A 71,788-nucleotide genomic window follows, 5' to 3' on the forward strand; every position below is an offset into this window, starting at 1 on the left:
TGGGTTAGGTTAGGTTAGGTTAGGTTAGGTTGGGTTAGGTTAGTTTAGGTTAGGTTAGGTTAGGTTAGGTTGGGTTGGGTTGGGTTAGGTTAGGTTAGGTTAGGTACGTTAGGTTAAGGTATGAACCGTCGTAAAACCGCATTAAACAATGTCACTTAGTGAGATGCAGTGTTTTTCACCTTTACAAGTTGGGAACTGTGATATCTAATGTGAAAGCGCTTGAAACCGTCGTAATGTTGTAGAAAGCAATGTAAAGTAGCGAGTAAAACGTTTTCTAACGATAGAAGTGCGAAGGTTATGTTAGGTTGAGCTATGTTAGTTTAAGCTAGGTAGCGTCGTGAAAATACCAAAAACAACGTCATCTAACGAGATAGTGTTGTTTTATTGCGATTTCGAAACTGCAATAGGTGAAATGTTGTGAAAGTACACAAAACGGCATGAACAAGCCAGATACTGCGTGTTGTACCATTACAAGTGCGAAACTGCTATAATGTGATATTCTCGTTGAAGCGCATGCAAGCATCGTGAAACCTTAAAGAACGATGTCGTTTAGCGAGATACAGCGTTCTGTACTGCAATAAGTTGGTGAAAAACTGTGAGGTTATGCAAATATCGTAATTGTGAACGAAACAGTGTAATAGAGCGTTTTTCAATACAAGTGCGAAAGTTAGGTTAGGTTAAGATATGAACCGTCGTAAAACCGCATTAAACAATGTCACTTAGTGAGATGCAGTGTTTTTCACCATTACAAGTCGGGAACTGCGATATCTAATGTGAAAGCGCTTGCAAACGTCGTTAGGATAGGTTAGGTTAGGTTAGGTTAGGTTAGGTTAGGTTAGGTTTGGTTAGGTTAGGTTAGGTTAGGTTAGGTTAGGTTATGTTAGGTAAGGTTTGGTTAGGTTAGGTTAGTTTGGGTTAGGTAAGGTTAGGTTAGGTTAAATTTGGTTAGGTTAGGTTAGGTTAGGTTAAGATATGAACCGCGCTAAAACCGCAATAAACAATGTCACTTAGTGAGATGCTGTGTTTTTCACCATTACAAGTCGGGAACTGCGATATCTAATGTGAAAGCGCATGAAACCGTCGTAATCTTGTAGAAAACATTGTAAAGTAGCGAAAAAAACGTTTTCTAACGATAGAAGTGCGAAGGTTAGGTTAGTTTGAGCTACGTAGCGTCGTGAAAGCACCAAAAACGATGTCATCTAACGAGATAGTGTTGTTTTATTGCGAGTATGAAACTGCGATAGGTGAAATATTGTGAAAGCACACAAAATGGCATGAACTAGCCAGATACTGCGTCTTGTGCCGTTACAAGTGCGAAACTGCTTTATTGTGATATTCTCGTTAGAGCGCATGCAAGTATCGTGAAACCTTAAAGAACGATGTCATTTAGCGAGATACAGCGTTCTGTACTGTAATAAGTTGGTGAGAAACTGTGAGGTCAAGCAAATATCGTAATTGTGAACGAAACAGTGTAATTGAGCGTATTTAGATACAAGTGCGAATGTTAGGTTAGGTTGAGATATCAACCGTCGTAAAACCGCATTAAACAATGTCACTTAATGAGATGTAGTGTTTTTCACCATTACAAGTCGGGAACTGCGATATCTAATGGGAAAGCGCTTGCAAACGTCGTTAGGTTAGGTTAGGTTAGGTTAGGTTAGGTTACGTTAGGTTAGGTTTGGTTAGGTTAGGTTAGGTTAGGTTATGTTAGGTAAGGTTTGGTTAGGTTAAGTTAGGTTAGGTTAGGTTGGGTTAGGTAAGGTTAGGTTAGGTTGGGTTAGGTTAGGTTAGGTTAGGTTAAGATATGAACCGCGCTAAAACCGCATTAAACATTGTCACTTAGTGAGATGCTGTGTTTTTCACCATTACAAGTCGGGAACTGCGATATCTAATGTGAAAGCGCATGAAACCGTCGTAATCTTGTAGAAAACATTGTAAAGTAGCGAATAAAACGTTTTCTAACAATAGAAGTGCGAAGGTTAGGTTAGTTTGAGCTACGTAGCGTCGTGAAACCACCAAAAACGATGCCATCTAACGAGATAGTGTTGTTTTATTGCGAGTATTAAACTGCGATAGGTGAAATGTTGTGAAAGCACACAAAACGGCATGAACAAGCCAAATACTGCGTGTTCTACCGTTACAAGTGCGAAACTGCTATATTGTGATATTCTCGTTAAAGCGCTTGCAAGCACCGTGAAACCTAAAGAACAATGTCATTTAGCGAGATACAGCGTTCTGTACTGCAATAAGTTGATGAAAAACTGTGAGGTTATGCAAATATCGTAATTGTGAACAAAACAGTGTAATAGAGCGTTTTTAGATACAAATGCGAATGTTAGGTTAGGTTAAGATATGAACCGTCGTAAAACCGCATTAAACAATGTCACTTAGTGAGATGCAGTGTTTTTCACCATTACAAGTCGGGAACTGCGATATCTAATGTGATAGCGCTTTCAAACGTCGTTAGGTTAGGTTACGTTAGGTTAGGTTAGGTTAGGTTACGTTAGGTTAGGTTAGGTTAGGTTAGGTTAGGGTAGGTTTGGTTAGGTTAGGTTAGGTTACGTTAGAATAGGTTAGGTTGGGTTGAGTTGAGTTAGGTGAGGTTAGGTTAGGTTAGGTTAGGTTAGGTTGGGTTGGGTCGGGTTAGGTTAGGTTAGGTTAGGTTACGTTAGGTTAAGGTATGAACCGTCGGAAAACCGCATTAAACAATGTCACTTAGTGAGATGTAGTGTTTTTCAACATTACAAGTCGGGAACTACGATATCTAATGTGAAAGCGCATGAAACCGTCGTAATCTTGTAGAAAACATTGTTAAGTTGCGAGTAAAACGTTTTCTAACGATAGAAGTGCGAAGGTTAGGTTAGGTTAGGTTAGTTTAAGCTAGGTAGCGTCGTGAAACTACCAAAAACGACGTCATCTAACGAGATAGTGTTGTTTTATTGCGAGTATTAAACTGCGATAGGTGAAATGCTGTGAAAGCACACAAAACGGCATGAACAAGCCAAATACTGCGTGTTCTACCGTTACAAGTGCGATACTGCTATAATGTGATATTCTCGTTAAAGCGCATGCAAGCATCGTTAAACCTCAAAAAACAATGTCATTTAGCGAGATACAGCGTTCTGTACTGCAATAAGTTGGTTAAAAACTGTGAGGTTATGCAAATATCGTAATTGTGAACGAAACAGTGTAATAGAGCGTTTTTAGATACAAGTGCGAATGTTAGGTTAGGTTAAGATATGAACCGTCGTAAAACCGCATTAAACAATGTCACTTAGTGAGATGCAGTGTTTCTCACCATTACAAGTCGGGAACTGCGATATCTAATGTGAAAGCGCTTGCAACCGTCGTTAGGTTAGGTTAGGTTAGGTTAGGTTTGGTTAGGTTAGATTAGGTTAAGTTAGGTTAGATTAGGTTAGGTTGGGTTGAGTTGGGTTAGGTTAGGTTAGGTTAGGTTAAGTTAGGTTACGTTAGGTTAGGTTAGGTTAGGTAAGAATAATTTGGTTAGGTTAGGTAAGGTTAGGTTAGGTTAGGTTTGGTTAGGTTAGGTTAGGTTAGGTTATGTTAGGTAAGGTTTGGTTAGGTTAGGTTATGTTAGGTAAGGTTTGGTTAGGTTAGGTTAGGTTAGGTTGGGTTAGGTTGGGTTAGGTAAGGTTAGGTTAGGTTAGGTTAAGATATGAACCGCGCTAAAACCGCATTAAACAATGTCACTCAGTGAGATGCTGTGTTTTTCACCATTACAAGTCGGGAACTGCGATATCTAATGTGAAAGCACATGAAACCATCGTAATCTTGTAGAAAACATTGTAAAGTAGCGAATAAAACGTTTTCTAACGATAGAAGTGCGAAGGTTAGGTTAGTTTGAGCTACGTAGCGTCGTGAAACCACCAAAAACGATGTCATCTAACGAGATAGTGTTGTTTTATTGCGAGTACGAAACTGCTATAGGTGAAATATTGGGAAAGCACACAAAATGGCATGAACTAGCCAGATACTGCGTCTTGTGTCGTTAAAAGTGCGAAACTGCTTTATTGTGATATTCTCGTTAAAGCGCATGCAAGTATCGTGAAACCTTAAAGAACGATGTCATTTAGCGAGATACAGCGTTCTGTACTGTAATAAGTTGGTGAGAAACTGTGAGGTCAAGCAAATATTGTAATTGTGAACGAAACAGTGTAATTGAGCGTCTTTAGATACAAGTGCGAATGTTAGGTTAGGTTGACATATCAACCGTCGTAAAACCGCATTAAACAATGTCACTTAGTGAGATGTAGTGTTTTTCAACATTACAAGTCGGGAACTACGATATCTAATGTGAAAGCGCATGAAACCGTCGTAATGTTGTAGAAAACATTGTAAAGTTGCGAGTAAAACGTTTTCTAACGATAGAAGTGCGAAGGTTAGGTTAGGTTAGGTTAGTTTAAGCTAGGTAGCGTCGTGAAACTACCAAAAACGACGTCATCTAACGAGATAGTGTTGTTTTATTGCCAGTATTAAACTGCGATAGGCGAAATGTTGTGAAAGCACACAAAACGGCATGAACAAGCCAAATACTGCGTGTTCTACCGTTACAAGTGCGAAACTGCTATATTGTGATATTCTCGTTAAAGCGCATGCAAGCATCGTGAAACCCTAAAGAACAATGTCATTTAGCGAGATACAGCATTCTGTACTGCAATAAGTTGGTGAAAAACTGTGAGGTTATGCAAATATCGTAATTGTGAACAAAACAGTGTAATAGAGCGTTTTTAGATACAAGTGCGAATGTTAGGTTAGGTTAAGATATGAACCGTCGTAAAACCGCATTAAACAATGTCAATTAGTGAGATGCAGTGTTTTTCACCATTAAAAGTGGGGAACTGCGATATCTAATGTAAAAGCGATTGCAACCGTCGATAGGTTAGGTTAGGTTAGGTTAGGTTTGGTTAGGTTAGGTTAGGTTAGGTTAGGTTAGATTAGGTTAGGTTGGGTTGAGTTGGGTTAGGTTTGGTTAGGTTAGGTTAGGTTGGGTTAGGTTAGGTTAGGTTAGGTTAGGTTAGGTTAGGTAAGGATAATTTGGTTAGGTTAGGTAAGGTTAGGTTAGGTTAGGTTAGGTTAGGTTGGGTGTTGTTGGGTTGGGTTGGGTTGGGTTGGGTTGGGTTAGGTTAGGTTAGGTTAGGTTAGGTTGGGTTAGGTTAGTTTAGGTTAGGTTAGGTTAGGTTAGGTTGGGTTGGGTTGGGTTAGGTTAGGTTAGGTTAGGTACGTTAGGTTAAGGTATGAACCGTCGTAAAACCGCATTAAACAATGTCACTTAGTGAGATGCAGTGTTTTTCACCTTTACAAGTTGGGAACTGTGATATCTAATGTGAAAGCGCTTGAAACCGTCGTAATGTTGTAGAAAGCAATGTAAAGTAGCGAGTAAAACGTTTTCTAACGATAGAAGTGCGAAGGTTATGTTAGGTTGAGTTATGTTAGTTTAAGCTAGGTAGCGTCGTGAAACTACCAAAAACAACGTCATCTAACGAGATAGTGTTGTTTTATTGCGATTTCGAAACTGCAATAGGTGAAATGTTGTGAAAGTACACAAAACGGCATGAACAAGCCAGATACTGCGTGTTGTACCGTTACAAGTGCGAAACTGCTATAATGTGATATTCTCGTTGAAGCGCATGCAAGCATCGTGAAACCTTAAAGAACGATGTCGTTTAGCGAGATACAGCGTTCTGTACTGCAATAAGTTGGTGAAAAACTGTGAGGTTATGCAAATATCGTAATTGTGAACGAAACAGTGTAATAGAGCGTTTTTCAATACAAGTGCGAAAGTTAGGTTAGGTTAAGATATGAACCGTCGTAAAACCGCATTAAACAATGTCACTTAGTGAGATGCAGTGTTTTTCACCATTACAAGTCGGGAACTGCGATATCTAATGTGAAAGCGCTTGCAAACGTCGTTAGGATAGGTTAGGTTAGGTTAGGTTAGGTTAGGTTAGGTTAGGTTAGGTTTGGTTAGGTTAGGTTAGGTTAGGTTAGGTTAGGTTATGTTAGGTAAGGTTTGGTTAGGTTAGGTTAGTTTGGGTTAGGTAAGGTTAGGTTAGGTTAAATTTGGTTAGGTTAGGTTAGGTTAGGTTAAGATATGAACCGTGCTAAAACCGCAATAAACAATGTCACTTAGTGAGATGCTGTGTTTTTCACCATTACAAGTCGGGAACTGCGATATCTAATGTGAAAGCGCATGAAAGCGTCGTAATCTTGTAGAAAACATTGTAAAGTAGCGAAAAAAACGTTTTCTAACGATAGAAGTGCGAAGGTTAGGTTAGTTTGAGCTACGTAGCGTCGTGAAAGAACCAAAAACGATGTCATCTAACGAGATAGTGTTGTTTTATTGCGAGTATGAAACTGCGATAGGTGAAATATTGTGAAAGCACACAAAATGGCATGAACTAGCCAGATACTGCGTCTTGTGCCGTTACAAGTGCGAAACTGCTTTATTGTGATATTCTCGTTAGAGCGCATGCAAGTATCGTAAAACCTTAAAGAACGATGTCATTTAGCGAGATACAGCGTTCTGTACTGTAATAAGTTGGTGAGAAACTGTGAGGTCAAGCAAATATCGTAATTGTGAACGAAACAGTGTAATTGAGCGTATTTAGATACAAGTGCGAATGTTAGGTTAGGTTGAGATATCAACCGTCGTAAAACCGCATTAAACAATGTCACTTAATGAGATGTAGTGTTTTTCACCATTACAAGTCGGGAACTGCGATATCTAATGGGAAAGCGCTTGCAAACGTCGTTAGGTTAGGTTAGGTTACGTTAGGTTAGGTTTGGTTAGGTTAGGTTAGGTTAGGTTATGTTAGGTAAGGTTTGGTTAGGTTAGGTTAGGTTAGGTTAGGTTGGGTTAGGTAAGGTTAGGTTAGGTTGGGTTAGGTTAGGTTAGGTTAGGTTAGGTTAAGATATGAACCGCGCTAAAACCGCATTAAACATTGTCACTTAGTGAGATGCTGTGTTTTTCACCATTACAAGTCGGGAACTGCGATATCTAATGTGAAAGCGCATGAAACCGTCGTAATCTTGTAGAAAACATTGTAAATTAGCGAATAAAACGTTTTCTAACAATAAAAGTGCGAAGGTTAGGTTAGTTTGAGCTACGTAGCGTCGTGAAACCACCAAAAACGATGCCATCTAACGAGATAGTGTTGTTTTATTGCGAGTATTAAACTGCGATAGGTGAAATGTTGTGAAAGCACACAAAACGGCATGAACAAGCCAAATACTGCGTGTTCTACCGTTACAAGTGCGAAACTGCTATATTGTGATATTCTCGTTAAAGCGCTTGCAAGCATCGTGAAACCTAAAGAACAATGTCATTTAGCGAGATACAGCATTCTGTACTGCAATAAGTTGGTGAAAAACTGTGAGGTTATGCAAATATCGTAATTGTGAACAAAACAGTGTAATAGAGCGTTTTTAGATACAAGTGCGAATGTTAGGTTAGGTTAAGATATGAACCGTCGTAAAACCGCATTAAACAATGTCAATTAGTGAGATGCAGTGTTTTTCACCATTAAAAGTGGGGAACTGCGATATCTAATGTGAAAGCGATTGCAACCGTCGATAGGTTAGGTTAGGTTAGGTTAGGTTTGGTTAGGTTAGGTTAGGTTAGGTTAGGTTAGATTAGGTTAGGTTGGGTTGAGTTGGGTTAGGTTTGGTTAGGTTAGGTTAGGTTGGGTTAGGTTAGGTTAGGTTAGGTTAGGTTAGGTTAGGTAAGGATAATTTGGTTAGGTTAGGTAAGGTTAGGTTAGGTTAGGTTAGGTTAGGTTGGGTGTTGTTGGGTTGGGTTGGGTTGGGTTGGGTTGGGTTAGGTTAGGTTAGGTTAGGTTAGGTTGGGTTAGGTTAGTTTAGGTTAGGTTAGGTTAGGTTAGGTTGGGTTGGGTTGGGTTAGGTTAGGTTAGGTTAGGTACGTTAGGTTAAGGTATGAACCGTCGTAAAACCGCATTAAACAATGTCACTTAGTGAGATGCAGTGTTTTTCACCTTTACAAGTTGGGAACTGTGATATCTAATGTGAAAGCGCTTGAAACCGTCGTAATGTTGTAGAAAGCAATGTAAAGTAGCGAGTAAAACGTTTTCTAACGATAGAAGTGCGAAGGTTATGTTAGGTTGAGTTATGTTAGTTTAAGCTAGGTAGCGTCGTGAAACTACCAAAAACAACGTCATCTAACGAGATAGTGTTGTTTTATTGCGATTTCGAAACTGCAATAGGTGAAATGTTGTGAAAGTACACAAAACGGCATGAACAAGCCAGATACTGCGTGTTGTACCGTTACAAGTGCGAAACTGCTATAATGTGATATTCTCGTTGAAGCGCATGCAAGCATCGTGATACCTTAAAGAACGATGTCGTTTAGCGAGATACAGCGTTCTGTACTGCAATAAGTTGGTGAAAAACTGTGAGGTTATGCAAATATCGTAATTGTGAACGAAACAGTGTAATAGAGCGTTTTTCAATACAAGTGCGAAAGTTAGGTTAGGTTAAGATATGAACCGTCGTAAAACCGCATTAAACAATGTCACTTAGTGAGATGCAGTGTTTTTCACCATTACAAGTCGGGAACTGCGATATCTAATGTGAAAGCGCTTGCAAACGTCGTTAGGATAGGTTAGGTTAGGTTAGGTTAGGTTAGGTTAGGTTAGGTTAGGTTTGGTTAGGTTAGGTTAGGTTAGGTTAGGTTAGGTTAGGTTATGTTAGGTAAGGTTTGGTTAGGTTAGGTTAGTTTGGGTTAGGTAAGGTTAGGTTAGGTTAAATTTGGTTAGGTTAGGTTAGGTTAGGTTAAGATATGAACCGCGCTAAAACCGCAATAAACAATGTCACTTAGTGAGATGCTGTGTTTTTCACCATTACAAGTCGGGAACTGCGATATCTAATGTGAAAGCGCATGAAAGCGTCGTAATCTTGTAGAAAACATTGTAAAGTAGCGAAAAAAACGTTTTCTAACGATAGAAGTGCGAAGGTTAGGTTAGTTTGAGCTACGTAGCGTCGTGAAAGAACCAAAAACGATGTCATCTAACGAGATAGTGTTGTTTTATTGCGAGTATGAAACTGCGATAGGTGAAATATTGTGAAAGCACACAAAATGGCATGAACTAGCCAGATACTGCGTCTTGTGCCGTTACAAGTGCGAAACTGCTTTATTGTGATATTCTCGTTAGAGCGCATGCAAGTATCGTAAAACCTTAAAGAACGATGTCATTTAGCGAGATACAGCGTTCTGTACTGTAATAAGTTGGTGAGAAACTGTGAGGTCAAGCAAATATCGTAATTGTGAACGAAACAGTGTAATTGAGCGTATTTAGATACAAGTGCGAATGTTAGGTTAGGTTGAGATATCAACCGTCGTAAAACCGCATTAAACAATGTCACTTAATGAGATGTAGTGTTTTTCACCATTACAAGTCGGGAACTGCGATATCTAATGGGAAAGCGCTTGCAAACGTCGTTAGGTTAGGTTAGGTTACGTTAGGTTAGGTTTGGTTAGGTTAGGTTAGGTTAGGTTATGTTAGGTAAGGTTTGGTTAGGTTAGGTTAGGTTAGGTTAGGTTGGGTTAGGTAAGGTTAGGTTAGGTTGGGTTAGGTTAGGTTAGGTTAGGTTAAGATATGAACCGCGCTAAAACCGCATTAAACATTGTCACTTAGTGAGATGCTGTGTTTTTCACCATTACAAGTCGGGAACTGCGATATCTAATGTGAAAGCGCATGAAACCGTCGTAATCTTGTAGAAAACATTGTAAATTAGCGAATAAAACGTTTTCTAACAATAAAAGTGCGAAGGTTAGGTTAGTTTGAGCTACGTAGCGTCGTGAAACCACCAAAAACGATGCCATCTAACGAGATAGTGTTGTTTTATTGCGAGTATTAAACTGCGATAGGTGAAATGTTGTGAAAGCACACAAAACGGCATGAACAAGCCAAATACTGCGTGTTCTACCGTTACAAGTGCGAAACTGCTATATTGTGATATTCTCGTTAAAGCGCTTGCAAGCATCGTGAAACCTAAAGAACAATGTCATTTAGCGAGATACAGCATTCTGTACTGCAATAAGTTGGTGAAAAACTGTGAGGTTATGCAAATATCGTAATTGTGAACAAAACAGTGTAATAGAGCGTTTTTAGATACAAGTGCGAATGTTAGGTTAGGTTAAGATATGAACCGTCGTAAAACCGCATTAAACAATGTCAATTAGTGAGATGCAGTGTTTTTCACCATTAAAAGTGGGGAACTGCGATATCTAATGTGAAAGCGATTGCAACCGTCGATAGGTTAGGTTAGGTTAGGTTAGGTTTGGTTAGGTTAGGTTAGGTTAGGTTAGGTTAGATTAGGTTAGGTTGGGTTGAGTTGGGTTAGGTTTGGTTAGGTTAGGTTAGGTTGGGTTAGGTTAGGTTAGGTTAGGTTAGGTTAGGTTAGGTAAGGATAATTTGGTTAGGTTAGGTAAGGTTAGGTTAGGTTAGGTTAGGTTAGGTTGGGTGTTGTTGGGTTGGGTTGGGTTGGGTTGGGTTGGGTTAGGTTAGGTTAGGTTAGGTTAGGTTGGGTTAGGTTAGTTTAGGTTAGGTTAGGTTAGGTTAGGTTGGGTTGGGTTGGGTTAGGTTAGGTTAGGTTAGGTACGTTAGGTTAAGGTATGAACCGTCGTAAAACCGCATTAAACAATGTCACTTAGTGAGATGCAGTGTTTTTCACCTTTACAAGTTGGGAACTGTGATATCTAATGTGAAAGCGCTTGAAACCGTCGTAATGTTGTAGAAAGCAATGTAAAGTAGCGAGTAAAACGTTTTCTAACGATAGAAGTGCGAAGGTTATGTTAGGTTGAGTTATGTTAGTTTAAGCTAGGTAGCGTCGTGAAACTACCAAAAACAACGTCATCTAACGAGATAGTGTTGTTTTATTGCGATTTCGAAACTGCAATAGGTGAAATGTTGTGAAAGTACACAAAACGGCATGAACAAGCCAGATACTGCGTGTTGTACCGTTACAAGTGCGAAACTGCTATAATGTGATATTCTCGTTGAAGCGCATGCAAGCATCGTGATACCTTAAAGAACGATGTCGTTTAGCGAGATACAGCGTTCTGTACTGCAATAAGTTGGTGAAAAACTGTGAGGTTATGCAAATATCGTAATTGTGAACGAAACAGTGTAATAGAGCGTTTTTCAATACAAGTGCGAAAGTTAGGTTAGGTTAAGATATGAACCGTCGTAAAACCGCATTAAACAATGTCACTTAGTGAGATGCAGTGTTTTTCACCATTACAAGTCGGGAACTGCGATATCTAATGTGAAAGCGCTTGCAAACGTCGTTAGGATAGGTTAGGTTAGGTTAGGTTAGGTTAGGTTAGGTTAGGTTTGGTTAGGTTAGGTTAGGTTAGGTTAGGTTAGGTTAGGTTATGTTAGGTAAGGTTTGGTTAGGTTAGGTTAGTTTGGGTTAGGTAAGGTTAGGTTAGGTTAAATTTGGTTAGGTTAGGTTAGGTTAGGTTAAGATATGAACCGCGCTAAAACCGCAATAAACAATGTCACTTAGTGAGATGCTGTGTTTTTCACCATTACAAGTCGGGAACTGCGATATCTAATGTGAAAGCGCATGAAAGCGTCGTAATCTTGTAGAAAACATTGTAAAGTAGCGAAAAAAACGTTTTCTAACGATAGAAGTGCGAAGGTTAGGTTAGTTTGAGCTACGTAGCGTCGTGAAAGAACCAAAAACGATGTCATCTAACGAGATAGTGTTGTTTTATTGCGAGTATGAAACTGCGATAGGTGAAATATTGTGAAAGCACACAAAATGGCATGAACTAGCCAGATACTGCGTCTTGTGCCGTTACAAGTGCGAAACTGCTTTATTGTGATATTCTCGTTAGAGCGCATGCAAGTATCGTAAAACCTTAAAGAACGATGTCATTTAGCGAGATACAGCGTTCTGTACTGTAATAAGTTGGTGAGAAACTGTGAGGTCAAGCAAATATCGTAATTGTGAACGAAACAGTGTAATTGAGCGTATTTAGATACAAGTGCGAATGTTAGGTTAGGTTGAGATATCAACCGTCGTAAAACCGCATTAAACAATGTCACTTAATGAGATGTAGTGTTTTTCACCATTACAAGTCGGGAACTGCGATATCTAATGGGAAAGCGCTTGCAAACGTCGTTAGGTTAGGTTAGGTTACGTTAGGTTAGGTTTGGTTAGGTTAGGTTAGGTTAGGTTATGTTAGGTAAGGTTTGGTTAGGTTAGGTTAGGTTAGGTTAGGTTGGGTTAGGTAAGGTTAGGTTAGGTTGGGTTAGGTTAGGTTAGGTTAGGTTAAGATATGAACCGCGCTAAAACCGCATTAAACATTGTCACTTAGTGAGATGCTGTGTTTTTCACCATTACAAGTCGGGAACTGCGATATCTAATGTGAAAGCGCATGAAACCGTCGTAATCTTGTAGAAAACATTGTAAATTAGCGAATAAAACGTTTTCTAACAATAAAAGTGCGAAGGTTAGGTTAGTTTGAGCTACGTAGCGTCGTGAAACCACCAAAAACGATGCCATCTAACGAGATAGTGTTGTTTTATTGCGAGTATTAAACTGCGATAGGTGAAATGTTGTGAAAGCACACAAAACGGCATGAACAAGCCAAATACTGCGTGTTCTACCGTTACAAGTGCGAAACTGCTATATTGTGATATTCTCGTTAAAGCGCTTGCAAGCATCGTGAAACCTAAAGAACAATGTCAATTAGCGAGATACAGCGTTCTGTACTGCAATAAGTTGATGAAAAACTGTGAGGTTATGCAAATATCGTAATTGTGAACAAAACAGTGTAATAGAGCGTTTTTAGATACAAATGCGAATGTTAGGTTAGGTTAAGATATGAACCGTCGTAAAACCGCATTAAACAATGTCACTTAGTGAGATGCAGTGTTTTTCACCATTACAAGTCGGGAACTGCGATATCTAATGTGAAAGCGCTTTCAAACGTCGTTAGGTTAGGTTACGTTAGGTTAGGTTAGGTTAGGTTACGTTAGGTTAGGTTAGGTTAGGTTAGGTTAGGGTAGGTTTGGTTAGGTTAGGTTAGGTTACGTTAGAATAGGTTAGGTTGGGTTGAGTTGGGTTAGGTTAGGTTAGGTTAGGTTAGGTTAGGTTAGGTTAGGTTGGGTTGGGTCGGGTTAGGTTAGGTTAGGTTAGGTTACGTTAGGTTAAGGTATGAACCGTCGGAAAACCGCATTAAACAATGTCACTTAGTGAGATGTAGTGTTTTTCAACATTACAAGTCGGGAACTACGATATCTAATGTGAAAGCGCATGAAACCGTCGTAATCTTGTAGAAAACATTGTAAAGTTGCGAGTAAAACGTTTTCTAACGATAGAAGTGCGAAGGTTAGGTTAGTTTAGGTTAGTTTAAGCTAGGTAGCGTCGTGAAACTACCAAAAACGGCGTCATCTAACGAGATAGTGTTGTTTTATTGCGAGTATTAAACTGCGATAGGTGAAATGTTGTGAAAGCACACAAAACGGCATGAACAAGCCAAATACTGCGTGTTCTACCGTTACAAGTGCGAAACTGCTATATTGTGAAATTCTCGTTAAAGCGCATGCAAGCATCGTGAAACCTTAAAGAACAAAGTCATTTAGCGAGATACAGCGTTCTGTACTGCAATAAGTTGGTGAAAAACTGTGAGGTTATGCAAATATCGTAATTGTGAACAAAACAGTGTAATAGAGCGTTTTTAGATACAAGTGCGAATGTTAGGTTAGGTTAAGATATGAACCGTCGTAAAACCACATTAAACAATGTCACTTAGTGAGATGCAGTGTTTTTCACCATTACAAGTCGGGAACTGCGATATCTAATGTGAAAGCGCTTGCAACCGTCGTTAGGTTAGGTTAGGTTAGGTTTGGTTAGGTTAGGTTAGGTTAGATTAGGTTAGGTTTGGTTGAGTTGGGTTAGGTTAGGTTAGGTTAGGTTAGGTTGGGTTAGGTTAGTTTAGGTTAGGTTAGGTTAGGTTAGGTTGGGTTGGGTTGGGTTAGGTTAGGTTAGGTTAGGTTAGGTTAGGTTAGGTTAGGTTGGGTTGGGTTGGGTTAGGTTAGGTTAGGTTTGGTAAGGTTAGGTTAGGTTAGGGTACGTTATGTTAAGGTATGAACCGTCGTAAAACCGCATTAAACAATGTCACTTAGTGAGATGTAGTGTTTTTCAACATTACAAGTCGGGAACTACGATATCTAATGTGAAAGCGCATGAAACCGTCGTAATCTTGTAGAAAAAATTGTAAAGTTGTGAGTAAAACGTTTTCTAACAATAGAAGTGCGAAGGTTAGGTTAGGTTAGGTTAGTTTAAGCTAGGTAGCGTCATGAAACTACCAAAAACGACGTCATCTAACGAGATAGTGTTGTTTTATTGCGAGTATAAACTGCGATAGGTGAAATGTTGTGAAAGCACAAAAAACGGCATGAACAAGCCAAATACTGCGTGTTCTACCGTTACAAGTGCGAAACTGCTATATTGTGATATTCTCGTTAAAGCGCATGCAAGCATCGTGAAACCTTAAAGAACAATGTCATTTAGCGAGATACAGCGTTCTTTACTGCAATAAGTTGGTGAAAAACTGTGAGGTTATGCAAATATCGTAATTGTGAACGAAACAGTGTAATAGAGCGTTTTTAGATACAAGTGCGAATGTTAGGTTAGGTTAAGATATGAACCGTCGTAAAACCGCATTAAACAATGTCACTTAGTGAGATGCAGTGTTTCTCACCATTACAAGTCGGGAACTGCGATATCTAATGTGAAAGCGCTTGCAACCGTCGTTAGGTTAGGTTAGGTTAGGTTAGGTTAGGTTAGGTTAGGTTAGATTAGGTTAGGTTGGGTTGAGTTGGGTTAGGTTAGGTTAGGTTAGGTTAGGTTACGTTAGGTTAGGTTAGGTTAGGTAAGAATAATTTGGTTAGGTTAGGTAAGGTTAGGTTAGGTTAGGTTAGGTTGGGTTGGGTTTTGTTGGGTTGGGTTGGGGTAGGTTGGGTTAGGTTAGGTTAGGTTACGTTAAGTTAGGTTAGGTTAGGTTAGGTTACGTTAGGTTATGTTAGGTTAGGTTAGGTTACGTTAGGTTAGGTTAGGTCAGGTAAGGTTGGGTTGGGTTGGGTTAGGTTAGTTTAGGTTAGGTTAGGTTAGGTTGGGTTGGGTTAGGTTAGGTTAGGTTAGGTAAGGTTACGTTAGGTTAGGTTAGGTTACGTTTGGTTAGGTTAGGTTAGGTTAGGTTAGGTTACGTTAGGTTAGGTTAGGTTAGGTTTGGTTAGGTTAGGTTAGGTTAGGTTATGTAAGGTAAGGTTTGGCTAGGTTAGGTTAGGTTAGGTTGGGTTAGGTTGGGTTAGGTAAGGTTAGGTTAGGTTAGGTTAAGATATGAACCGCGCTAAAACCGCATTAAACAATGTCACTCAGTGAGATGCTGTGTTTTTCACCATTACAAGTCGGGAACTGCGATATCTAATGTGAAAGCGCATGAAACCGTCGTAATCTTGTAGAAAACATTGTAAAGTAGCGAATAAAACGTTTTCTAACGATAGAAGTGCGAAGGTTAGGTTAGTTTGAGCTACGTAGCGTCGTGAAACCACCAAAAACGATGTCATCTAACGAGATAGTGTTGTTTTATTGCGAGTACGAAACTGCTATAGGTGAAATATTGGGAAAGCACACAAAATGGCATGAACTAGCCAGATACTGCGTCTTGTGTCGTTACAAGTGCGAAACTGCTTTATTGTGATATTCTCGTTAAAGCGCATGCAAGTATCGTGAAACCTTAAAGAACGATGTCATTTAGCGAGATACAGCGTTCTGTACTGTAATAAGTTGGTGAGAAACTGTGAGGTCAAAAATATTGTAATTGTGAACGAAACAGTGTAATTGAGCGTCTTTAGATACAAGTGCGAATGTTAGGTTAGGTTGACATATCAACCGTCGTAAAACCGCATTAAACAATGTCACTTAGTGAGATGTAGTGTTTTTCAACATTACAAGTCGGGAACTACGATATCTAATGTGAAAGCGCATGAAACCGTCGTAATCTTGTAGAAAACATTGTAAAGTTGCGAGTAAAACGTTTTCTAACGATAGAAGTGCGAAGGTTAGGTTAGGTTAGGTTAGTTTAAGCTAGGTAGCGTCGTGAAACTACCAAAAACGACGTCATCTAACGAGATAGTGTTGTTTTATTGCGAGTATTAAACTGCGATAGGTGAAATGTTGTGAAAGCACACAAAACGGCATGAACAAGCCAAATACTGCGTGTTCTACCGTTGTAAGTGTGAAACTGCTATATTGTGATATTCTCGTTAAAGCGCATGCAAGCATCGTGAAACCTTAAAGAACAATGTCATTTAGCGAGATACAGCATTCTGTACTGCAATAAGTTGGTGAAAAACTGTGAGGTTATGCAAATATCGTAATTGTGAACAAAACAGTGTAATAGAGCGTTTTTAGATACAAGTGCGAATGTTAGGTTAGGTTAAGATATGAACCGTCGTAAAACCGCATTAAACAATGTCAATTAGTGAGATGCAGTGTTTTTCACCATTAAAAGTGGGGAACTGCGATATCTAATGTGAAAGCGATTGCAACCGTCGTTAGGTTAGATTAGGTTAGGTTAGGTTTGGTTAGGTTAGGTTAGGTTAGGTTAGGTTAGATTAGGTTAGGTTGGGTTGAGTTGGGTTAGGTTAGGTTAGGTTAGGTTAGGTTGGGTTAGGTTAGGTAAGGTTAGGTTAGGTTACGTTAGGTTAGGTTAGGTTACGTTAGGTTAGGTTAGGTTAGGTTACGTTAGGTTAGGTTAGGTTAGGTAAGGATAATTTGGTTAGGTAAGGTAAGGTTAGGTTAGGTTAGGTTAGGTTGGGTTGGGTGTTGTTGGGTTGGGTTGGGTTGGGTTGGGTTAGGTTGGGTTAGGTTAGGTTAGGTTAGGTTAGGTTAGGTTGGGTTGGGTTAGTTTAGGTTAGGTTAGGTTAGGTTAGGTTGGGTTGGGTTGGGTTAGGTTAGGTTAGGTTAGGTTAGGTAAGGTTAGGTTAGGTTAGGTTACGTTAGGTTAAGGTATGAACCGTCGTAAAACCGCATTAAACAATGTCACTTAGTGAGATGCAGTGTTTTTCACCTTTACAAGTTGGGAACCGTGATATCTAATGTGAAAGCGCTTGAAACCGTCGTAATGTTGTAGAAAGCAATGTAAAGTAGCGAGTAAAACGTTTTCTAACGATAGAAGTGCGAAGGTTATGTTAGGTTGAGTTATGTTAGTTTAAGCTAGGTAGCGTCGTGAAACTACCAAAAACAACGTCATCTAACGAGATAGTGTTGTTTTATTGCGAATACGAAACTGCAATAGGTGAAATGTTGTGAAAGTACACAAAACGGCATGAACGAGCCAGATACTGCGTGTTGTACCGTTACAAGTGCGAAACTGCTATAATGTGATATTCTCGTTAAAGCGCATGCAAGCATTGTGAAACCTTAAAGAACGATGTCGTTTAGCGAGATACAGCGTTCTGTACTGCAATAAGTTGGTGAAAAACTGTGAGGTTATGCAAATATCGTAATAGTGAACGAAACAGTGTAATTGAGCGTTTTTCAATACAAGTGCGAAAGTTAGGTTAGGTTAAGATATGAACCGTCGTAAAACCGCATTAAACAATGTCACTTAGTGAGATGCAGTGTTTTTCACCATTACAAGTCGGGAACTGCGATATCTAATGTGAAAGCGCTTGCAAACGTCGTTAGGATAGGTTAGGTTAGGTTAGGTTAGGTTAGGTTAGGTTAGGTTAGGTTTGGTTAGGTTAGGTTAGGTTATGTTAGGTAAGGTTTGGTTAGGTTAGGTTAGTTTGGGTTAGGTAAGGCTAGGTTAAATTAGGTTAGGTTAGGTTAGGTTAGGTTAAGATATGAACCGCGCTAAAACCGCAATAAACAATGTCACTTAGTGAGATGCTGTGTTTTTCACCATTACAAGTCGGGAACTGCGATATCTAATGTGAAAGCACATGAAACCGTCGTAATCTTGTAGAAAACATTGTAAAGTAGCGAATAAAACGTTTTCTAACGATAGAAGTGCGAAGGTTAGGTTAGTTTGAGCTACGTAGCGTCGTGAAAGCACCAAAAACGATGTCATCTAACGAGATAGTGTTGTTTTATTGCGAGTATGAAACTGCGATAGGTGAAATATTGTGAAAGCACACAAAATGGCATGAACTAGCCAGATACTGCGTCTTGTGCCGTTACAAGTGCGAAACTGCTTTATTGTGATATTCTCGTTAAAGCGCATGCAAGCATCGTGAAACCTTAAAGAACAATGTCATTTAGCGAAATACAGCGTTCTGTACTGCAATAAGTTGGTGAAAAACTGTGAGGTTATGCAAATATCGTAATTGTGAACGAAACAGTGTAATGGAGCGTTTTTAGATAAAAGTGCGAATGTTAGGTTAGGTTAAGATATGAACCGTCGTAAAACCACATTAAACAATGTCACTTGGTGAGATGCAGTGTTTCTCACCATTACAAGTCGGGAACTGCTATATCTAATTTGAAAGCGCTTGCAACCGTCGTTAGGTTAGGTTAGGTTAGGTTAGGTTTGGTTAGGTTAGGTTAGGTTAGGTTGGGTTGAGTTGGGCTAGGTTAGGTTAGGTTAGGTTAGGTTGGGTTAGGTTAGGTTAGGTTAGGCTACGTTAGTATAGGTTAGGTTACGTTAGGTTACGTTAGGTTAGGTTAGGTTAGGTATGGATAATTTGGTTAGGTTAGGTAAGGTTAGGTTAGGTTAGGTTAGGTTGGGTTGGGTTTTGTTGGGCTGGGTTGGGTTAGGTTGGGTTAGGTTAGGTTAGGTTACGTTAGGTTAGGTTAGGTTAGGTTACGTTACGTTAGGTTATGTTAGGTTAGGTTAGGTTACGTTAGGTTAGGTTAGGTCAGGTAAGGACAGGTTACGTTAGAATAGGTTAGGTTAGGTTAGGTTACGTTAGGTTAGGTTAGGTTAGGTTAGGTTAGGTTAGGTTAGGTTTGGTTAGGTTAGGTTAGGTTAGCTTAGGTTAGGTTAGGTTGGGTTGGGTTGGGTTAGGTTGGGTTAGGTTAGGTTAGGTTAGGTTAGGTTAGGTTAGTTTAGGTTAGGTTAGGTTAGGTTAGGTTGAGTTGGGTTGGGTTAGGTTAGGTTAGGTTAGGTAAGGTTAGGTTAGGTTAGGTTAGGTTAGGTTGACTACGTTAGGTTAAGGTATGAACCGTCGTAAAACCGCATTAATCAATGTCACTTAGTGAGATGCAGTGTTTTTCACCTTTACAAGTTGGGAACTGTGATATCTAATGTGAAAGCGCTTGAAACCGTCGTAATGTTGTAGAAAGCAATGTAAAGTAGCGAGTAAAACGTTTTCTAACGATAGAAGTGCGAAGGTTATGTTAGGTTGAGCTACGTAGCGTCGTGAAACCACCAAAAACGATGCCATCTAACGAGATAGTGTTGTTTTATTGCGAGTACGAAACTGCGATAGGTGAAATATTGTGAAAGCACACAAAATGGCATGAACTAGCCAGATACTGCGTCTTGTGCCGTTACAAGTGCGAAACTGCTTTATTGTGATATTCTCGTTAAAGCGCATGCAAGTATCGTGAAACCTTAAAGAACGATGTCATTTAGCGAGATACAGCGTTCAGTACTGTAATAAGTTGGTGAGAAACTGTGAGGTCAAGCAAATATCGTAATTGTGAACGAAACAGTGTAATTGAGCATCTTTAGATACAATTTCGAATGTTAGGTTAGGTTGACATATGAACCGTCGTAAAACCGCATTAAACAATGTCACTTAGTGAGATGTAGTGTTTTTCAACATTACAAGTCGGGAACTACGATATCTAATGTGAAAGCGCATGAAACCGTCATAATCTTGTAGAAAACATTGTAAAGTTGCGAGTAAAACGTTTTCTAACGATAGCAGTGCGAAGGTTAGGTTAGGTTAGGTTAGTTTAAGCTAAGTAGCGTCGTGAAACTACCAAAAACGACGTCATCTAACGAGATAGTGTTGTTTTATTGCGAGTATTAAACTGCGATATGTGAAATGTTGTGAAAGCACACAAAACGGCATGAACAAGCCAAATACTGCGTGTTCTACCGTTACAAGTGCGAAACTGCTATATTGTGGTATTCTCGTTAAAGCGCATGCAAGCATCGTGAAACCTTAAAGAACAAAGTCATTTAGCGAGATACAGCGTTCTGTACTGCAATAACTTGGTGAAAAACTGTGAGGTTATGCAAATATCGTAATTGTGAACAAAACAGTGTAATAGAGCGTTTTTAGATACAAGTGCGAATGTTAGGTTACGTTAAGATATGAACCGTCGTAAAACCACATTAAACAATGTCACTTAGTGAGATGCAGTGTTTTTCACCATTACAAGTCGGGAACTGCGATATCTAATGTGAAAGCTCTTGCAACCGTCGTTAGGTTAGGTTAGGTTAGGTTAGGTTAGGTTAGGTTTGGTTAGGTTAGGTTAGGTTAGGTTAGATTAGGTTAGGTTGGGTTGAGTTGGGTTAGGTTAGGTTAGGTTAGGTTAGGTTGGGTTAGGTTAGTTTAGGTTAGGTTAGGTTAGGTTAGGTTGGGTTGGGTTGGGTTAGGTTAGGTTAGGTTAGGTTAGGTTAGGTTGGGTTGGGTTGGGTTAGGTTAGGTTAGGTTAGGTTAGGTAAGGTTAGGTTAGGTTAGGTTAGGTTACATTAGGTTAAGGTATGAACCGTCGTAAAACCGCAATAAACAATGTCACTTAATGAGATGTAGTGTTTTTCAACATTACAAGTCGGGAACTACGATATCTAATGTGAAAGCGCATGAAACCGTCGTAATCTTGTAGAAAACATTGTAAAGTTGCGAGTAAAACGTTTTCTAACGATAGAAGTGCGAAGGTTAGGTTAGGTTAGGTTAGTTTAAGCTAGGTAGCGTCGTGAAACTACCAAAAACGACGTTATCTAACGAGATAGTGTTGTTTTATTGCGAGTATTAAACTGCGATAGGTGAAATGTTGTGAAAGCACACAAAACGGCATGAACAAGCCAAATACTGCGTGTTCTACCGTTACAAGTGCGAAACTGCTATATTGTGATATTCTCGTTAAAGCGCATGCAAGCATCGTGAAACCTTAAAGAACAATGTCATTTAGCGAGATACAGCGTTCTGTACTGCAATAAGTTGGTGAAAAACTGTGAGGTTATGCAAATATCGTAATTGTGAACAAAACAGTGTAATAGAGCATTTTTAGATACAATTGCGAATGTTAGGTTAGGTTAAGATATGAACCGTCGTAAAACCACATTAAACAATGTCACTTAGTGAGATGCAGTGTTTTTCACCATTACAAGTCGGGAACTGCGATATCTAATGTGAAAGCGCTTGCAAACGTCGTTAGGTTATGTTAGGTTAGGTTAGGTTAGGTTAGGTTAGGTTACGTTAGGTTAGGTTAGGTTAGGTTAGGTTAGGTTAGGTTAGGGTATGTTAGGTAAGGGTTGGTTAGGTTAGGTTAGGTTAGGTTGGGTTAGGTAAGGTTAGGTAAGGTTAGGTTAGGTTAAGATATGAACCGCGCTAAATCCGCATTAAACAATGTCACTTAGTGAGATGCTGTGTTTTTCACCATTACAAGTCGGGAACTGCGATATCTAATGTGAAAGCGCATGAAACCGTCGTACTCTTGTAGAAAACATTGTAAAGTAGCGAATAAAACGTTTTCTAACGATAGAAGTGCGAAGGTTCGGTTAGTTTGAGCTAGGTAGCGTCGTGAAACCACCAAAAAATGATGTCATCTAACGAGATAGTGATGTTTTATTGCGAGTACAAAACTGCGATAGGTGAAATATTGGGAAAGCACACAAAATGGCATGAACTAGCCAGATACTGAGTCTTGTGCCGTTACAAGTGCGAAACTGCTTTATTGTGATATTCTCGTTAAAGCGCATGCAAGTATCGTGAAACCTTAAAGAACGATGTCATTTAGCGAGATACAGCGTTCTGTACTGTAATAAGTTGGTGAGAAACTGTGCGGTCAAGCAAATATCGTAATTGTGAACGAAACAGTGTAATTGAGCGTATTTAGATACAAGTGCGAATGTTAGGTTAGGTTGAGATATCAACCGTCGTAAAACCGCATTAAACAATGTCACTTAGTGAGATGTAGTGTTTTTCAACATTACAAGTCGGGAACTACGATATCTAATGTGAAAGCGCATGAAACCGTCGTAATTTTGTAGAAAACATTGTAAAGTTGCGAGTAAAACGTTTTCTAACGATAGAAGTGCGAAGGTTAGCTTGAGGTATGTTAGTTTAAGCTATGTAGCGTCGTGAGACCACCAAAAAGGACGTCATCTAACGAGATAGTGTTGTTTTATTGCATGTACAAAACTGCAATAGGTGAAATGTTGTGAAAGTACACAAAACGGCTTGAACAAGCCAGATACTGCGTGTTGTACCGTTACAAGTGCGAAACTTCTATAATGTGATATTCTCGTTAAAGCGCATGCAAGCATCGTGAAAGCTTAAAGAACGATGTCATTTAGCGAGATACAGCGTTCTGTACTGCAATAAGTTGGTGAAAAGCTGTGAGGTTATGCAAATATCGTAATTGTGAACGAAACAGTGTAATAGAGCGTTTTTCAATACAAGTACGAATGTTAGGTTAGGTTAAGATATGAACCGTCGTAAAACCGCATTAAACAATGTCACTTAGTGAGATGCAGTGTTTTTCACCATTACAAGTCGGGAACTGCGATATCTAATGTGAAAGCGCTTGCAAACGTCGTTAGGTTAGGTTAGGTTAGGTTAGGTTAGGTTAGGTTAGGTTACGTTAGGTTAGGTTAGGTTAGGTTAGGTTAGGTTACGTTAGGTTAGGTTTGGTTAAGTTAGGTTAGGTTAGGTTATGTTAGGAAAGGTTTCGTTAGGTTAGGTTAGGTTAGGTTGGGTTAGGTAAGGTTAGGTTAGGTTGGGTTAGGTTAGGTTAGGTTAAGATATGAACCGCGCTAAAACCGCATTAAACAATGTCACTTAGTGAGATGCTGTGTTTTTCACCATTACAAGTCGGGAACTGCGATATCTAATGTGAAAGCGCATGAAACCGTCGTAATCTTGTAGAAAACATTGTAAAGTAGCGAATAAAACGTTTTCTAACGATAGAAGTGCGAAGGTTAGGTTAGTTTGAGCTACGTAGCGTCGTGAAACCACCAAAAACGATGCCATCTAACGAGATAGTGTTGTTTTATTGCGAGTACGAAACTGCGATATGTGAAATATTGTGAAAGCACACAAAATGGCATGAACTAGCCAGATACTGCGTCTTGTGCCGTTACAAGTGCGAAACTGCTTTATTGTGATATTCTCGTTAAAGCGCATGCAAGTATCGTGAAACCTTAAAGAACGATGTCATTTAGCGAGATACAGCGTTCTGTACTGTAATAAGTTGGTGAGAAACTGTGAGGTCAAGCAAATATCGTAATTGTGAACGAAACAGTGTAATTGAGCGTCTTTAGATACAAGTGCGAATGTTAGGTTAGGTTGACATATCAACCGTCGTAAAACCGCATTAAACAATGTCACTTAGTGAGATGCAGTGTTTTTCACCATTACAAGTCGGGAACTGCGATATCTAATGTGAAAGCGCTTGCAACAGTCGTTAGGTTAGGTTAGGTTAGGTTACGTTAGGTTAGGTTAGGTTAGGTTAGGTTAGGTTAGGTTTGGTTAGGTTAGGTTGGGTTGGGTTGGGTTAGGTTAGGTTAGGTTAGGTTACGTCAGGTTAAGGTATGAACCGTCGTAAAACCACAATAAACAATCTCACTTAGTGAGATGCAGTGTTTTTCACCATTACAAGTCAGAAACTGCGATATCTAATGTGAAAGCACATGAAACCGTCGTAATGTTGTAGAGAGCATTGTAAAGTAGCGAGTAAAACGTTTTCTAACGATAGAAGTGCGAAGGTTATGTTAGGTTGAGTATAAGCTAAGTAGCGTCGTGAAACCACCAGAAACGACGTCATCTAACGAGGTGGTGTTGTTTTATTGCGACTACGAAACTGCGATAGGTGAAATATTGTGAAAGCACACAAAACGGCATGAACAAGCCAAATACTGCGTGTTCTACCGTTACAAGTGCGAAACTGCTATATTGTGATATTCTCGTTAAAGCGCATGCAAGCATCGTGAAACCTTAAAGAACAATGTCATTTAGGGAGATACAGCGTTCTGTACTGCAATAAGTTGGTGAAAAACTGTGAGGTTATGCAAATATCGTAATTGTGAACAAAACAGTGTAATAGAGCATTTTTAGATGCAATTGCGAATGTTAGGTTAGGTTAAGATATGAACCGTCGTAAAACCACATTAAACAATGTCACTTAGTGAGATGCAGTGTTTTTCACCATTACAAGTCGGGAACTGCGATATCTAATGTGAAAGCGCTTGCAAACGTCGTTAGGTTATGTTAGGTTAGGTTAGGTTAGGTTAGGTTACGTTAGGTTAGGTTAGGTTAGGTTAGGTTAGGTTAGGGTATGTTAGGTAAGGGTTGGTTAGGTTAGGTTAGGTTAGGTTGGGTTAGGTAAGGTTAGGTAAGGTTAGGTTAGGTTAAGATATGAACCGCGCTAAATCCGCATTAAACAATGTCACTTAGTGAGATGCTGTGTTTTTCACCATTACAAGTCGGGAACTGCGATATCTAATGTGAAAGCGCATGAAACCGTCGTACTCTTGTAGAAAACATTGTAAAGTAGCGAATAAAACGTTTTCTAACGATAGAAGTGCGAAGGTTCGGTTAGTTTGAGCTAGGTAGCGTCGTGAAACCACCAAAAAATGATGTCATCTAACGAGATAGTGATGTTTTATTGCGAGTACAAAACCGCGATAGGTGAAATATTGGGAAAGCACACAAAATGGCATGAACTAGCCAGATACTGCGTCCCTTGCCGTTACAAGTGCGAAACTGCTTTATTGTGATATTCTCGTTAAAGCGCATGCAAGTATCGTGAAACCTTAAAGAACGATGTCATTTAGCGAGATACAGCGTTCTGTACTGTAATAAGTTGGTGAGAAACTGTGCGGTCAAGCAAATATCGTAATTGTGAACGAAACAGTGTAATTGAGCGTATTTAGATACAAGTGCGAATGTTAGGTTACGTTGAGATATCAACCGTCGTAAAACCGCATTAAACAATGTCACTTAGTGAGATGTAGTGTTTTTCAACATTACAAGTCGGGAACTACGATATCTAATGTGAAAGCGCATGAAACCGTCGTAATTTTGTAGAAAACATTGTAAAGTTGCGAGTAAAACGTTTTCTAACGATAGAAGTGCGAAGGTTAGCTTGAGGTATGTTAGTTTAAGCTATGTAGCGTCGTGAGACCACCAAAAAGGACGTCATCTAACGAGATAGTGTTGTTTTATTGCATGTACAAAACTGCAATAGGTGAAATGTTGTGAAAGTACACAAAACGGCTTGAACAAGCCAGATACTGCGTGTTGTACCGTTACAAGTGCGAAACTTCTATAATGTGATATTCTCGTTAAAGCGCATGCAAGCATCGTGAAAGCTTAAAGAACGATGTCATTTAGCGAGATACAGCGTTCTGTACTGCAATAAGTTGGTGAAAAGCTGTGAGGTTATGCAAATATCGTAATTGTGAACGAAACAGTGTAATAGAGCGTTTTTCAATACAAGTACGAATGTTAGGTTAGGTTAAGATATGAACCGTCGTAAAACCGCATTAAACAATGTCACTTAGTGAGATGCAGTGTTTTTCACCATTACAAGTCGGGAACTGCGATATCTAATGTGAAAGCGCTTGCAAACGTCGTTAGGTTAGGTTAGGTTAGGTTAGGTTAGGTTAGGTTACGTTAGGTTAGGTTAGGTTAGGTTAGGTTACGTTAGGTTAGGTTTGGTTAGGTTAGGTTAGGTTAGGTTATGTTAGGAAAGGTTTCGTTAGGTTAGGTTAGGTTAGGTTGGGTTAGGTAAGGTTAGGTTAGGTTGGGTTAGGTTAGGTTAGGTTAAGATATGAACCGCGCTAAAACCGCATTAAACAATGTCACTTAGTGAGATGCTGTGTTTTTCACCATTACAAGTCGGGAACTGCGATATCTAATGTGAAAGCGCATGAAACCGTCGTAATCTTGTAGAAAACATTGTAAAGTAGCGAATAAAACGTTTTCTAACGATAGAAGTGCGAAGGTTAGGTTAGTTTGAGCTACGTAGCGTCGTGAAACCACCAAAAACGATGCCATCTAACGAGATAGTGTTGTTTTATTGCGAGTACGAAACTGCGATATGTGAAATATTGTGAAAGCACACAAAATGGCATGAACTAGCCAGATACTGCGTCTTGTGCCGTTACAAGTGCGAAACTGCTTTATTGTGATATTCTCGTTAAAGCGCATGCAAGTATCGTGAAACCTTAAAGAACGATGTCATTTAGCGAGATACAGCGTTCTGTACTGTAATAAGTTGGTGAGAAACTGTGAGGTCAAGCAAATATCGTAATTGTGAACGAAACAGTGTAATTGAGCGTCTTTAGATACAAGTGCGAATGTTAGGTTAGGTTGACATATCAACCGTCGTAAAACCGCATTAAACAATGTGACTTAGTGAGATGCAGTGTTTTTCACCATTACAAGTCGGGAACTGCGATATCTAATGTGAAAGCGCTTGCAACCGTCGTTAGGTTAGGTTAGGTTAGGTTACGTTAGGTTAGGTTAGGTTAGGTTAGGTTAGGTTTGGTTAGGTTAGGTTGGGTTGGGTTGGGTTAGGTTAGGTTAGGTTAGGTTACGTCAGGTTAAGGTATGAACCGTCGTAAAACCACAATAAACAATCTCACTTAGTGAGATGCAGTGTTTTTCACCATTACAAGTCAGAAACTGCGATATCTAATGTGAAAGCACATGAAACCGTCGTAATGTTGTAGAGAGCATTGTAAAGTAGCGAGTAAAACGTTTTTTAACGATAGAAGTGCGAAGGTTATGTTAGGTTGAGTATAAGCTAAGTAGCGTCGTGAAACCACCAGAAACGACATCATCTAACGAGGTGGTGTTGTTTTATTGCGACTACGAAACTGCGATAGGTGAAATATTGTGAAAGCACACAAAACGGCATGAACAAGCCAGATACTGCGTGTTGTACCGTTACAAGTGCGAAACTGCTATAATGTGATATTCTCGTTAAAGCGCATGCAAGCATCGTGAAACCTTAAAGAACAATGTCATTTAGCGAAATACAGCGTTCTGTACTGCAATAAGTTGGTGAACAACTGTGAGGTTATGCAAATATCGTAATTGTGTACAAAACAGTGTAATAGAGCGTTTTTAGATACAAGTGCGAATGTTAGGTTAGGTTAAGATATGAACCGTCGTAAAACCACATTAAACATTGTCACTTAGTGAGGTGCAGTGTTTTTCACCATTACAAGTCGGGAACTGCGATATCTAATGTGAAAGCGCTTGCAAACGTCGTTAGGTCATGTTAGGTTAGGTTAGGTTAGGTTAGGTTACGTTAGGTTAGGTTAGGTTAGGTTTGGTTAGGTTAGGTTAGGGTATGTTAGGTAAGGTTTGGTTAGGTTAGGTTAGGTTAGGTTGGGTTAGGTAAGGTTAGGTTAGGTTAGGTTAGGTTAGGTTAAGATATGAACCGCGCTAAATCCGCATTAAACAATGTCACTTAGTGAGATGCTGTGTTTTTCACCATTACAAGTCGGGAACTGCGATATCTAATGTGAAAGCGCATGAAACCGTCGTAATCTTGTAGAAAACATTGTAAAGTAGCGAATAAAACGTTTTCTAACGAAAGAAGTGCGAAGGTTAGGTTAGTTTGAGCTGGGTAGCGTCGTGAAACCACCAAAAACGATGTCATCTAACGAGATAGTGATGTTTTATTGCGAGTACAAAACTGCGATAGGTGAAATATTGGGAAAGCACACAAAATGGCATGAACTAGCCAGATACTGCGTCTTGTGCCGTTACAAGTGCGAAACTGCTTTATTGTGATATTCTCGTTAAAGCGCATGCAAGTATCGTGAAACCTTAAAGAACGATGTCATTTAGCGAGATACAGCGTTCTGTACTGTAATAAGTTGGTGAGAAACTGTGAGGTCAAGCAAATATCGTAATTGTGAACGAAACAGTGTAATTGAGCGTATTTAGATACAAGTGCGAATGTTAGGGTAGGTTGAGATATCAACCGTCGTAAAACCGCATTAAACAATGTCACTTAGTGAGATGTAGTGTTTTTAAACATTACAAGTCGGGAACTACGATATCTAATGTGAAAGCGCATGAAACCGTCGTAATTTTGTAGAAAACATTGTAAAGTTGCGAGTAAAACGTTTTCTAACGATAGAAGTGCGAAGGTTAGCTTGAGTTATGTTAGTTTAAGCTATGTAGCGTCGTGAGACCACCAAAAAGGACGTCATCTAACGAGATAGTGTTGTTTTATTGGATGTACGAAACTGCAATAGGTGAAATGTTGTGAAAGTACACAAAACGGCTTGAACAAGCCAGATACTGCGTGTTGTACCGTTACAAGTGCGAAACTGCTATAATGTGATATTCTCGTTAAAGCGCATGCAAGCATCGTGAAAGCTTAAAGAACGATGTCATTTAGCGAGATACAGCGTTCTGTACTGCAATAGGTTGGTGAAAAACTGTGAGGTTATGCAAATATCGTAATTGTGAACGAAACAGTGTAATAGAGCGTTTTTCAATACAAGTACGAATGTTAGGTTAGGTTAAGATATGAACCGTCGTAAAACCGCATTAAACAATGTCACTTAGTGAGATGCAGTGTTTTTCACCATTACAAGTCGGGAACTGCGATATCTAATGTGAAAGCGCTTGCAAACGTCGTTAGGTTAGGTTAGGTTAGGTTAGGTTACGTTAGGTTAGGTTTGGTTAGGTTAGGTTAGGTTAGGTTATGTTAGGTAAGGTTTGGTTAGGTTAGGTTAGGTTAGGTTGGGTTAGGTAAGGTTAGGTTAGGTTGGGTTAGGTTAGGTTAGGTTAGGTTAAGATATGAACCGCGCTAAAACTGCATTAAACATTGTCACTTAGTAAGATGCTGTGTTTTTCACCATTACAAGTCGGGAACTGCGATATCTAATGTGAAAGCGCATGAAACCGTCGTAATCTTGTAGAAAACATTGTAAAGTAGCGAATAAAACGTTTTCTAACGATAGAAGTGCGAAGGTTAGGTTAGTTTGAGCTACGTAGCGTCGTGAAACCACCAAAAACGATGCCATCTAACGAGATAGTGTTGTTTTATTGCGAGTATTAAACTGCGATAGGTGAAATGTTGTGAAAGCACACAAAACGGCATGAACAAGCCAAATACTGCGTGTTCTACCGTTACAAGTGCGAAACTGCTATATTGTGATATTCTCGTTAAAGCGCATGCAAGCATCGTGAAACCTTAAAGAACAATGTCATTTAGCGAGATACAGCGTTCTGTACTGCAATAAGTTGGTGAAAAACTGTGAGGTTATGCAAATATCGTAATTGTGAACAAAACAGTGTAATAGAGCGTTTTTAGATACAAATGCGAATGTTAGGTTAGGTTAAGATATGAACCGTCGTAAAATCGCATTAAACAGTGTCACTTAGTGAGATGCAGTGTTTTTCACCATTACAAGTCGGGAACTGCGATATCTAATGTGAAAGCGCTTTCAAACGTCGTTAGGTTAGGTTACGTTAGGTCAGGTTAGGTTAGGTTACGTTAGGTTAGGTTAGGTTAGGTTAGGTTAGGTTAGGTTTGGTTAGGTTAGGTTAGGTTAGGTTAGATTAGGTTAGGTTGGGTTGAGTTGGGTTAGGTTAGGTTAGGTTAGGTTAGGTTAGGTTAGGTTGGGTTAGGTTAGGTTAGGTTAGGTTGGGTTGGGTCGGGTTAGGTTAGGTTAGGTTAGGTTACGTTAGGTTAAGGTATGAACCGTCGTAAAACCGCATTAAACAATGTCACTTAGTGAGATGTAGTGTTTTTCAACATTACAAGTCGGGAACTACGATATCTAATGTGAAAGCGCATGAAACCGTCGCAATCTTGTAGAAAACATTGTAAAGTTGCGAGTAAAACGTTTTCTAACGATAGAAGTGCGAAGGTTAGGTTAGGTTAGGTTAGTTTAAGCTAGGTAGCGTCGTGAAACTACCAAAAACGACGTCATCTAACGAGATAGTGTTGTTTTATTGCGAGTATTAAACTGCGATAGGTGAAATGTTGTGAAAGCACACAAAACGGCATGAACAAGCCAAATACTGCGTGTTCTACCGTTACAAGTGCGAAACTGCTATATTGTGATATTCTCGTTAAAGCGCATGCAAGCATCGTGAAACCTTAAAGAACAAAGTCATTTAGCGAGATACAGCGTTCTGTACTGCAATAAGTTGGTGAAAAACTGTGAGGTTATGCAAATATCGTAATTGTGAACAAAACAGTGTAATAGAGCGTTTTTAGATACAAGTGCGAATGTTAGGTTAGGTTAAGATATGAACCGTCGTAAAACCGCATGAAACAATGTCAATTAGTGAGATGCAGTGTTTTTCACCATTAAAAGTGGGGATCTGCGATATCTAATGTGAAAGCGCTTGCAACTGTCGTTAGGTTAGGTTAGGTTAGGTTAGGTTAGGTTAGGTTAGGTTAGGTTTGGTTAGGTTAGGTTAGGTTAGGTTAGGTTAGATTAGGTTAGGTTGGGTTGAGTTGGGTTAGGTTAGGTTAGGTTAGGTTGGGTTAGGTTAGGTTAGGTTAGGTTAGGTTACGTTAGGTTAGGTTAGGTTAGGTTACGTTAGGTTAGGTTAGGTTAGGTAAGGATAATTTGGTTATGTTAGGTAAGGTTAGGTTAGGCTAGGTTGGGTTGGGTGTTGTTGGGTTGGGTTGGGTTGGGTTAGGTTGGGTTAGGTTAGGTTAGGTTACGTTAGGTTAGGTTAGGTTAGGTTACGTTAAGTTGTGTTAGGTTAGATTAGGTTACGTTAAGTTAGGTTAGGTCAGGTAAGGTTAGGTTACGTTAGAATAGGTTAGGTTAGGTTAGGTTACGTTAGGTTAGGTTAAGTAAGGTTAGGTTAGGTTTGGTTAGGTTAGGTTAGGTTAGGTTAGGTTAGGTTAGCTTAGGTTAGGTTAGGTTGGGTTGGGTTGGGTTAGGTTGGGTTAGGTTAGGTTAGGTTAGGTTAGGTTGGGTTAGGTTAGTTTAGGTTAGGTTAGGTTAGGTTAGGTTGGGTTGGGTTGGGTTAGGTTAGGTTAGTTTAGGTTAGGTAAGGTTAGGTTAGGTTAGGTTACGTTAGGTTAAGGTATGAACCGTCGTAAAACCGCATTAAACAATGTCACTTAGTGAGATGCAGTGTTTTTCACCTTTACAAGTTGGGAACTGTGATATCTAATGTGAAAGCGCTTGCAACCGTCGTAATGTTGTAGAAAGCAATGTAAAGTAGCGAGTAAAACGTTTTCTAACGATAGAAGTGCGAAGGTTATGTTAGGTTGAGTTATGTTAGTTTAAGCTAGGTAGCGTCGTGAAACTACCAAAAACAACGTCATCTAACGAGATAGTGTTGTTTTATTGCGAGTACGAAACTGCGATAGGTGAAATGTTGTGAAAGCACACGAAACGGCATGAACAAGCCAAATACTGCGTGTTGTACCGTTAAAAGTGCGAAACTGCTATGTTGTGATATTCTCGTTAAAGCGCATGCAAGCATCGTGAAACCTTAAAGAACGATGTCATTTAGCGAGATACAGCGTTCTGTACTGCAATAAGTTGGTGAAAAACTGTGAGGTTATGCAAATATCGTAATTGTGAACGAAATAGTGTAATAGAGCGTTTTTAGATACAAGTGCGAATGTTAGGTTAGGTTAAGATATGAACCGTCGTAAAACCGCATTAAACAATGTCACTTAGTGAGATGCAGTGTTTCTCACCATTACAAGTCGGGAACTGCGATATCTAATGTGAAAGCGCATGCAACCGTCGTTAGGTTAGGTTAGGTTAGGTTAGGTTTGGTTAGGTTAGGTTAGGTTAGGTTAGATTAGGTTAGGTTGGGTTGAGTTGGGTTAGGTTAGGTTAGGTTAGGTTACGTTAGGTTAGGTTAGGTTAGGTAAGAATAATTTGGTTAGGTTAGGTAAGGTTAGGTTATGTTTGGTTAGGTTAGGTTGGGTTGGGTTTTGTTGGGTTGGGTTGGGTTGGGGTAGGTTGGGTTAGGTTAGGTTAGGTTACGTTAGGTTAGGTTAGGTTAGGTTAGGTTACGTTAGGTTATGTTAGGTTAGGTTAGGTTACGTTAGGTTAGGTTAGGTAAGGTAAGGTTGGGTAGGGTTGGGTTAGGTTAGTTTAGGTTAGGTTAGGTTAGGTAGGGTTGGGTTGGGTTAGATTAGGTTAGGTTAGGTAAGGTTACGTTAGGTTAGGTTAGGTTAGGTTTGGTTAGGTTAGGTTAGGTTAGGTTACGTTAGGTTAGGTTAGGTTAGGTTTGGTTAGGTTAGGTTAGGTTAGGTTATGTTAGGCAAGGTTTGGTTAGGTTAGGTTAGGTTAGGTTGGGTTAGGTTGGGTTAGGTAAGGTTAGGTTAGGTTAGGTTAAGATATGAACCGCGCTAAAACCGCATTAAACAATGTCACTCAGTGAGATGCTGTGTTTTTCACCATTACAAGTCGGGAACTGCGATATCTAATTTGAAAGCCCATGAAACCGTCGTAATCTTGTAGAAAACATTGTAAAGTAGCAAATAAAACGTTTTCTAACGATAGAAGTGCGAAGGTTAGGTTAGTTTGAGCTACGTAGCGTCGTGAAACCACCAAAAACGATGTCATCTAACGAGATAGTGTTATTTTATTGCGAGTACGAAACTGCTATAGGTGAAATGTTGTGAAAGCACACAAAACGGCATGAACAAGCCAAATACTGCGTGTTCTAACGTTACAAGTGCGAAACTGCTATATTCTGATATTCTCGTTAAAGCGCATGCAAGCATCGTGAAACCTTAAAGAACAATGTCATTTAGCGAGATACAGCATTCTGTACTGCAATAAGTTGGTGAAAAACTGTGAGGTTATGCAAATATCGTAATTGTGAACAAAACAGTGTAATAGAGCGTTTTTAGATACAAGTGCGAATGTTAGGTTAGGTTAAGATATGAACCGTCGTAAAACCGCATTAAACAATGTCAATTAGTGAGATGCAGTGTTTTTCACCATTAAAAGTGGGGAACTGCGATATCTATTGTGAAAGCGATTGCAACCGTCGTTAGGTTAGGTTAGGTTAGGTTAGGTTTGGTTAGGTTAGGTTAGGTTAGGTTAGGTTAGATTAGGTTAGGTTGGGTTGAGTTGGGTTAGGTTAGGTTAGGTTAGGTTAGGTTGGGTTAGGTTAGGTTAGGTTAGGTTAGGTTAGGTTAGGTTACATTAGGTTAGGTTAGGTTACGTTAGGTTAGGTTAGGTTAGGTAAGGATAATTTGGTTAGGTTAGGTAAGGTTAGGTTAGGTTAGGTTAGGTTGGGTTGGGTGTTGTTGGGTTGTGTTGGGTTGGGTTAGGTTGGGTTAGGTTGGGTTAGGTTAGGTTAGGTTAGGTTAGGTTAGGTTGGGTATGGTTAGTTTAGGTTAGGTTAGGTTAGGTTAGGTTGGGTTGGGTTGGGTTAGGTTAGGTTAGGTTAGGTAAGGTTAGGTTAGGTTAGGTTACGTTAGGTTAAGGTATGAACCGTCGTAAAACCGCATTAAACAATGTCACTTAGTGAGATGCAGTGTTTTTCACCTTTACAAGTTGGGAAGTGTGATATCTAATGTGAAAGCGCTTGAAACCGTCGTAATGTTGTAGAAAGCAATGTAAAGTAGCGAGTAAAACGTTTTCTAACGATAGAAGTGCGAAGGTTATGTTAGGTTGAGTTATGTTAGTTTAAGCTAGGTAGCGTCGTGAAACTACCAAAAACAACGTCATCTAACGAGATAGTGTTGTTTTATTGCGAATACGAAACTGCGATAGGTGAAATGTTGTGAAAGCACACAAAACGGCATGAACAAGCCAAATACTGCCTGTTGTACCGTTACAAGTGCGAAACTGCTATGTTGTGATATTCTCGTTGAAGCGCATGCAAGCATCGTGAAACCTTAAAGAACGATGTCATTTAGCGAGATACAGCGTTCTGTACTGCAATAAGTTGGTGAAAAACTGTGAGGTTATGCAAATATCGTAATTGTGAACGAAACAGTGTGATAGAGCGTTTTTAATACAAGTGCGAATCTTAGGTTAGGGTAAGATATGAACCGTCGTAAAACCGCATTAAACAATGTCACTTAGTGAGATGCAGTGTTCTTCACCATTACAAGTCGGGAACTGCGATATTTAATGTGAAAGCGCTTGCAAACGTCGTTAGGTTAGGTTAGGTTAGGTTACGTTAGGTTAGGTTAGGTTTGGTTAGGTTAGGTTAGGTTAGGTTAGGGTATGTTAGGTAAGGTTTGGTTAGGTTAGGTTAGGTTAGGTTGGGTTAGGTAAGGTTAGGTTAGGTTGGGTTAGGTTAGGTTAGGTTAGGTTAAGATATGAACCGCGCTAAAACCGCATTAAACAATGTCACTTAGTGAGATGCTGTGTTTTTCACCATTACAAGTCGGGAACTGCGATATCTAATGTGAAAGCGCATGAAACCGTCGTAATCTTGTAGAAAACATTGTAAAGTAGCGAATAAAACGTTTTATAACGATAGAAGTGCGAAGGTTAGCTTGAGTTATGTTAGTTTAAGCTATGTAGCGTCGTGAGACCACCAAAAAGGGCGTCATCTAAGGAGATAGTGTTGTTTTATTGCATGTACGAAACTTCAATAGGGTAAATGTTGTGAAAGTACACAAAACGGCTTGAACAAGCCAGATACTGCGTGTTGTACCGTTACAAGTGCGAAACTGCTATAATGTGATATTCTCGTTAAAGCGCATGCAAGCATCGGGAAACCCTAAAGAATGATGTCATTTAGCGAGAGACAGCGTTCTGTACTGTAATAAGTTGGTGAAAAACTGTGAGGTCATGCAAATATCGTAACTGTGAACGAAACAGTGTAATAGAGCGTTTTGAGTTCAAGCGCGAATGGTAGGTTAGGTTAAGATATGAACCGTCGTAAAACCGCATTACACAATGTCACTATGTGAGATGCAGTGTTTTTCACCAATACAAGTCGGGAACTGCGATATCTAATGTGAAAGCGCATGAAACCGTCGTAATGTTGTAGAGAGCATTGTAAAGTAGCGAGTAAAACGTTTTCTAACGATAGAAGTGCGAAGGTTATGTTAGGTTGAATTATGTTAGTTTAAGCTAGGTAGCGTCGTGAAACCACCAAAAAGGACGTCATCTAACGAGATATAATTGTTTTATTTCATGTACGAAACTGCAATAGGTGAAATGTTGTGAAAGCACACAAAATGGCATGAACAAGCCAAATACTGCGTGTTGTACCGTTACAAGTGCGAAACTGCTATGTTGTGATATTCTCGTTAAAGCGCATGCAAGCATCGTGAAACCTTAAAGAATGATGTCATTTAGCGATATACAGCGTTCTGTACTGTAATACGTTTGAGAAAAACTGTGAGGTCATGCAAATATCTTAAATGTGAACGAAACAGTGTAATAGAGCGTTTTTAGATACAAGTGCGAACGTTAGGTTAGGTTAAGATATGAACCGTCGTAAAACCGCATGAAACAATGTCACTAAGTGAGATGCAGTGTATTTCACCATTACAAGTCGGCAACTGCGATATCTATTGTGAAAGCGCATGAAACTGTCGTAATGTTGTAGAGAGCATTGTAAAGTAGCGAGTAAAACGTTTTCTAACGATAGAAGTGCGAAGGTTATATTAGGTTGAGTTATGTTAGTTTAAGCTATGTAGCGTCGTGAGACCACCAAAAAGGACGTCATCTAACGAGATAGTGTTGTTTTATTGCATGTACGAAACTGCAATAGGTGAAATGTTGTGAAAGTACACAAAACGGCATGAACAAGCCAGATACTGCGTGTTGTACCGTTACAAGTGCGAAACTGCTATAATGTGATATTCTCGTTGAAGCGCATGCAAGCATCGTGAAACCTTAAAGAACGATGTCGTTTAGCGAGATACAGCGTTCTGTACTGCAATAAGTTGGTGAAAAACTGTGAGGTTATGCAAATATCGTAATTGTGAACGAAACAGTGTAATAGAGCGTTTTTCAAAACAAGTGCGAAAGTTAGGTTAGGTTAAGATATGAACCGTCGTAAAACCGCATTAAACAATGCCACTTAGTGAGATGCAGTGTTTTTCACCATTACAAGTCGGGAACTGCGATATCTAATGTGAAAGCGCTTGCAAACGTCGTTAGGATAGGTTAGGTTAGGTTAGGTTAGGTTAGGTTACGTTAGGTTAGGTTAGGTTTGGTTAGGTTAGGTTAGGTTAGGTTAGGTTAGGTTATGTTAGGTAAGGTTTGGTTAGGTTAGGTTAGTTTGGGTTAGGTAAGGTTAGGTTAGGTTAAATTAGGTTAGGTTAGGTTAGGTTAGGTTAAGATATGAACCGCGCTAAAACCGCATTAAACAATGTCACTTAGTGAGATGCTGTGTTTTTCACCATTACAAGTCGGGAACTGCGATATCTAATGTGAAAGCGCATGAAACCGTCGTAATCTTGTAGAAAACATTGTAAAGTAGCGAATAAAACGTTTTCTAACGATAGAAGTGCGAAGGTTAGGTTAGTTTGAGCTACGTAGCGTCGTGAAAGCACCAAAAACGATGCCATCATACGAGATAGTGTTGTTTTATTGCGAGTACGAAACTGCGATAGGTGAAATATTGTGAAAGCACACAAAATGGCATGAACTAGCCAGATACTGCGTCTTGTGCCGTTACAAGTGCGAAACTGCTTTATTGTGATATTCTCGTTAAAGCGCATGCAAGTATCGTGAAACCTTAAAGAACGATGTCATTTAGCGAGATACAGCGTTCTGTACTGTAATAAGTTGGTGAGAAACTGTGAGGTCAAGCAAATATCGTAATTGTGAACGAAAATGTGTAATTGAGCGTCTTTAGATACAAGTGCGAATGTTAGGTTAGGTTGACATATCAACCGTCGTAAAACCGCATTAAACAATGTCACTTAGTGAGATGTAGTGTTTTGCAACATTACAAGTCGGGAACTACGATATCTAATGTGAAAGCGCATGAAACCGTCGTAATCTTGTAGAAAACATTGTAAAGTTGCGAGTAAAACGTTTTCTAACGATAGAAGTGCGAAGGTTAGGTTATGTTAGGTTAGTTTAAACTAGGTAGCGTCGTGAAACTACCAAAAACGACGTCATCTAACGAGATAGTGTTGTTTTATTGCGAGTATTAAACTGCGATAGGTGAAATGTTGTGAAAGCACACAAAACGGCATGAACAAGCCAAATACTGCGTGTTCTACCGTTACAAGTGCGAAACTGCTATATTGTGATATTCTCGTTAAAGCGCATGCAAGCATCGTGAAACCTTAAAGAATGATGTCATCTAGCGAGAGACAGCGTTCTGTACTGTTATAAGTTGGTGAAAAACTGTGAGGTCATGCAAATATCATAATTGTGAACGAAACAGTGTAATAGAGCGTTTTTAGATACAAGTGCGAATGTTAGGTTAGGTTAAGATATGAACCGTCGTAAAACCACATTAAACAATGTCACTTAGTGAGATGCAGTGTTTTTCACCATTACAAGTCGGGAACTGCGATATCTAATGTGAAAGCGCTTGCAACCGTCGTTAGGTTAGGTTAGGTTAGGTTAGGTTAGGTTAGGTGAGGTTAGGTTTGGTTAGGTTAGGTTAGGTTAGGTTAGATTAGGTTAGGTTGCGTTAGGGTATGTTAGGTAAGGTTTGGTTAGGTTAGGTTAGGTTAGGTTGGGTTAGGTAAGGTTAGGTTAGGTTAGGTTAGGTTAAGATATGAACCGCGCTAAATCCGCATTAAACAATGTCACTTAGTGAGATGCTGTGTTTTTCACCATTACAAGTCGGGAACTGCGATATCTATTGTGAAAGCGCATGAAACCGTCGTAATCTTGTAGAAAACATTGTAAAGTAGCGAATAAAACGTTTTCTAACGATAGAAGTGCGAAGGTTAGGTTAGTTTGAGCTAGGTAGCGTCGTGAAACCACCAAAAACGATGTCATCTAACGAGATAGTGATGTTTTATTGCGAGTACAAAACTGCGATAGGTGAAATATTGGGAAAGCACACAAAATGGCATGAACTAGCCAGATACTGCGTCTTGTGCCGTTACAAGTGCGAAACTGCTTTATTGTGATATTCTCGTTAAAGCGCATGCAAGTATCGTGAAACCTTAAAGAACGATGTCATTTAGCGAGATACAGCGTTCTGTACTGTAATAAGTTGGTGAGAAACTGTGAGGTGAAGCAAATATCGTAATTGTGAACGAAACAGTGTAATTGAGCGTTTTTCAATACAAGTACGAATGTTAGGTTAGGTTAAGATATGAACCGTCGTAAAACCGCAATAAACAATGTCAATTAGTGAGATGCAGTGTTTTTCACCATTACAAGTCGGGAACTGCGATATCTAATGTGAAAGCGCTTGCAAACGTCGTTAGGTTAGGTTAGGTTAGGTTACGTTAGGTTAGGTTTGGTTAGGTTAGGTTAGGTTAGGTTATGTTAGGTAAGGTTTGGTTAGGTTAGGTTAGGTTAGGTTGGGTTAGGTAAGGTTAGGTTAGGTTGGGTTAGGTTAGGTTAGATTAGGTTAGGTTAAGATATGAACCGCGCTAAAACCGCATTAAACAATGTCACTTAGTGAGGTGCTGTGTTTTTCACCATTACAAGTCGGGAACTGCGATATCTAATGTGAAAGCGCATGAACCCGTCGTAATCTTGAAGAAAACATTGTAAAGTAGCGAATAAAACGTTTTCTAACGATAGAAGTGTGAAGGTTAGGTTAGTTTGAGCTACGTAGCGTCGTGAAACCACCAAAAACGATGCCATCTAACGAGATAGTGTTGTTTTATTGCGAGTGCGAAACTGCGATAGGTGAAATATTGTGAAAGCACACAAAATGGCATGAACTAGCCAGATACTGCGTCTTGTGCCGTTACAAGTGCGAAACTGCTTTATTGTGATATTCTCGTTAAAGCGCATGCAAGTATCGTGAAACCTTAAAGAACGATGTCATTTAGCGAGATACAGCGTTCTGTACTGTAATAAGTTGGTGAGAAACTGTGAGGTCAAGCAAATATCGTAATTGTGAACGAAACAGTGTAATTGAGCGTCTTTAGATACAAGTGCGAATGTTAGGTTAGGTTGACATATCAACCGTCGTAAAACCGCATTAAACAATGTCACTTAGTGAGATGTAGTGTTTTTCAACATTACAAGTCGGGAACTACGATATCTAATGTGAAAGCGCTTGCAACCATCGTTAGGTTAGGTTAGGTTAGGTTAGGTTAGGTTAGGTTAGGTTAGGTTAAGATATGAACCGCGCTAAAACCGCATTAAACAATGTCACTTAGTGAGATGCTGTGTTTTTCACCATTACAAGTCGGGAACTGCGATATCTAATGTGAAAGCGCATGAAACCGTCGTAATCTTGTAGAAAACATTGTAAAGTTGCGAGTAAAACGTTTTCTAACGATAGAAGTGCGAAGGTTAGGTTAGGTTAGGTTAGTTTAAGCTAGGTAGCGTCGTGAAACTACCAAAAACGACGTCATTTAACGAGATAGTGTTGTTTTATTGCGAGTATTAAACTGCGATAGGTGAAATGTTGTGAAAGCACACAAAACGGCATGAACAAGCCAAATACGGCGTGTTCTACCGTTACAAGTGCGAAACTGCTATATTGTGATATTCTCGTTAAAGCGCATGCAAGCATCGTGAAACCTTAAGAACAATGTCATTTAGCGAGATACAGCGTTCTGTACTGCAATAAGTTGGTGAAAAACTGTGAGGTTATGCAAATATCGTAATTGTGAACAAAACAGTGCAATAGAGCGTTTTTAGATACAAGTGCGAATGTTAGGTTAGGTTAAGATATGAACCGTCGTAAAACCACATTAAACATTGTCACTTAGTGAGATGCAGTGTTTTTCACCATTACAAGTCGGGAACTGCGATATCTAATGTGAAAGCGCTTGCAACCGTCGTTAGGTTAGGTTAGGTTAGGTTAGGTTAGGTTAGGTTAGGTTAGGTTAGGTTTGGTTAGGTTAGGTTAGGTTAGGTTAGATTAGGTTAGGTTGGGTTGAGTTGGGTTAGGTTAGGTTAGGTTAGGTTAGGTTGGGTTAGGTTAGTTTAGGTTAGGTTAGGTTAGGTTGGGTTGGGTTAGGTTAGGTTAGGTTAGGTTACGTTAGGTTAAGGTATGAACCGTCGTAAAACCGCATTAAACAATGTCACTTAGTGAGATGTAGTGTTTTTCAACATTACAAGTCGGGAACTACGATATCTAATGTGAAAGCTCATGAAACCGTCGTAATCTTGTAGAAAACATTGTAAAGTTGCGAGTAAAACGTTTTCTAACGATATAAGTGCAAAGGTTAGGTTAGGTTAGGTTAGTTTAAGCTAGGTAGCGTCGTGAAACTACCAAAAACGACGTCATCTAACGAGATAGTGTTGTTTTATTGCGAGTATTAAACTGCGATAGGTGAAATGTTGTGAAAGCACACAAAACGGCATGAACAAGCCAAATACTGCGTGTTCTACCGTTACAAGTGCGAAACTGCTATATTGTCATATTCTCGTTAAAGCGCATGCAAGCATCGTGAAACCTTAAAGAACAAAGTCATTTAGCGAGATACAGCGTTCTGTACTGTAATAAGTTGGTGAAAAACTGTGAGGTCATGCAAATATCGTAATTGTGTACAAAACAGTGTAATAGAGCGTTTTTAGATACAAGTGCGAATGTTAGGTTAGGTTAAGATATGAACCGTCGTAAAACCACATTAAACATTGTCACTTAGTGAGATGCAGTGTTTTTCACCATTACAAGTCGGGAACTGCGATATCTAATGTGAAAGCGCTTGCAAACGTCGTTAGGTTATGTTAGGTTAGGTTAGGTTAGGTTAGGTTAGGTTACGTTAGGTTAGATTAGGTTAGGTTTGGTTAGGTTAGGTTAGGTTAGGGTATGTTAGGTAAGGTTTGGTTAGGTTAGGTTAGGATAGGTTGGGTTAGGTAAGGTTAGGTTAGGTTAGGTTAGGTTAAGATATGAACCGCGCTAAATCCGCATTAAACAATGTCACTTAGTGAGATGCTGTGTTTTTCACCATTACAAGTCGGGAACTGCGATATCTATTGTGAAAGCGCATGAAACCGTCGTAATCTTGTAGAAAACATTGTAAAGTAGCGAATAAAACGTTTTCTAACGATAGAAGTGCGAAGGTTAGGTTAGTTTGAGCTAGGTAGCGTCGTGAAACCACCAAAAACGATGTCATCTAACGAGATAGTGATGTTTTATTGCGAGTACAAAACTGCGATAGGTGAAATATTGGGAAAGCACACAAAATGGCATGAACTAGCCAGATACTGCGTCTTGTGCCGTTACAAGTGCGAAACTGCTTTAATGTGATATTCTCGTTAAAGCGCATGCAAGTATCGTGAAACCTTAAAGAACGATGTCATTTAGCGAGATACAGCGTTCTGTAATGTAATAAGTTGGTGAGAAACTGTGAGGTGAAGCAAATATCGTAATTGTGAACGAAACAGTGTAATTGAGCGTTTTTCAATACAAGTACGAATGTTAGGTTAGGTTAAGCTATGAACCGTCGTAAAACCGCAATAAACAATGTCAACTAGTGAGATGCAGTGTTTTTCACCATTACAAGTCGGGAACTGCGATATCTAATGTGAAAGCGCTTGCAAACGTCGTTAGGTTAGGTTAGGTTAGGTTAGGTTAGGTTAGGTTACGTTAGGTTAGGTTTGGTTAGGTTAGGTTAGGTTAGGTTATGTTAGGTAAGGTTTGGTTAGGTTAGGTTAGGTTAGGTTGGGTTAGGTAAGGTTAGGTTAGGTTAGTTTAGGTTAGGTTAGGTTAGGTTGGGTTGGGTTAGGTTAAGTTAGGTTAGGTTACGTTAGGTTAAGGTATGAACCGTCGTAAAACCGCGTTAAACAATGTCACTTAGTGAGATGCAGTGTTTTTCACCTTTACAAGTTGGGAACTGCGATATCTAATGTGAAAGCGCTTGAAACCGTCGTAATGTTGTAGAAAGCAATGTAAAGTAGCGAGTAAAACGTTTTCTAACGATAGAAGTGCGAAGGTTAGGTTAGGTTAGGTTAGTTTAAGCTAGGTAGCGTCGTGAAACTACCAAAAACGACGTCATCTAACGAGATAGTGTTGTTTTATTGCGAGTATTAAACTGCGATAGGTGAAATGTTGTGAAAGCACACAAAACGGCATGAACAAGCCAAATACTGCGTGTTGTACCGTTACAAGTGCGAAACTGCTATATTGTGATATTCTCGTTAAAGCGCATGCAAGCATCGTGAAACCTTAAAGAACAATGTCATTTAGCGAGATACAGCGTTCTGTACTGCAATAAGTTGGTGAAAAACGGTGAGGTTATGCAAATATGGTAATTGTGAACAAAACAGTGCAATAGAGCGTTTTTAGATACAAGTGCGAATGTTAGGTTAGGTTAAGATATGAACCGTCGTAAAACCACATTAAACATTGTCACTTAGTGAGATGCAGTGTTTTTCACCATTACAAGTCGGGAACTGCGATATCTAATGTGAAAGCGCTTGCAACCGTCGTTAGGTTAGGTTAGGTTAGGTTAGGTTAGGTTAGGTTAGGTTTGGTTAGGTTAGGTTAGGTTAGGTTAGATTAGGTTAGGTTGGGTTGAGTTGGGTTAGGTTAGGTTAGGTTAGGTTAGGTTGGGTTAGGTTAGTTTAGGTTAGGTTAGGTTAGGTTAGGTTGGGTTGGGTTAGGTTAGGTTAGGTTAGGTTACGTTAGGTTAAGGTATGAACCGTCGTAAAACCGCATTAAACAATGTCACTTAGTGAGATGTAGTGTTTTTCAACATTACAAGTCGGGAACTACGATATCTAATGTGAAAGCGCATGAAACCGTCGTAATCTTGTAGAAAACATTGTAAAGTTGCGAGTAAAACGTTTTCTAACGATATAAGTGCAAAGGTTAGGTTAGGTTAGGTTAGTTTAAGCTAGGTAGCGTCGTGAAACTACCAAAAACGACGTCATCTAACGAAATAGTGTTGTTTTATTGGGAGTAATAAACTGCGATGGGTGAAATGTTGTGAAAGCTCACAAAACGGCATGAACAAGCCAAATACTGCGTGTTCTACCGTTACAAGTGCGAAACTGCTATATTGTGATATTCTCGTTAAAGCGCATGCAAGCATCGTGAAACCTTAAAGAACAAAGTCATTTAGCGAGATACAGCGTTCTGTACTGCAATAAGTTGGTGAAAAACTGTGAGGTTATGCAAATATCGTAATTGTGAACAAAACAGTGTAATAGAGCGTTTTTAGATACAAGTGCGAATGTTAGGTTAGGTAAAGATATGAACCGTCGTAAAACCACATTAAACAATGTCACTTAGTGAGATGCAGTGTTTTTCACCATTACAAGTCGGGAACTGCGATATCTAATGTGAAAGCGCTTGCAACCGTCGTTAGGTTAGGTTAGGTTAGGTTTGGTTAGGTTAGGTTAGGTTAGGTTAGATTAGGTTAGGTTGGGTTGAGTTGGGTTAGGTTAGGTTAGGTTAGGTTAGGTTGGGTTAGGCTAGTTTAGGTTAGGTTAGGTTAGGTTAGGTTGGGTTGGGTTGGGATAGATTAGGTTAGGTTAGGTTAGGTTAGGTTGGGTTGGGTTGGGTTAGGTTAGGTTAGGTTAGGTTAGGTAAGGTTAGGTTAGGTTAGGTTAGGTTACGTTAGGTTAAGGTATGAACCGTCGTAAAACCGCATTAAACAATGTCACTTAGTGAGATGTAGTGTTTTTCAACATTACAAGTCGGGAACTACGATATCTAATGTGAAAGCGCATGAAACCGTCGTAATCTTGTAGAAAACATTGTAAAGTTGCGAGTAAAACGTTTTCTAACGATAGAAGTGCGAAGGTTAGGTTAGGTTAGGTTAGTTTAAGCTAGGTAGCGTCGTGAAACTACCAAAAACGACGTCATCTAACGAGATAGTGTTGTTTTATTGCGAGTATTAAACTGCGATAGGTGAAATGTTGTGAAAGCACACAAAACGGCATGAACAAGCCAAATACTGCGTGTTCTACCGTTACAAGTGCGAAACTGCTATATTGTGATATTCTCGTTAAAGCGCATGCAAGCATCGTGAAACCTTAAAGAACAAAGTCATTTAGCGAGATACAGCGTTCTGTACTGCAATAAGTTGGTGAAAAACTGTGAGTTTATGCAAATATCGTAATTGTGAACGAAACAGTGTAAAAGAGCGTTTTTCAATACAAGTACGAATGTTAGGTTAGGTTAAGATATGAACCGTCGTAAAACCGCATTAAACAATGTCACTTAGTGAGATGCAGTGTTTTCACCATTACAAGTCGGGAACTGCGATATCTAATGTGAAAGCGCTTGCAAACGTCGTTAGGTTAGGTTAGGTTAGGTTAGGTTAGGTTAGGTTACGTTAGGTTAGGTTTGGTTAGGTTAGGTTAGGTTAGGTTATGTTAGGTAAGGTTTGGTTAGGTTAGGTTAGGTTAGGTTGGGTTAGGTAAGGTTAGGTTAGGTTGGGTTAGGTTAGGTTAGGTTAGGTTAAGATATGAACAGCGCTAAAACCGCATTAGCAATGTCACTTAGTGAGATGCTGTGTTTTTCACCATTACAAGTCGGGAACTGCGATATCTAATGTGAAAGCGCATGAAACCGTCGTAATCTTGTAGAAAACATTGTAAAGTAGCGAATAAAACGTTTTCTAACGATAGAAGTGCGAAGGTTAGGTTAGTTTGAGCTACGTAGCGTCGTGAAACCACCAAAAACGATGCCATCTAACGAGATAGTGTTGTTTTATTGCGAGTACGAAACTGCGATAGGTGAAATATTGTGAAAGCACACAAAATGGCATGAACTAGCCAGATACTGCGTCTTGTGCCGTTACAAGTGCGAAACTGCTTTATTGTGATATTCTCGTTAAAGCGCATGCAAGTATCGTGAAACCTTAAAGAACGATGTCATTTAGCGAGATACAGCGTTCTGTACTGTAATAAGTTGGTGAGAAACTGTGAGGTCAAGCAAATATCGTAATTGTGAACGAAACAGTGTGATTGAGCGTCTTTAGATACAAGTGCGAATGTTAGGTTAGGTTGACATATCAACCGTCGTAAAACCGCATTAAACAATGTCACTTAGTGAGATGTAGTGTTTTTCAACATTACAAGTCGGGAACTACGATATCTAATGTGAAAGCGCATGAAACCGTCGTAATCTTGTAGAAAACATTGTAAAGTTGCGAGTAAAACGTTTTCTAACGATAGAAGTGCGAAGGTTAGGTTAGGTTAGGTTAGTTTAAGCTAGGTAGCGTCGTGAAACTACCAAAAACGACGTCATCTAACGAGATAGTGTTGTTTAATGCGAGTATTAAACTGCGATAGGTGAAATGTTGTGAAAGCACACAAAACGTCATGAACAAGCCAAATACTGCGTGTTCTACCGTTACAAGTGCGAAACTGCTATATTGTGATATTCTCGTTAAAGCGCATGCAAGCATCGTGAAACCTTAAAGAACAATGTCATTTAGCGAGATACAGCGTTCTGTACTGCAATAAGTTGGTGAAAAACTGTGAGGTTATGCAAATATCGTAATTGTGAACAAAACAGTGTAATAGAGCGTTTTTAGATACAAGTGCGAATGTTAGGTTAGGTTAAAATATGAACCGTCGTAAAAACACATTAAACAATGTCACTTAGTGAGATGCAGTGTTTTTCACCATTACAAGTCGGGAACTGCGATATCTAATTTGAAAGCGCATGAAAACGTCGTTAGGTTATGTTAGGTTAGGTTAGGTTAGGTTAGGTTAGGTTAGGTTACGTTAGGTTAGGTTAGGTTAGGTTTGGTGAGGATGGGTTAGGTTAGGTTAGGGTATGTTAGGTAAGGTTTGGTTAGGTTAGGTTAGGTTGGGTTAGGTAAGGTTAGGTTAGGTTAGGTTAGGTTAAGATATGAACCGCGCTAAATCCGCATTAAACAATGTCACTTAGTGAGATGCAGTGTTTTTCACCTTTACAAGTTGGGAACTGCGATATCTAATGTGAAAGCGCTTGAAACCGTCGTAATGTTGTAGAAAGCAATGTAAAGTAGCGAGTAAAACGTTTTCTAACGATAGAAGTGCGAAGGTTATGTTAGGTTGAGTTATGTTAGTTTAAGCTAGGTAGCATCGTGAAACCACCAAAAACGACGTCATCTAACGAGATAGTGTTGTTTTATTGCGAGTATTAAACTGCGATAGGTGAATTGTTGTGAAAGCACACAAAACGGCATGAACAAGCCAAATACTGCGTGTTCTACCGTTACAAGTGCGAAACTGCTATATTGTGATATTCTCGTTAAAGCGCATGCAAGCATCGTGAAACCTTAAGGAACAATGTCATTTAGCGAGATACAGCGTTCTGTACTGTAATAAGTTGGTGAAAAACTGTGAGGTCAAGCAAATATCGTAATTGTGAACGAAACAGTGTAATTGAGCGTATTTAGATACAAGTGCGAATGTTAGGTTAGGTTGAGATATCAACCGTCGTAAAACCGCATTAAACAATGTCACTTAGTGAGATGTAGTGTTTTTCAACATTACAAGTCGGGAACTACGATATCTAATGTGAAAGCGCATGAAACCGTCGTAATTTTGTAGAAAAAATTGTAAAGTTGCGATTAAAACGTTTTCTAACGATAGAAGTGCGAAGGTTAGCTTGAGTTATGTTAGTTTAGGCTATGTAGCGTCGTGAGACCACCAAAAAGGACGTCATCTAACGAGATAGTGTTGTTTTATTGCATGTACGAAACTGCAATAGGTGAAATGCTGTGAAAGTACACAAAACGGCTTGAACAAGCCAGATACTGCGTAATGTACCGTTACAAGTGCGAAACTGCTATAATGTGATATTCTCGTTAAAGCGCATGCAAGCCTCGTGAAAGCTTAAAGAACGATGTCATTTAGCGAGATACAGCGTTCTGTACTGCAATAAGTTGGTGAAAAACTGTGAGGTTATGCAAATATCGTAATTGTGAACGAAACAGTGTAATAGAGCGTTTTTCAATACAAGTACGAATGTTAGGTTAGGTTAAGATATGAACCGTCGTAAAACCGCATTAAACAATGTCACTTAGTGAGATGCAGTGTTTTTCACCATTACAAGTCGGGAACTGCGATATCTAATGTGAAAGCGCTTGCAAACGTCGTTAGGTTAGGTTAGGTTAGGTTAGGTTAGGTTAGGTTAGGTTAGGTTACGTTAGGTTAGGTTTGGTTAGGTTAGGTTAGGTTAGGTTATGTTAGGTAAGGTTTGGTTAGGTTAGGTTAGGTTAGGTTGGGTTAGGTAAGGTTAGGTTAGGTTGGGTTAGGTTAGGTTAGGTTAGGTTAAGATATGAACCGCGCTAAAACCGCATTAAACAATGTCACTTAGTGAGATGCTGTGTTTTTCACCATTACAAGTCGGGAACTGCGATATCTAATGTGAAAGCGCATGAAACCGTCGTAATCTTGTAGAAAACATTGTAAAGTAGCGAATAAAACGCTTTCTAACGATAGAAGTGCGAAGGTTAGGTTAGTTTGAGCTACGTAGCGTCGTGAAACCACCAAAAACGATGCCATCTAACGAGATAGTGTTGTTTTATTGCGAGTACGAAACTGCGATAGGTGAAATATTGTGAAAGCACACAAAATGGCATGAACTAGCCAGATACTGCGTCTTGTGCCGTTACAAGTGCGAAACTGCTTCATTGTGATATTCTCGTTGAAGCGCATGCAAGTATCGTGAAACCTTAAAGAACGATGTCATTTAGCGAGATACAGCGTTCTGTACTGTAATAAGTTGGTGAGAAACTGTGAGGTCAAGCAAATATCGTAATTGTGAACGAAACAGTGTGATTGAGCGTCTTTAGATACAAGTGCGAATGTTAGGTTAGGTTGACATATCAACCGTCGTAAAACCGCATTAAACAATGTCACTTAGTGAGATGTAGTGTTTTTCAACATTACAAGTCGGGAACTACGATATCTAATGTGAAAGCGCATGAAACCGTCGTAAACTTGTAGAAAACATTGTAAAGTTGCGAGTAAAACGTTTTCTAACGATAGAAGTGCGAAGGTTAGGTTAGGTTAGGTTAGTTTAAGCTAGGTAGCGTCGTGAAACTACCAAAAACGACGTCATCTAACGAGATAATGTTGTTTCATTGCGAGTATTAAACTGCGATAGGTGAAATGTTGTGAAAGCACACAAAACGTCATGAACAAGCCAAATACTGCGTGTTCTACCGTTACAAGTGCGAAACTGCTATATTGTGATATTCTCGTTAAAGCGCATGCAAGCATCGTGAAACCTTAAAGAACAATGTCATTTAGCGAGATACAGCGTTCTGTACTGCAATAAGTTGGTGAAAAACTGTGAGGTTATGCAAATATCGTAATTGTGAACAAAACAGTGTAATAGAGCGTTTTTAGATACAAGTGCGAATGTTAGGTTAGGTTAAGATATGAACCGTCGTAAAAACACATTAAACAATGTCACTTAGTGAGATGCAGTGTTTTTCACCATTACAAGTCGGGAACTGCGATATCTAATGTGAAAGCGCTTGGAACCGTCGTTAGGTTAGGTTAGGTTAGGTTAGGTTAGGTTTGGTTAGGTTAGGTTAGGTTAGGTTAGATTAGGTTAGGTTGGGTTGAGTTGGGTTAGGTTAGGTTAGGTTAGGTTAGGTTGGGTTAGGTTAGTTTAGGTTAGGTTAGGTTAGGTTGGGTTGGGTTGGGTTAGGTTAGGTTAGGTTAGGTTAAGGTATGAACCGTCGTAAAACCGCATTAAACAATGTCACTTAGTGAGTTGTAGTGTTTTTCAACATTACAAGTCGGGAACTACGATATCTAATGTGAAAGCGCATGAAACCGTCGTAATCTTGTAGAAAACATTGTAAAGTTGCGAGTAAAACGTTTTCTAACGATAGAAGTGCGAAGGTTAGGTTAGGTTAGGTTAGTTTAAGCTAGGTAGCGTCGTGAAACTACCAAAAACGACGTCATCTAACGAGATAGTGTTGTTTTATTGCGAGTATTAAACTGCGATAGGTGAAATGTTGTGAAAGCACACAAAACGGCATGAACAAGCCAAATACTGCGTGTTCAACCGTCACAAGTGCGAAACTGCTATATTGTGATATTCTCGTTAAAGCGCATGCAAGCATCGTGAAACCTTAAAGAATGATGTCATCTAGCGAGAGACAGCGTTCTGTACTGTAATAAGTTGGTGAAAAACTGTGAGGTCATGCAAATATCATAATTGTGAACGAAACAGTGTAATTGAGCGTTTTGAGATACAAGTGCAAATGTTAGGTTAGGGTAAGATATGAACCGTCGTAAAACCACAATAAACAATCTCACTTAGTGAGATGCAGTGTTTCTCACCATTACAAGTCAGAAACTGCGATATCTAATGTGAAAGCGCATGAAACCGTCGTAATGTTGTAGAGAGCATTGTAAAGTAGCGAGTAAAACGTTTTCTAACGATAGAAGTGCGAAGGTTATGTTAGGTTGAGTTTAAGCTAGGTAGCATCGTGAAACCACCAGAAACGACGTCATCTAACGAGATGGTGTTGTTTTATTGCGACTACGAAACTGCGATAGGTGAAATATTGTGAAAGCACACAAAACGGCATGAACAAGCCAGATACTGCGTGTTGTACCGTTAGAAGTGCGAAACTGCTATAATGTGATATTCTCGTTAAAGCGCATGCAAGCATCGTGAAACCTTAAAGAACAATGTCATTTAGCGAAATACAGCGTTCTGTACTGCAATAAGTTGGTGAAAAACTGTGAGGTTATGCAAATATCGTAATTGTGAACGAAACAGTGTAATGGAACGTCTTTAGATACAAGTGCGAATGTTAGGTTAGGTTAAGATATGAACCGTCGTAAAACCGCATTAAACAATGTCACTTAGTGAGATGCAGTGTTTCTCACCATTACAAGTCGGCAACTGCTATATCTAATGTGAAAGCGCTTGCAACCGTCGTTAGGTTAGGTTAGGTTAGGTTTGGTTAGGTTAGGTTAGGTTAGGTTAGATTAGGTTAGGTTGGGTTGAGTTGGGCTAGGTTAGGTTAGGTTAGGTTAGGTTAGGTTGGGTTAGGTTAGGTTAGGTTAGGCTACGTTAGGTTAGGTTAGGTTACGTTAGGTTACGTTAGGTTAGGTTACGTTAGGTTAAGTTAGGTTAGGTAAGGATAATTTGGTTAGGTTAGGTAAGGTTAGGTTAGGTTAGGTTAGGTTGGGTTGGGTTTTGTTGGGTTGGGTTGGGTTGGGTTAGGTTGGGTTAAGTTAGGTTAGGTTACGTTAGGTTAGGTTAGGTTAGGTTAGGTTACGTTAGGTTACGTTAGGTTAGGTTAGGTTACGTTAGGTTCTGTTAGGTCAGGTAAGGACAGGTTACGTTAGAATAGGTTAGGTTAGGTTACGTTAGGTTAGGTTAGGTTAGGTTAGGTTAGGTTTGGTTAGGTTAGGTTAGGTTAGCTTAGGTTAGGTTAGGTGTGGTTGGGTTGGGTTAGGTTGGGTTAGGTTAGGTTAGGTTAGGTTAGTTTAGGTTAGGTTAGGTTAGGTTAGGTTGGGTTGGGTTGGTTAGGTTAGGTTAGGTTAGGTTAGGTTAGGTTAGGTAAGGTTAGGTTAGGTTAGGTTAGGTTACGTTAGGTTAAGGTATGAACCGTCGTAAAACCGCATTAAACATGTCACTTAGTGAGATGCAGTGTTTTTCACCTTTACAAGTTGGGAACTGCGATATCTAATGTGAAAGCGCTTGAAACCGTCGTAATGTTGTAGAAAGCAATGTAAAGTAGCGAGTAAAACGTTTTCTAACGATAGAAGTGCGAAGGTTATGTTAGGTTGAGCTACGTAGCGTCGTGAAACCACCAAAAACAATGCCATCTAACGAGATAGTGTTGTTTTATTGCGAGTACGAAACTGCGATAGGTGAAATATTGTGAAAGCACACAAAATGGCATGAACTAGCCAGATACTGCGTCTTGTGCCGTTACAAGTGCGAAACTGCTTTATTGTGATATTCTCGTTAAAGCGCATGCAAGTATCGTGAAACCTTAAAGAACGATGTCATTTAGCGAGATACAGCGTTCTGTACTGTAATAAGTTGGTGAGAAACTGTGAGGTCAAGCAAATATCGTAATTGTGAACGAAACAGTGTAATTGAGCGTCTTTAGATACAAGTGCGAATGTTAGGTTAGGTTGACATATCAACCGTCGTAAAACCGCATTAAACAATGTCACTTAGTGAGATGTAGTGTTTTTCAACATTACAAGTCGGGAACTACGATATCTAATGTGAAAGCGCATGAAACCGTCGTAATCTTGTAGAAAACATTGTAAAGTTGCGAGTAAAACGTTTTCTAACGATAGCAGTGCGAAGGTTAGGTTAGGTTAGTTTAAGCTAGGTAGCATCGTGAAACTACCAAAAACGACGTCATCTAACGAGATAGTGTTGTTTTATTGCGAGTATTAAACTGCGATAGGTGAAGTGTTGTGAAAGCACACAAAACGGAGTGAACAAGCCAAATACTGCGTGTTCTACCGTTACAAGTGCGAAACTGCTATATTGTGATATTCTCGTTAAAGCGCATGCAAGCATCGTGAAACCTTAAAGAACAAAGTCATTTAGCGAGATACAGCGTTCTGTACTGTAATAAGTTGGTGAAAAACTGTGAGGTCATGCAAATATCGTAATTGTGAACGAAACCGTGTAATAGAGCGTTTATAATACAAGTGCGAATGTTAGGTTAGGTTAAGATATGAACCGTCGTAAAACCACATTAAACAATGTCACTTAGTGAGATGCAGTGTTTTTCACCATTACAAGTCGGGAACTGCGATATCTAATGTGAAAGCGCTTGCAAGCGTCGTTAGGTTAGGTTAGGTTAGGTTAGGTTTGGTTAGGTTAGGTTTGGTTAGGTTAGGTTAGGTTAGGTTACGTTAGGTTAGGTTAGGTTAGGTTTGGTTAGGTTAGGTTAGGTTAGGGTATGTTAGGTAAGGTTTGGTTAGGTTAGGTTAGGTTAGGTTGGGTTAGGTAAGGTTAGGTTAGGTTAGGTTAGGTTAAGATATGAACCGCGCTAAATCCGCATTAAACAATGTCACTTAGTGAGATGCTGTGTTTTTCACCATTACAAGTCGGGAACTGCGATATCTAATGTGAAAGCGCATGAAACCGTCGTAATCTTGTAGAAAACATTGTAAAGTAGCGAATAAAACGTTTTCTAACGATAGAAGTGCGAAGGTTAGGTTAGTTTGAACTAGGTAGCGTCGTGAAACCACCAAAAACAATGTCATCTAACGTGATAGTGATGTTTTATTGCGAGTACAAAACTGCGATAGGTGAAATATTGGGAAAGCACACAAAATGGCATGAACTAGCCAGATACTGCGTCTTGTGCCGTTACAAGTGCGAAACTGCTTTATTGTGATATTCTCGTTAAAGCGCATGCAAGTATCGTGAAACCTTAAAGAACGATGTCATTTAGCGAGATACAGCGTTCTGTACTGTAATAAGTTGGTGACAAACTGTGAGGTCAAGCAAATATCGTAATTGTGAACGAAACAGTGTAATTGAGCGTATTTAGATACAAGTGCGAATGTTAGGTTAGGTTGAGATATGAACCGTCGTAAAACCGCATTAAACAATGTCACTTAGTGAGATGCAGTGTTTTTCACCATTACAAGTCGGGAACTGCGATATCTAAAGTGAAAGCGCTTGCAAACGTCGTTAGGTTAGGTTAGGTTAGGTTAGGTTAGGTTTGGTTAGGTTAGGTCAGGTTAGGTTATGTTAGGTAAGGTTTGGTTAGGTTAGGTTGGGTTGAGTTGGGTTAGGTTAGGTTAGGTTAGGTTAGGTTGGGTTAGGTTAGCTTAGGTTAGGTTAGGTTAGGTTAGGTTGGGTTGGGTTGGGTTAGGTTAGGTTAGGTTAGGTTACGTTAGGTTAAGGTATGAACCGTCGTAAAACCGCATTAAACAATGTCACTTAGTGAGATGTAGTGTTTTTCAACATTACAAGTCGGGAACTACGATATCTAATGTGAAAGCGCATGAAACCGTCGTAATCTTGTAGAAAACATTGTAAAGTTGCGAGTAAAACGTTTTCTAACGATAGAAGTGCGAAGGTTAGGTTAGTTTAAGCTAGGTAGCGTCATGAAACTACCAAAAACGACGTCATCTAACGAGATAGTGTTGTTTTATTGCGAGTATTAAACTGCGATAGGTGAAATGTTGTGAAAGCACACAAAACGGCATGAACAAGCCAAATACTGCGTGTTCTACCGTTACAAGTGCGAAACTGCTATATTGTGATATTCTCGTTAAAGCGCATGCAAGCATCGTGAAACCTTAAAGAACAAAGTCATTTAGCGAGATACAGCGTTCTGTACTGCAATAAGTTGGTGAAAACTGTGAGGTTATGCAAATATCGTAATTGTGAACAAAACAGTGTAATAGAGCGTTTTTAGATACAAGTGCGAATGTTAGGTTAGGTTAAGATATGAACCGTCGTAAAACCACATTAAACAATGTCACTTAGTGAGATGCAGTGTTTTTCACCATTACAAGTCGGGAACTGCGATATCTAATGTGAAAGCGCTTGCAACCGTCGTTAGGTTAGGTTAGGTTAGGTTAGGTTTGGTTAGGTTAGGTTAGGTTAGGTTAGATTAGGTTAGGTTGGGTTGAGTTGGGTTAGGTTAGGTTAGGTTAGGTTAGGTTGTGTTAGGTTAGTTTAGGTTAGGTTAGGTTAGGTTAGGTTGGGTTGGGTTGGGTTAGGTTAGGTTAGGTTAGGTTAGGTTGGGTTGGGTTGGGTTAGGTTAGGTTAGGTTAGGTTAGGTTACGTTAGGTTAAGGCATGAACCGTCGTAAAACCGCATTAAACAATGTCACTTAGTGAGATGTAGTGTTTTTCAATATTACAAGTCGGGAACTACGATATCTAATGTGAAAGCGCATGAAACCGTCGTAATCTTGTAGAAAACATTGTAAAGTTGCGAGTAAAACGTTTTATAACGATAGAAGTGCGAAGGTTAGGTTAGGTTAGGTTAGTTTAAGCTAGGTAGCGTCGTGAAACTACCAAAAACGACGTCATCTAACGAGATAGTGTTGTTTTATTGCGAGTATTAAACTGCGATAGGTGAAATGTTGTGAAAGCACACAAAACGGCATGAACAAGCCAAATACTGCGTGTTCTACCGTTACAAGTGCGAAACTGCTATATTGTGATATTCTGGTTAAAGCGCATGCAAGCATCGTGAAACCTTAAAGAACAATGTCATTTAGCGAGATACAGCGTTCTGTACTGCAATAAGTTGGTGAAAAACTGTGAGGTTATGCAAATATCGTAATTGTGAACAAAACAGTGTAATAGAGCGTTTTTAGATACAAGTGCGAATGTTAGGTTAGGTTAAGATATGAACCGTCGTAAAAACACATTAGACAATGTCACTTAGTGAGATGCAGTGTTTTTCACCATTACAAGTCGGGAACTGCGATATCTAATGTGAAAGCGCTTGCAACCGTCGTTAGGTTAGGTTAGGTTAGGTTAGGTTAGGTTTGGTTAGGTTAGGTTAGGTTAGGTTAGATTAGGTTAGGTTGGGTTGAGTTGGGTTAGGTTAGGTTAGGTTAGGTTAGGTTGGGTTAGGTTAGTTTAGGTTAGGTTAGGTTAGGTTGGGTTGGGTTGGGTTAGGTTAGGTTAGGTTAGGTTAAGGTATGAACCGTCGTAAAACCGCATTAAACAATGTCACTGAGTGAGATGTAGTGTTTTTCAACATTACAAGTCGGGAACTACGATATCTATTGTGAAAGCGCATGAAACCGTCGTAATCTTGTAGAAAACATTGTAAAGTTGCGAGTAAAACGTTTTCTAACGATAGAAGTGCGAAGGATAGGTTAGGTTAGGTTAGTTTAAGCTAGGTAGCGTCGTGAAACTACCAAAAACGACGTCATCTAACGAGATAGTGTTGTTTTATTGCGAGTATTAAACTGCGATAGGTGAAATGTTGTGAAAGCACACAAAACGGCATGAACAAGCCAAATACTGCGTGTTCTACCGTTACAAGTGCGAAACTGCTATATTGTGATATTCTCGTTAAAGCGCATGCAAGCATCGTGAAACCTTAAAGAACAATGTCATTTAGCGAGATACAGCGTTCTGTACTGCAATAAGTTGGTGAAAAACTGTGAGGTTATGCAAATATTGTAATTGTGAACAAAACAGTGTAATAGAGCGTTTTTAGATACAAGTGCGAATGTTAGGTTAGGTTAAGGTATGCACCGTCGTAAAACCACAATAAACAATGTCACTTAGTGAGATGCAGTGTTTTTCACCAATGCAAGTCGGGAACTGCGATATCTAATTTGAAAGCGCTTGCAAACGTCGTTAGGTTATGTTAGGTTAGGTTAGGTTAGGTTTGGTTAGGTTAGGTTAGGTTAGGTTAGGGTATGTTAGGTAAGGTTTGGTTAGGTTAGGTTAGGTTAGGTTAGGTTGGGTTAGGTAAGGTTAGGTTAGGTTAGGTTAGGTTAGGTTAAGATATGAACCGCGCTAAATCCGCATTAAACAATGTCACTTAGTGAGATGCTCTGTTTTTCACCATTACAAGTCGGGAACTGCGATATCTAATGTGAAAGCGCATGAAACCGTCGTAATCTTGTAGAAAACATTGTAAAGTAGCGAATAAAACGTTTTCTAACGATAGAAGTGCGAAGGTTAGGTTAGTTTGAGCTAGGTAGCGTCGTGAAACCACCAAAAACGATGTCATCTAACGAGATAGTGATGTTTTATTGCGAGTACAAAACTGCGATAGGTGAAATATTGGGAAAGCACACAAAATGGCATGAACTAGCCAGATACTGCGTCTTGTGCCGTTACAAGTGCGAAACTGCTTTATTGTGATATTCTCGTTAAAGCGCATGCAAGTATCGTGAAACCTTAAAGAACGATGTCATTTAGCGAGATACAGCGTTCTGTACTGCAATAAGTTGGTGAAAAACTGTGAGGTTATGCAAATATCGTAATTGTGAACGAAACAGTGTAATAGAGCGTTTTTAGATACAAGTGCGAATGTTAGGTTAGGTTAAGATATGAACCGTCGTAAAACCGCCAAAACAATGTCACTTAGTGAGATGCAGTGTTTCTCACCATTACAAGTCGGGAACTGCGATATCTAATGTGAAAGCGCTTGCAACCGTCGTTAGGTTAGGTTAGGTTAGGTTAGGTTAGGTTTGGTTAGGTTAGGTTAGGTTAGGTTAGATTAGGTTAGGTTGGATTGAGTTGGGGTAGGTTAGGTTAGGTTAGGTTAGGTTGGGTTAGGTTATGTTAGGTTAGGTTAGGTTAGGTTAGGTTACGTTAGGGTACGTTAGGTTAGGTTACGTTAGGTTAGGTTAGGTTAGGTAAGAATAATTTGGTTTGGTTAGGTTAGGTTAGGTTGGGTTGGGTTTTGTTGGGTTGGGTTGGGTTGGGTTAGGTTGGGTTAGGTTAGGTTAGGTTGGGTTAGGTTAGGTTAGGTTACGTTAGGTTAGGTTAGGTTAGGTTAGGTTACGTTAGGTTATGTTAGGTTAGGTTAGGTTACGTTAGGTTAGGTTAGGTCAGGTAAGGTTAGGTTACGTTAGAATAGGTTAGGTTAGGTTAGGTTACGTTAGGTTAGGTTAGGTTAGGTTAGGTTTGGTTAGGTTAGGTTAGGTTAGCTTAGGTTAGGTTAGGTTGGGTTGGGTTGAGTTAGGTTGGGTTAGGTTAGGTTAGGTTAGGTTGGGTTAGGTTAGTTTAGGTTAGGTTAGGTTAGGTTGGGTTGGGTTGGGTTAGGTTAGGTTAGATTAGGTAAGGTTAGGTTAGGTTACGTTAGGTTAGGTTACGTTAGGTTAAAGTATGAACCGTCGTAAAACCGCATTAAACAATGTCACTTAGTGAGATGCAGTGTTTTTCACCTTTACAAGTTGGGGAACTGCGATATCTAATGTGAAAGCGCTTGAAACCGTCGTAATGTTGTAGAAAGCAATGTAAAGTAGCGAGTAAAACGTTTTCTAACTATAGAAGTGCGAAGGTTATGTTAGGTTGAGTTATGTTAGTTTAAGCTAGGTAGCATCGTGAAACCACCAAAAACGACGTCATCTAACGAGATAGTGTTGTTTTATTGCGAGTACGAAACTGCGATAGGTAAAATGTTGTGAAAGCACACAAAACGGCATGAACAAGCCAAATACTGCGTGTGGTACCGTTACAAGTGCGAAACGGCTATGTTGTGATATTCTCGGTAAAGCGCATGCAAGCATCGTGAAACCTTAAAGAACAATGTCATTTAGCGAGATACAGCGTTCTGTACTGCAATAAGTTGGTGAAAAACTGTGAGGTTATGCAAATATCGTAATTGTGAACAAAACAGTGTAATAGAGCGTTTTTAGATACAAGTGCGAATGTTAGGTTAGGTTAAGATATGAACCGTCGTACAACCACATTAAACAATGTCACTTAGAAGGATGCAGTGTTTTTCACCATTACAAGTCGGAAACTGCGATATCTAATGTGAAAGCGCTTGCAACCGTCGTTAGGTTAGGTTAGGTTAGGTTAGGTTAGGTTAGGTTTGGTTAGGTTAGGTTAGGTTAGGTTAGATTAGGTTAGGTTGGGTTGAGTTGGGTTAGGTTAGGTTAGGTTAGGTTGGGTTAGGTTAGTTTAGGTTAGGTTAGGTTAGGTTAGGTTAGGTTGGGTTGGGTTGGGTTAGGTTAGGTTAGGTTAGGTCAGGTTACGTTAGGTTAAGGTATGAACCGTCGTAAAACCGCATTAAACAATGTCACTTACTGAGATGTAGTGTTTTTCACCATTACAAGTCGGGAACTGCGATATCTAATGTGAAAGCGCTTGCAACCGTCGTTAGGTTAGGTTAGGTTAGGTTAGGTTTGGTTAGGTTAGGTTAGGTTAGGTTAGATTAGGTTAGGTTGGGTTGAGTTAGGTTAGGTTAGGTTAGGTTAGGTTGGGTTAGGTTAGTTTAGGTTAGGTTAGGTTAGGTTGGGTTGGGTTGGGTTAGGTTAGGTTAGGTTAGGTTAGGTTAGGTTGGGTTGGGTTGGGTTAGGTTAGGTTAGATAAGGTTAGGTTAGGTTAGGTTAGGTTACGTTAGGTTAAGGTATGAACCGTCGTAAAACCGCATTAAACAATGTCACTTAGTGAGATGTAGTGTTTTTCAACGTTACAAGTCGGGAACTACGATATCTAATGTGAAAGCGCTTGCAAACGTCGTTAGGTTATGTTATGTTAGGTTAGGTTAGGTTAGGTTATGTTAGGTTACGTTAGGTTAGGTTAGGTTAGGTTTGGTTAGGTTAGGTTAGGTTAGGTTAGGTTAAGATATGAAACACGCTAAATCCGCATTAAACAATGTCACTTAGTGAGATACTCTGTTTTTCACCATTACAAGTCGGGAACTGCGATATATAATGTGAAAGCGCATGAAACCGTCGTAATCTTGTAGAAAACATTGTAAAGTAGCGAATAAAACGTTTTCTAACGATAGAAGTGCGAAGGTTAGGTTAGTTTGAGCTTGGTAGCGTCGTGAAACCACCAAAAACGATGTCATCTAACGAGATAGTGATGTTTTATTGCGAGTACAAAACTGCGATAGGTGAAATATTGGGAAAGCACACAAAAAGGCATGAACTAGCCAGATACTGCGTCTTGTGCCATTACAAGTGCGAAACTGCTTTATTGTGATATTCTCGTTAAAGCGCATGCAAGTATCGTGAAACCTTAAAGAACGATGTCATTTAGCGAGATACAGCGTTCTGTACTGCAATAAGTTGGTGAAAAACTGTGAGGTTATGCAAATGTCGTAATTGTGAACGAAACAGTGTAATAGAGCGTTTTTAGATACAAGTGCGAATGTTAGGTTAGGTTAAGATATGAACCGTCGTAAAACCGCCAAAACAATGTCACTTAGTGAGATGCAGTGTTTCTCACCATTACAAGTCGGGAACTGCGATATCTAATGTGAAAGCGCTTGCAACCGTCGTTAGGTTAGGTTAGGTTAGGTTAGGTTTGGTTAGGTTAGGTTAGGTTAGGTTAGATTAGGTTAGGTTGGGTTGAGTTGGGTTAGGTTAGGTTAGGTTAGGTTGGGTTAGGTTAGGTTAGGTTAGGTTAGGTTACGTTAGGGTACGTTAGGTTAGGTTACGTTAGGTTAGGTTAGGTTAGGTAAGAATAATTTGGTTAGGTTAGGTAAGGTTAGGTTAGGTTAGGTTGGGTTGGGTTTTGTTGGGTTGGGTTGGGTTGGGTTAGGTTGGGTTAGGTTAGGTTAGGTTACGTTAGGTTAGGTTAGGTTACGTTAGGTTATGTTAGGTTAGGTTAGGTTACGTTAGGTTAGGTTAGGTCAGGTAAGGTTAGGTTACGTTATAGTAAGTTAGGTTAAATTAGGTTACGTTAGGTTAGGTTAGGTTAGGTTAGGTTTGGTTAGGTTAGGTTAGCTTAGGTTAGGTTAGGTTGGGTTGGGTTGGGTTAGGTTGGGTTAGGTTAGGTTAGGTTAGGTTAGGTTGGGTTAGGTTAGTTTAGGTTAGGTTAGGTTAGGTTGGGTTGTGTTGGGTTACGTTAGGTTAAAGTATGAACCGTCGTAAAACCGCATTAAACAATGTCACTCAGTGAGATGCAGTGTTTTTCACCTTTACAAGTTGGGAACTGCGATATCTAATGTGAAAGCGCTTGAAACCGTCGTAATGTTGTAGAAAGCAATGTAAAGTAGCGAGTAAAACGTTTTCTAACGATAGAAGTGCGAAGGTTATGTTAGGTTGAGTTATGTTAGTTTAAGCTAGGTAGCATCGTGAAACCACCAAAAACGACGTCATCTAACGAGATAGTGTTGTTTTATTGCGAGTACGAAACTGCGATAGGTAAAATGTTGTGAAAGCACACAAAACGGCATGAACAAGCCAAATACTGCGTGTTGTACCGTTTCAAGTGCGAAACTGCTATGTTGTGATATTCTCGGTAAAGCGCATGCAAGCATCGTGAAACCTTAAAGAACAATGTCATTTAGCGAGATACAGCGTTCTGTACTGCAATAAGTTGGTGAAAAACTGTGAGGTTATGCAAATATCGTAATTGTGAACAAAACAGTGTAATAGAGCGTTTTTAGATACAAGTGCGAATGTTAGGTTAGGTTAAGATATGAACCGTCGTAAAACCACATTAAACAATGTCACTTAGTGAGATGCAGTGTTTTTCACCATTACAAGTCCGGAACTGCGATATCTAATGTGAAAGCGCTTGCAACCGTCGTTAGGTTAGGTTAGGTTAGGTTAGGTTAGGTTAAGATATGAACCGCGCTAAATCCGCATTAAACAATGTCACTTAGTGAGATGCTGTGTTTTTCACCATTACAAGTCGGGAACTGTGATATCTAATGTGAAAGCGCAGGAAACCGTCGTAATCTTGTAGAAAACATTGTAAAGTAGCGAATAAAACGTTTTCTAACGATAGAAGTGCGAAGGTTAGGTTAGTTTGAGCTAGGTAGCGTCGTGAAACCACCAAAAACGATGTCATCTAACGAGATAGTGATGTTTTATTGCGAGTACAAAACTGCGATAGGTGAAATATTGGGAAAGCACACAAAAAGGCATGAACTAGCCAGATACTGCGTCTTGTGCCGTTACAAGTGCGAAACTGCTTTATTGTGATATTCTCGTTAAAGCGCATGCAAGCATCGTGAAACCTCAAAGAACAATGTCATTTAGCGAGATACAGCGTTCTGTACTGCAATAAGTTGGTGAAAAACTGTGAGGTTATGCAAATATCGTAATTGTGAACGAAACAGTGTAATAGAGCGTTTTTAGATACAAGTGCGAATGTTAGGTTAGGTTAAGATATAAACCGTCGTAAAACCGCCTTAAACAATGTCACTTAGTGAGATGCAGTGTTTCTAGCCATTACAAGTCGGGAACTGAGATATCTAATGTGAAAGCGCTTGCAACCGTCGTTAGGTTAGGTTAGGTTAGGTTAGGTTAGGTTTGGTTAGGTTAGGTTAGGTTAGGTTAGATTAGGTTAGGTTGGGTTGAGTTGGGTTAGGTTAGGTTAGGTTACGTTGGGTTAGGTTAGGTTAGGTTAGGTTACGTTAGGGTACGTTAGGTTAGGTTACGTTAGGTTAGGATAGGTTAGGTAAGAATAATTTGGTTAGGTTAGGTTAGGTTAGGTTGGGTTGGGTTTTGTTGGGTTGGGTTGGGTTGGGTTAGGTTGGGTTAGGTTAGGTTACGTTAGGTTAGGTTAGGTTAGGTTACGTTAGGTTATGTTAGGTTAGGTTAGGTTACGTTAGGTTAGGTTAGGTCAGGTAAGGTTAGGTTACGTTAGAATAGGTTAGGTTAGGTTAGGTTACGTTAGGTTAGGTTAGGTTAGGTTTGGTTAGGTTAGGTTAGGTTAGCTTAGGTTAGGTTAGGTTGGGTTGGGTTGGGTTAGGTTGGGTTAGGTTAGGTTAGGTTAGGTTAGGTTGGGTTAGGTTAGTTTAGGTTAGGTTAGGTTAGGTTAGGTTGGGTTGGGTTGGGTTAGGTTAGGTTAGGTTAGATTAGGTAAGGTTAGGTTAGGTTAGGTTAGGTTAGTTTAGGTTAGGTTACGTTAGGTTAAAGTATGAACCGTCGTAAAACCGCAATAAACAATGTCACTTAGTGAGATGCAGTGTTTTTCACCTTTACAAGTTGGGAACTGCGATATCTAATGTGAAAGCGCTTGAAACCGTCGTAATGTTGTAGAAAGCAATGTAAAGTAGCGAGTAAAACGTTTTCTAACGATAGAAGTGCGAAGGTTATGTTAGGTTGAGTTATGTTACTTTAAGCTAGGTAGCATCGTGAAACCACCAAAAACGACGTCATCTAACGAGATAGTGTTGTTTTATTGCGAGTACGAAACTGCGATAGGTAAAATGTTGTGAAAGCACACAAAACGGCATGAACAAGCCAAATACTGCGTGTTGTACCGTTACAAGTGCGAAACTGCTATGTTGTGATATTCTCGGTAAAGCGCATGCAAGCATCGTGAAACCTTAAAGAATGATGTCATTTAGCGAGAGACAGCGTTCTGTACTGTAATAAGTTGGTGAAAAACTGTGAGGTCATGCAAATATCGTAACTGTGAACGAAACAGTGTAATAGAGCGTTTTGAGATACAAGCGCGAATGTTAGGTTAGGTTAAGATATGAACCGTCGTAAAACCGCATTAAACAATGTCACTTTGTGAGATGCAGTGTTTTTCACCATTACAAGTCGGGAACTGCGATATCTAATGTGAAAGCGCTTGCAACCGTCGTTAGGTTAGGTTAGGTTAGGTTAGGTTAGGTTAGGTTTGGTTAGGTTAGGTTAGGTTAGGTTAGATTAGGTTAGGTTGGGTTGAGTTGGGTTAGGTTAGGTTAGGTTAGGTTGGGTTAGGTTAGTTTAGGTTAGGTTAGGTTAGGTTAGCTTAGGTTGGGTTGGGTTGGGTTGGGTTAGGTTAGGTTAGGTTAGGTTAGGTTAGGTTGGGTTGGGTTGGGTTAGGTTAGGTTAGGTTAGGTTAGGTAAGGTTAGGTTAGGTTAGGTTAGGTTACGTTAGGTTAAGGTATGAATCGTCGTAAAACCGCATTAAACAATGTCACTTAGTGAGATGTAGTGTTTTTCAACATTACAAGTCGGGAACTACGATATCTAATGTGAAAGCGCATGAAACCGTCGTAATCTTGTAGAAAACATTGTAAAGTTGCGAGTAAAACGTTTTCCAACGATAGAAGTGCGAAGGTTAGGTTAGGTTAGGTTAGTTTAAGCTAGGTAGCGTCGTGAAACTACCAAAAACGACGTCATCTAACGAGATAGTGTTGTTTTATTGCGAGTATTAAACTGCGATAGGTGAATTGTTGTGAAAGCACACAAAACGGCATGAACAAGCCAAATACTGCGTGTTCTACCGTTACAAGTGCGAAACTGCTATATTGTGATATTCTCGTTAAAGCGCATGCAAGCATCGTGAAACCTTAAAGAACAATGTCATTTAGCGAGATACAGCGTTCTGTACTGCAATAAGTTGGTGAAAAACTGTGAGGTTATGCAAATATCGTAATTGTGAACAAAATTGTGTAATAGAGCGTTTTTAGATATAAGTGCGAATGTTAGGTTAGGTTAAGATATGAACCGTCGTAAAACCACATTAAACAATGTAACTTAGTGAGATGCAGCGTTTTTCACCATTACAAGTCGGGAACTGCGATATCTAATGTGAAAGCGCTTGCAAACGTCGTTAGGTTATGCTAGGTTAGGTTAGGTTAGGTTAGGTTAGGTTAGGTTACGTTAGGTTAGGTTAGGTTTGGTTAGGTTAGGTTAGGTTAGGTTAGGGTATGTTAGGTAAGGTTTGGTTAGGGTAGGTTAGGTTAGGTTGGGTTAGGTAAGGTTAGGTTAGGTTAGGTTAGGTTAGGTTAAGATATGAACCGCGCTAAATCCGCATTAAACAATGTCACTTAGTGAGATGCTGTGTTTTCCACCATTACAAGTCGGGAACTGCGATATCTAATGTGAAAGCGCATGAAACCGTCGTAATCTTGTAGAAAACATGGTAAAGTAGCGAATAAAACGTTTTCTAACGATAGAAGTGCGAAGGTTAGGTTAGTTTGAGCTAGGTAGCGTCGTGAAACCACCAAAAACGATGTCATCTAACGAGATAGTGATGTTTTATTGCGAGTACAAAACTGCGATAGGTGAAATATTGGGAAAGCACACAAAATGGCATGAACTAGCCAGATACTGCGTCTTGTGCCGTTACAAGTGCGAAACTGCTTTATTGTGATATTCTCGTTAAAGCGCAAGCAAGTATCGTGAAACCTTAAAGAACGATGTCATTTAGCGAGATACAGCGTTCTGTACTGTAATAAGTTGGTGAGAAACTGTGAGGTCAAGCAAATATCGTAATTGTGAACGAAACAGTGTAATTGAGCGTATTTAGATACAAGTGCGAATGTTAGGTTAGGTTGAGATATCAACCGTTGTAAAACCGCATTAAACAATGTCACTTAGTGAGATGTAGTGTTTTTCAACATTACAAGTCGGGAACTACGATATCTAATGTGAAAGCGCATGAAACCGTCGTAATTTTGTAGAAAAAATTGTAAAGTTGCGAGTAAAACGTTTTCTAACGATAGAAGTGCGAAGGTTAGCTTGAGTTATGTTAGTTCAGGCTATGTAGCGTCGTGAGACCACCAAAAAGGACGTCATCTAACGAGGTAGTGTTGTTTTATTGCATGTACGAAACTGCCATAGGTGAAATGTTGTGAAAGTACACAAAACGGCTTGAACAAGCCAGATACTGCGTGTTGTACCGTTACAAGTGCGAAACTGCTATAATGTGATATTCTCGTTAAAGTGCATGCAAGCATCGTGAAAGCTTAAAGAACGATGTCATTTAGCGAGATACAGCGTTCTGTACTGCAATAAGTTGGTGAAAAACTGTGAGGTTATGCAAATATCGTAATTGTGAACGAAACAGTGTAATAGAGCGTTTTTCAATACAAGTACGCATGTTAGGTTAGGTTAAGATATGAACCGTCGTAAAACCGCATTAAACAATGTCACTTAGTGAGATGCAGTGTTTTTCACCATTACAAGTCGGGAACTGCGATATCTAATGTGAAAGCGCTTGCAAACGTCGTTAGGTTAGGTTAGGTTAGGTTAGGTTAGGTTACGTTAGGTTAGGTTAGGTTAGGTTATGTTAGGTAAGGTTTGGTGAGGTTAGGTTAGGTTAGGTTGGGTTAGGTAAGGTTAGGTTAGGTTGGGTTAGGATGGGTTAGGTTAGGTTAGGTTAAGATATGAACCGCGCTAAAACCGCATTAAACAATGTCACTTAGTGAGATGCTGTGTTTTTCACCATTACAAGTCGGGAACTGCGATATCTAATGTGAAAGCGCATGAAACCGTCGTGATCTTGTAGAAAACAATGTAAAGTAGCGAATAAAACGTTTTCTAACGATAGAAGTGCGAAGGTTAGGTTAGTTTGAGCTACGTAGCGTCGTGAAACCACCAAAAACGATGCCATCTAACGAGATAGTGTTGTTTTATTGCGAGTACGAAACTGCGATAGGTGCAATATTGTGAAAGCACACAAAATGGCATGAACTAGCCAGATACTGCGTCTTGTGCCATTACAAGTGCGAAACTGCTTTATTGTGATATTCTCGTTAAAGCGCATGCAAGTATCGTGAAACCTTAAAGAACGATGTCATTTAGCGAGATACAGCGTTCTGTACTGTAATAAGTTGGTGAGAAACTGTGAGGTCAAGCAAATATCGTAATTGTGAACGAAACAGTGTGATTGAGCGTCTTTAGATACAAGTGCGAATGTTAGGTTAGGTTGACATATCAACCGTCGTAAAACCGCATTAAACAATGTCACTTAGTGAGATGTAGTGTTTTTCAACATTACAAGTCGGGAACTACGATATCTAATGTGAAAGCGCATGAAACCGTCGTAATCTTGTAGAAAACATTGTAAAGTTGCGAGTAAAACGTTTTCTAACGATAGAAGTGCGAAGGTTAGGTTAGGTTAGGTTAGTTTAAGCTAGGTAGCGTCGTGAAACTACCAAAAACGACGTCATCTAACGGGATAGTGTTGTTTTATTGCGAGTATTAAACTGCGATAGGTGAAATGTTGTGAAAGCACACAAAACGGCATGAACAAGCCAAATACTGCGTGTTCTACCGTTACAAGTGCGAAACTGCTATATTGTGATATTCTCGTTAAAGCGCATGCAAGTATCGTGAAACCTTAAAGAACGATGTCATTTAGCGAGATACAGCGTTCTGTACTGCAATAAGTTGGTGAAAAACTGTGAGGTTATGCAAATATCGTAATTGTGAACGAAACAGTGTAATAGAGCGTTTTTAGATACAAGTGCGAATGTTAGGTTAGGTTAAGATATGAACCGTCGTAAAACCGCCAAAACAATGTCACTTAGTGAGATGCAGTGTTTCTCACCATTACAAGTCGGGAACTGCGATATCTAATGTGAAAGCGCTTGCAACCGTCGTTAGGTTAGGTTAGGTTAGGTTAGGTTAAGTTAGGTTTGGTTAGGTTAGGTTAGGTTAGGTTAGATTAGGTTAGGTTGGATTGAGTTGGGGTAGGTTAGGTTAGGTTAGGTTAGGTTGGGTTAGGTTATGTTAGGTTAGGTTAGGTTAGGTTACGTTAGGGTACGTTAGGTTAGGTTACGTTAGGTTAGGTTAGGTTAGGTAAGAATAATTTGGTTAGGTTAGGTTAGGTTAGGTTGGGTTGGGTTTTGTTGGGTTGGGTTGGGTTGGGTTAGGTTGGGTTAGGTTAGGTTAGGTTGGGTTAGGTTAGGTTAGGTTACGTTAGGTTAGGTTAGGTTAGGTTAGGTTACGTTAGGTTATGTTAGGTTAGGTTAGGTTACGTTAGGTTAGGTTAGGTCAGGTAAGGTTAGGTTACGTTAGAATAGGTTAGGTTAGGTTAGGTTACGTTAGGTTAGGTTAGGTTAGGTTAGGTTTGGTTAGGTTAGGTTAGGTTAGCTTAGGTTAGGTTAGGTTGGGTTGGGTTGAGTTAGGTTGGGTTAGGTTAGGTTAGGTTAGGTTAGGTTGGGTTAGGTTAGTTTAGGTTAGGTTAGGTTAGGTTAGGTTGGGTTGGGTTGGGTTAGGTTAGGTTAGATTAGGTAAGGTTAGGTTAGGTTACGTTAGGTTAGGTTACGTTAGGTTAAAGTATGAACCGTCGTAAAACCGCATTAAACAATGTCACTTAGTGAGATGCAGTGTTTTTCACCTTTACAAGTTGGGGAACTGCGATATCTAATGTGAAAGCGCTTGAAACCGTCGTAATGTTGTAGAAAGCAATGTAAAGTAGCGAGTAAAACGTTTTCTAACTATAGAAGTGCGAAGGTTATGTTAGGTTGAGTTATGTTAGTTTAAGCTAGGTAGCATCGTGAAACCACCAAAAACGACGTCATCTAACGAGATAGTGTTGTTTTATTGCGAGTACGAAACTGCGATAGGTAAAATGTGAAAGCACACAAAACGGCATGAAGAAGCCAAATACTGCGTGTTGTACCGTTACAAGTGCGAAACGGCTATGTTGTGATATTCTCGGTAAAGCGCATGCAAGCATCGTGAAACCTTAAAGAATGATGTCATTTAGCGAGAGACAGCGTTCTGTACTGTAATAAGTTGGTGAAAAACTGTGAGGTCATGCAAATATCGTAACTGTGAACGAAACAGTGTAATAGAGCGTTTTGAGATACAAGCGCGAATGTTAGGTTAGGTTAAGATATGAACCGTCGTAAAACCGCATTAAACAATGTCACTTTGTGAGATGCAGTGTTTTTCACCATTACAAGTCGGGAACTGCGATATCTAATGTGAAAGCGCTTGCAACCGTCGTTAGGTTAGGTTAGGTTAGGTTAGGTTAGGTTTGGTTAGGTTAGGTTAGGTTAGGTTAGATTAGGTTAGGTTGGGTTGAGTTGGGTTAGGTTAGGTTAGGTTAGGTTAGGTTGGGTTAGGTTAGTTTAGGTTAGGTTAGGTTAGGTTGGGTTGGGTTAGGTTAGGTTAGGTTAGGTTAGGTTGGGTTGGGTTGGGTTAGGTTAGGTTAGATAAGGTTAGGTTAGGTTAGGTTACGTTAGGTTAAGGTATGAACCGTCGTAAAACCGCATTAAACAATGTCACTTAGTGAGATGTAGTGTTTTTCAACGTTACAAGTCGGGAACTACGATATCTAATGTGAAAGCGCTTGCAAACGTCGTTAGGTTATGTTATGTTAGGTTAGGTTAGGTTAGGTTATGTTAGGTTACGTTAGGTAAGGTTAGGTTAGGTTTGGTTAGGTTAGGTTAGGTTATGTTAGGTTACGTTAGGTTAGGTTAGGTTAGGTTTGGTTAGGTTAGGTTAGGTTAGGTTAGGTTAAGATATGAACCACGCTAAATCCGCATTAAACAATGTCACTTAGTGAGATACTCTGTTTTTCACCATTACAAGTCGGGAACTGCGATATATAATGTGAAAGCGCATGAAACCGTCGTAATCTTGTAGAAAACATTGTAAAGTAGCGAATAAAACGTTTTCAAACGATAGAAGTGCGAAGGTTAGGTTAGTTTGAGCTTGGTAGCGTCGTGAAACCACCAAAAACGATGTCATCTAACGAGATAGTGATGTTTTATTGCGAGTACAAAACTGCGATAGGTGAAATATTGTGAAAGCACACAAAATGGCATGAACTAGCCAGATACTGCGTCTTGTGCCATTACAAGTGCGAAACTGCTTTATTGTTATATTCTCGTTAAAGCGCATGCAAGTATCGTGAAACCTTAAAGAACGATGTCATTTAGCGAGATACAGCGTTCTGTACTGCAATAAGTTGGTGAAAAACTGTGAGGTTATGCAAATGTCGTAATTGTGAAGGAAACAGTGTAATAGAGCGTTTTTAGATACAAGTGCGAATGTTAGGTTAGGTTAAGATATGAACCGTCGTAAAACCGCCAAAACAATGTCACTTAGTGAGATGCAGTGTTTCTCACCATTACAAGTCGGGAACTGCGATATCTAATGTGAAAGCGCTTGCAACCGTCGTTAGGTTAGGTTAGGTTAGGTTAGGTTTGGTTAGGTTAGGTTAGGTTAGGTTAGATTAGGTTAGGTTGGGTTGAGTTGGGTTAGGTTAGGTTAGGTTAGGTTGGGTTAGGTTAGGTTAGGTTAGGTTAGGTTAGGTTACGTTAGGGTACGTTAGGTTAGGTTACGTTAGGTTAGGTTAGGTAAGAATAATTTGGTTAGGTTAGGTAAGGTTAGGTTAGGTTAGGTTGGGTTGGGTTTTGTTGGGTTGGGTTGGGTTGGGTTAGGTTGGGTTAGGTTAGGTTAGGTTACGTTAGGTTAGGTTAGGTTAGGTTACGTTAGGTTATGTTAGGTTAGGTTAGGTTACGTTAGGTTAGGTTAGGTCAGGTAAGGTTAGGTTACGTTATAGTAGGTTAGGTTAGGTTAGGTTACGTTAGGTTAGGTTAGGTTAGGTTTGGTTAGGTTAGGTTAGCTTAGGTTAGGTTAGGGTTGGGTTGGGTTGGGTTAGGTTGGGTTAGGTTAGGTTAGGTTAGGTTAGGTTAGGTTGGGTTAGGTTAGTTTAGGTTAGGTTAGGTTAGGTTGGGTTGTGTTGGGTTACGTTAGGTTAAAGTATGAACCGTCGTAAAACCGAATTAAACAATGTCACTCAGTGAGATGCAGTGTTTTTCACCTTTACAAGTTGGGAACTGCGATATCTAATGTGAAAGCGCTTGAAACCGTCGTAATGTTGTAGAAAGCAATGTAAAGTAGCGAGTAAAACGTTTTCTAACGATAGAAGTGCGAAGGTTATGTTAGGTTGAGTTATGTTAGTTTAAGCTAGGTAGCATCGTGAAACCACCAAAAACGACGTCATCTAACGAGATAGTGTTGTTTTATTGCGAGTATTAAACTGCGATAGGTGAAATGTTGTGAAAGCACACAAAACGGCATGAACAAGCCAAATACTGCGTGTTCTACCGTTACAAGTGCGAAACTGCTATATTGTGATATTCTCGTTAAAGCGCATGCAAGTATCGTGAAACCTTAAAGAACGATGTCATTTAGCGAGATACAGCGTTCTGTACTGCAATAAGTTGGTGAAAAACTGTGAGGTTATGCAAATATCGTATTTGTGAACGAAACAGTGTAATAGAGCGTTTTTAGATACAAGTGCGAATGTTAGGTTAGGTTAAGATATGAACCGTCGTAAAACCGCCAAAACAATGTCACTTAGTGAGATGCAGTGTTTCTCACCATTACAAGTCGGGAACTGCGATATCTAATGTGAAAGCGCTTGCAACCGTCGTTAGGTTAGGTTAGGTTAGGTTAGGTTAAGTTAGGTTTGGTTAGGTTAGGTTAGGTTAGGTTAGATTAGGTTAGGTTGGATTGAGTTGGGGTAGGTTAGGTTAGGTTAGGTTAGGTTGGGTTAGGGTATGTTAGGTTAGGTTAGGTTAGGTTAGGTTACGTTAGGGTACGTTAGGTTAGGTTACGTTAGGTTAGGTTAGGTTAGGTAAGAATAATTTGGTTAGGTTAGGTTAGGTTAGGTTGGGTTGGGTTTTGTTGGGTTGGGTTGGGTTGGGTTAGGTTGGGTTAGGTTAGGTTAGGTTGGGTTAGGTTAGGTTAGGTTACGTTAGGTTAGGTTAGGTTAGGTTACGTTAGGTTATGTTAGGTTAGGTTAGGTTACGTTAGGTTAGGTTAGGTCAGGTAAGGTTAGGTTACGTTAGAATAGGTTAGGTTAGGTTAGGTTACGTTAGGTTAGGTTAGGTTAGGTTAGGTTTGGTTAGGTTAGGTTAGGTTAGCTTAGGTTAGGTTAGGTTGGGTTGGGTTGAGTTAGGTTGGGTTAGGTTAGGTTAGGTTAGGTTAGGTTGGGTTAGGTTAGTTTAGGTTAGGTTAGGTTAGGTTAGGTTGGGTTGGGTTGGGTTAGGTTAGGTTAGATTAGGTAAGGTTAGGTTAGGTTACGTTAGGTTAGGTTACGTTAGGTTAAAGTATGAACCGTCGTAAAACCGCATTAAACAATGTCACTTAGTGAGATGCAGTGTTTTTCACCTTTACAAGTTGGGGAACTGCGATATCTAATGTGAAAGCGCTTGAAACCGTCGTAATGTTGTAGAAAGCAATGTAAAGTAGCGAGTAAAACGTTTTCTAACTATAGAAGTGCTTAGGTTATGTTAGGTTGAGTTATGTTAGTTTAAGCTAGGTAGCATCGTGAAACCACCAAAAACGACGTCATCTAACGAGATAGTGTTGTTTTATTGCGAGTACAAAACTGCGATAGGTAAAATGTTGTGAAAGCACACAAAACGGCATGAACAAGCCAAATACTGCGTGTTGTACCGTTACAAGTGTGAAACTGCTATGTTGTGATATTCTCGGTAAAGCGCATGCAAGCATCGTGAAACCTTAAAGAATGATGTCATTTAGCGAGAGACAGCGTTCTGTACTGTAATAAGTTGGTGAAAAACTGTGAGGTCATGCAAATATCGTAACTGTGAACGAAACAGTGTAATAGAGCGTTTTGAGATACAAGCGCGAATGTTAGGTTAGGTTAAAATATGAACCGTCGTAAAACCGCATTAAACAATGTCACTTTGTGAGATGCAGTGTTTTTCACCATTACAAGTCGGGAACTGCGATATCTAATGTGAAAGCGCTTGCAACCGTCGTTAGGTTAGGTTAGGTTAGGTTAGGTTAGGTTAGGTTTGGTTAGGTTAGGTTAGGTTAGGTTAGATTAGGTTAGGTTGGGTTGAGTTGGGTTAGGTTAGGTTAGGTTAGGTTAGGTTGGGTTAGGTTAGTTTAGGTTAGGTTAGGTTAGGTTGGGTTGGGTTGGGTTAGGTTAGGTTAGGTTAGGTTAGGTTAGGTTAGGTTGGGTTGGGTTGGGTTAGGTTAGGTTAGATAAGGTTAGGTTAGGTTAGGTTACGTTAGGTTAAGGTATGAACCGTCGTAAAACCGCATTAAACAATGTCACTTAGTGAGATGTAGTGTTTTTCAACGTTACAAGTCGGGAACTACGATATCTAATGTGAAAGCGCTTGCAAACGTCGTTAGGTTATGTTATGTTAGGTTAGGTTAGGTTAGGTTATGTTAGGTTACGTTAGGTTAGGTTAGGTTAGGTTTGGTTAGGTTAGGTTAGGTTATGTTAGGTTACGTTAGGTTAGGTTAGGTTAGGTTTGGTTAGGTTAGGTTAGGTTAGGTTAAGATATGAACCACGCTAAATCCG

Source organism: Rhipicephalus microplus, chromosome 6 (genome assembly GCF_043290135.1).
Source record: "Rhipicephalus microplus isolate Deutch F79 chromosome 6, USDA_Rmic, whole genome shotgun sequence".
In the NCBI taxonomy this organism is placed as follows: Eukaryota; Metazoa; Arthropoda; class Arachnida; order Ixodida; family Ixodidae; genus Rhipicephalus; species Rhipicephalus microplus.